Source organism: Limanda limanda, chromosome 6 (genome assembly GCF_963576545.1).
Source record: "Limanda limanda chromosome 6, fLimLim1.1, whole genome shotgun sequence".
Classification (NCBI taxonomy): domain Eukaryota; kingdom Metazoa; phylum Chordata; class Actinopteri; order Pleuronectiformes; family Pleuronectidae; genus Limanda; species Limanda limanda.
Genome location: NC_083641.1, coordinates 13872582 through 13944670, shown reverse-complemented (window position 1 = coordinate 13944670; position 72089 = coordinate 13872582). Strand labels below are relative to the sequence as shown.

At 41.7% G+C, this 72089-nt stretch overlaps 1 protein-coding gene and 1 pseudogene across 10 annotated transcripts in view; one reads left to right on the top strand and one right to left on the bottom strand.

The window, feature by feature from the left end:
* The window catches only part of ccnl1a (cyclin L1a), a 9326-nt gene extending 2184 nt beyond the window's left edge, over window positions 1–7142 (bottom strand). The window contains exons 1-8 of one of the 10 annotated variants that reach the window (XM_061073742.1): window positions 6843–7142; window positions 6517–6591; window positions 5795–5904; window positions 3863–3983; window positions 3635–3699; window positions 444–543; window positions 243–347; window positions 1–46 (exon numbers count right to left, since the gene is read on the bottom strand). The exon at window positions 1–46 is cut by the window's left edge and continues 208 nt beyond it. In XM_061073742.1, the coding sequence (XP_060929725.1) occupies window positions 1–46; window positions 243–347; window positions 444–543; window positions 3635–3699; window positions 3863–3983; window positions 5795–5904; window positions 6517–6591; window positions 6843–7082 (862 nt within the window). In that variant the 5' untranslated portion in view covers window positions 7083–7142. Of the gene's footprint in view, window positions 47–242; window positions 348–443; window positions 3184–3634; window positions 3700–3862; window positions 3984–5255; window positions 5422–5794; window positions 5905–6516; window positions 6592–6842 lie in introns of those variants that run through there. The other 9 variants (XM_061073748.1, XM_061073749.1, XM_061073747.1 and 6 more) reach the window with 9 other exon arrangements.
* Window positions 7143–12332: 5190 nt separating this feature from the next.
* LOC133003702 (eukaryotic translation initiation factor 4 gamma 3-like) lies at window positions 12333–35915 on the top strand (annotated as a pseudogene).
* Window positions 35916–72089: the final 36174 nt, after the last annotated feature.

Here is a 72089-nt window from a genome sequence, read left to right as displayed (position 1 = left end):
ACATCTTCCTTCTCTCCACCTCCTTGTCCAGGTGGTCATAGTTAGGCTGTGGAAAAACAATTAAACATTGTCAGTTTACATAGAGAACACACAGCACTGGCTACTGTGAGTGTGAAGCAGCATCACCCAGCTGATAGAATTTGTTGTGAGAGGCAGTTTCACTGGTGGCAAACAGAACAGGGGTCTTTAACACTGAGGTTTAAAGTTTAGTTGACCCATGTAAACAAAAGAAAGAAAAGTACCTTCTTCCTGGTGTACAGTTTCAGGGTGGTGATGCAGATGTCTTTAATCTCCTCTTCACTGGCACCAAACAGTAGGAACCAATGAGGTCTGGATGGCAAAGGTATCTGAGAAAAAAAGTGCAACACGGTATGCATTATTAGAAGGTGCTATATTTTTTAGCTAGGTGCAATAACAATGTGTTTCAGGAAACTTGGTCGTACCTGCAGGGCACGGGCAGCGAGGAATATGCAAGCACAGGCAATCGTCTCAGCTTGGAACCTCACAAATACGTTTGTCCTCAGGCTGTCGTTCATGTAGTTCCTGCAGAGGCAAACAGAAGAGTGGAACAAACACATAGCATCTTCTCTACACAAAGAATCACACATAACAACATCCTTATGTTACTGCTGCAGGTCAACAATCAAGCCAATTATTTTGATATTTTCAAATAATCATTTCCATTTTTTCATTCCTGATTAAATGTAGCTAATTCTTACAACGGAAAAAATCCTTCCACCAGTTGGAACTGTATGGTTGGTTAATACTGAACAAGAAGTGAACCTTAACTGTCACTGACTTGAATTGTTAGTCTTAAGAAATTGGGGATCTGACCTTTAAATACAGCGAAAGCTTTTCAAATTACATTTTAGCCCTGATGGCTATTATGATACCAGCTACACATTTTAAAGTTGCAAAAACAAGTTTAACTTTGTCCATTTCTCTCTGGGGCAGTCGTGTGACAGAGTGCTGTAAGTCACAGGAAAAGAATGAAGACAGAGAAGGGAAATATTCTACTGAAGACCTTTGTACCCCAACATGACCCCGGAAGAACTACATTAAGACTAGCGATGATCAGGACAAGGACATATGCCTAGTAAGGTGGGGGACATGCAGGCATACAGATGAGCATTCATCTATAGTGCAGTCACTACGTAGGCATTGTTAGATCTTGAATAGGGAGGTACAATGTGTATGGTGGCATGGAAGACAGTTTTCAGTGACATGATTGTGATCATGATTAAAACAAAGGTCTGCTACTCTGACAACGTTGCACTTGAAGCAATCAAAACAAAAATGGTGACCTTCATATTAAATGAAAGCCACCTAAAAATTAAAAAAACAACTTCGCATTATACCTTCTAGCCATGAGCTGAAACCAACCTTCATAAGACCACTGGTTGTTTTTCCTCAACCCATTCCACTATGTTGCATTGTTAATTGATCTACAGACATTAGGATGGAAGGTGATTCTTCTCCACTGAAATCTGTGCAACGAAACAGATTGTGTGTTACAGTATGTGTTGTCTAGGACAATGGATAAATGGCATTCGTCACTGGGAGAGCATTAGATAAGATACAATGGCCGGGATGTGAATCAGGCAGGTACAGGGTGATGTGAGCATCTATGTCTTTCAGAAACATAGAAGTCAAAAAGACAAAAATATGCGTGACAACAGAAACATGACCAAAACTCCAGATGAACTACCTCAACACTGTTCCCACTCAGATTATCAAAAGGAAAAACTAGGCAAATCAAAGAACAAAATATATCACAAAGCAGTGCAACGTCTGGTCTACAGGTGACACTTTACCATCTATTTTAACTGTTAGGTCATGATATGAAATTTTGGTGCCATGATTATCGTAAGAGGAAATATCACGATTATTGTTACTAGGGAAGAAAAGAGACAAGCAAAATATATCTAATAATAAACATTGTGAACTGAACTATTATTATCGTCCACTATATCCAGTTACTTTTCCTTGTTCAAGTTTTGTCTATTTACAAGTAATCTATGCAAGCCATTTTATTTAGTGGCCATATTGTGGAAGGTTTGTAGGCGAATTTGTGTTTTCGATCTTAAGCAGTGTTTCTGTTCGGTACTTTTACTGTGAAGGTTCAAGCACACATTCTTTGTGTCCTATACTATTACCTCTATAGGTGAATTTAACTCTTGGCTGCATTTATAATGGTTAATGGAAGAGTCATAAGTCGCAAGGCAGACGCTGGTCAGAAACTGAAAGTAAACAAGGATTTCTCATCTCGCTGTGACTGCCTTTGATGGAGTTTTTTGGCGAGCTTTGGTGGAAATAAGGCTGTTATGTCAGTCCCCTCTTTTCAACTAATGTTTGTTAATTGTCTCACACAAACAAGCGCACAGCATGCACAAACAACGTGACTCGCGAGAGGCAGGACACCATCATAGTTTTGACAATACTCACGGTTATGAAACTCTGACGTTATGAAACCGTGGTTATTGTAAAACCGGCCAATCATAATATCCCTACACTGTGTGTTACAATTTCCAACCATTCAAAGAACAGCTCCACTGGAAGTGTGTCACAAGTTTAAAAAAAAACCTGCCTCAGAGGGATTACTTCCAGTCTAACCTGCCTTCAACTAACAGTCAGACCTGCACTTTAGTAGGTCATTCTGAGCTGCTGCTGCTGCTACAGATAATATGTGGCGTTGGATTCTGACTGCTGCGTGGGCGAGACAGGTCCTTGGAGGCAAATCCTGAGAACTGGATCAGCCTGAAAGACAGACACATGTCTGAAAACCACGTCACTTGGGGATAGGACACAGTACTCTACTGTAAATATAAAAAAATAGGCAGGTAAGCTGTTAAAAAAAAAGTTATTCTGTTCTGGCTAGGTTTACTTCATTGTAAGATGCAAGTAAACTAGAAAAAAGTCAGAATAGCTACTTGGCAAAAATAGGCATTACAGTTGAAACCTCTGTAGCAAGACCAAACAATACAAATCCTTCTGGACACCCAAGAGAAAACAAGATGATGTTGGCTGTTGGGAAAGGCCCGCCCGCCCCTTCAGTGAATCTTGGCATTGGGATTGGCTGTCTGGAGAAGGACAACCAGCCAATAGGGGGAGCTTCCTGAGGTCATGTGGTTGGAGGAGGCAGAGTTCAGAGGTTCTTTATGTGACTTACCAGCATGGACTACCCTTTAATCAAAGAGTAGAGAGAAAGGACAAAGTTAAACCAAGTTCCCTGGGCCTCGCATATCAAACAGACTCTTACAGCAAAGCCATGTAAGGGCAGACGAGAGTGAGACACGAAACAGGTTTGCAATAAATCAAATTGCTCCATCAGAGAAAAAGAAGTGGAAGGGTTTAAATGGAGTGAGGGGATGTCACAATCAGACCTGGGCAAAATGGATGTCGAATGGTTTTCATGTTTGTATTTAACAACACGCAGGGCACTTGAAGATCACTTATCTGACAGGTGTTGTTTCCATATGGGTTTGTCCCTAGATCAATAGAGTGCTTGTAAAGAAATACAACCTTTGAAAATCATTCAATTTCATCTTTAGCCCAGGTCTGGGGCACTTCTTGCAGACATGACACAGGTTGCTGCTGTGGGGGAGGGACAGTGAAGAAGTAGAAAGGAACTTACCAGGCCGTCTGGACCAGTGTCTGGTTCTTCTCACACTCCAGGACTTGAAGGTACATGACGATAATCTGGAATCATAAAGATGATATTATGTAAAATAAACTGAAAAATGCTGCAGGTGTGGTATTTTTAGGAGATTCTAAAAACTGCCTACTGTGTGGGTACATTTACATGGAGGGACTATCTCTAACCTGAGATAACTACGAATGCTTGAGTGTGCTTTTAACTCACCTTGTGTGGATGCTTGACATGCACACAGAAGCCCAGCTCCTTCAGGATCCGCCGTTCCCCTTTGATGACTTGGTTTTTGGTATTTATGTAGTTCTGATCAAGTATCAATGAACTTGGCATCCTATTTTATGAAAGGAATCAAAATAAAATAATGGTTCCCTCTTGTAAACAATTGTAAAAAAGAAAGTGCCCTTCTGTTTTTTAATTTCTCTTATTTTTTCCGTTTCAACCAACTTCAAGCAACAGCTACATCTGTTTGCATGCCTGACAGTTTGCTGGGGTTTGTGAACTCCTGTGGTTCCAGTGAAAGCGTATGGGATTCTTTAGACAGGCCTCAACCTCAACCACACCATGACATAGCTTTAACAGAAATATCAACCCAATACACCTGTAGACTTGAACTGTAAACTCAGAAAACTGCAAAAATAAAATGAGCACTACTCCAACATACAGTAATGTAACCAAAACCACTGACTACTACTCCTGCCATCTGTGCACCAGAATAATATATAAAAGTCTTCTTTGTCAGATTACAACATTTCACCTAACTCCAAACACAATACTGTACTACCACCACATCATCTGCTGGCTACACACAGCCCATAATTTACAAAAGTGTAAATACTGAGGGATAAAAAAATGATATAAATCAGTCAAATAACTGATTCTTCCATTCTCGTACATCATGCTTTTAACAGAGGTTTATTAACCTCCTTCCAATATGTACGATTAAGGATAAATGACACAAGAATCAACCTAAGAAAAAAATGTGTCATTAATTGAATTATTCCTCATCCCTCTTATCTAACTTAGAGTGGAGCGCCTTACTTTTAAAGGAACAACAACTCAAATTAATGATCTGATACTGGACTTCATAAGGTCTTACGTAACAAAGATATATAATTGTCAACGCTGTCATGCTACAAACGTCATGCATGGGAAAAAAACTCAGCAGTAAAGTAATGTTCATTAATAAACCTATCATGTTATAGTCCTTAACCATGTCTTAAAGATATCCTTCCTACAGGTGCACCACAGACTCTGGTATACTGTAATTTGCTGATCCAAACTAACTTCACATAATGCCAAACTAGAAAGCTACAGTGCATGCACTGGCCCTAAATAAATGTCAGAACCCTGACAGACTAAGTGTTAAAATATATTCTGCCTCAACAAACAAGGTGATATTTCTATAAAAGCCATGGATAGCAGTTGGTGAATGGGGTTTTGCTCTTAAAGCACAAACAAAATGCATGGTGAGGAGGAGGAGGAGCAGTCATAGAAGAGGACTACGTTACCCAATGGTCCGCAGATTGACGGACAGATACCCAAAGCTTAAGATTGAACCACAGGAGTCCTCAATGCGCCCCGGGGCCCAGGATTTTCGGCCAACCTGTCATCCCCGATCCCAGCGGCCCGCGGTGGGTCAGACCACGGGCATCTCCCAGAGGAGGGGTGGGGTGGGAGGAGATAGACCCCTCGCATCATGGTTGTCATGCCGACTGCTTCATCTTACGTACCATTCCACATCACCCAGGCTTTGGTAAATGTAGCTGGTCGCTGTTAGTTGGTTGCAAGGGAAAAAAGAATCCAAGTTAATGCCAAAGTCGCTACTGGTGCCATGAACAAACTTCTATGACGACAAAGGCACATGAAAATAAAGCAGTTGCGCCTTGTGTTTCAAAACACTGCAATTTATACAGTGAGATGTTTTGAGATATAATGCTCAGTGTAATGTCAAACTCTGGTGTCCTATGTAGACAATTACACTTTTCAAACTACGAGTGAGGCGGAAACTGAAAAGTTTTAAAATGGTTTAGGTTACATAGATAAACAGAAGAGCACTTTCACAGCAAAACAAATAATACAGTTTTACATTGGATCAGAATTTAAATTAAATACATGAGCTTTTCCCACAGTGAGACAACTTACTTTTTGAATCGCATCTGCCTCAGGTGGTGGAAAACATTGATGACATCTCGTATTCGTCGCGGCGCTTCTTCTATTTTGGAGGCCAGGTTGATGCAGGCCATGGCAACAATCTGTGGAGACAGTCACAGCAAAGAGTTGGAAGGAAGAGTTCTGGAATGTGAGACACGTGAACAGGGATAATACAGTAGATGTCAGTGATTGGAAGGCGGTCATGTGCCTTGAGTTTTTGCCATGGAATCACAACATGGTGGAAAATAGTGCAAATGATTGAGGAACATGTTGTAACAATGTTGACTTTGTCCTAGAGGAGGCTTTGTGTCTGTGTAAGACAATTTTGTTGATTTTCTATGAATAGGCTCTATTGAAGAAAACCACCACATTCGTTTTTAAGCTAAAATTACTACGACTTATAAAAGGGGTTTGTAATTAGAAACAATCTACATAAGATATTAACAATATTTTCTTTAACTCTCACTAGTCACTACTCATTAATTTGTGCTATTGAACACGAATTGCTTTCATTTCCTGTCTTTTCTCTCGTATTGCTCCACATCGAGTCCCTTCTTTGACGTTAAGTTGTTTTTAGGTCAAACAACTCGCATGTTGTTTCTCAAATTGGAAGAGAACGTATGGACAACATGGCCGCCACACAAACGCAACCACAACGTAATGCTATGCTAACAGAAGAAAAACAGCGGCCTGACAATAACCCGCCGACTCACCTCGAAGCTGTGCTTGACGAAGGACTTGGAGTAGAAGAACCGATGGAACAGCACCTGCCCCGTCGCCATCGCCACCTGTGGACAACACAACGTAGATGGAGATTCTCCTGTTTATCAATTGTCTCGTTAGAGCTAGCTCCACCTTACACAATGGCCCGCCGCCATTTTAGTTCCACCACGCCAGTAAAGAGCTAGCGCTACAACAAGCTAACAGCCGGGCCGAGGCTAGCGGAGGACTCACACAGACCTCTACATGTCAACATGTTGCGGGTAAAACACACACCAGCGGGTTCTTTATCTCACACACACTATTCACGGGTGTTCACCTGGGGTAAGCGGAGGAGGATGCCCGCGGACTGGATCACCTCGCAGCCCAGGATGCGAAGGTCGGTCTCCGTGTTCAAGTCAAGGCCGTCGAGCATCGACGGCGTCGGGGAGAGACTCTCCTCCGGGATGAGCGAGTTGTCGATGGTGAGGTAAACCTCGGAGTACACCTTGTCCCCGATGAGGATGCCATCGTTGTTAGTGGACGCGTTGGAGGATACCGAGAGGGGACCCGCAGCCATCTTCACCCGAGAAAACACAGCAGCGCTCAGCCTGTTGCCTCGAAGGAAGGACGGTGGAGCGGAGAGACTGACAAAGCCCGTGACGTCACCCCGACCGAGCCCCAGAGCTCTCTGCACATCCGCGGTGCTAAAATAGTCCCACATACGATTGTGTCGTTGAAAACACTGCATTTATTATTTCTAAATTAATTGTATTTGTTGGTTTCCTTATCTTACCACTCTTCAGAGACACAAACTCCAAATAAACTACACATTATACACGTGCACGGATGATAAGTAAACCAGTTTAAGATAAGATCAAACGTACCTGACATGAAATAATGTCAACATTATTTGCCTCACGCGTCCTTCACGTAACCTCACATTTAAAACTGCCCATTTATCAAAAAGACAAATGAAGTAAATGAAACCTAAACAAAACGCATTATTGCCAAGCAATCTCAGTCATCAAAGGTAAGACATCAGATCAATGGTTCTACATCAAAGGACAACCCATTCCAACTGTGTCAGAGACATTTTTAAAGCCTTTAAAGCTTTCGAAGATCTAAGGAAGAATAACATTATTTGGTTTGTTTGATTCACTCTTCAGTTTATGAGAAAAGTATTTCACTGCTAAATAACACTCCAACTTTTTGTGTGAACACAGTTAAACCTGCCAAAAACAAGACAAGGCACACACAGCAGGGACATCATGGTTAAAGCGAGTGAATACACTTTTGACAAGTATGGGGCACCTTCTAAATAAAAGGGGACTTCAGATTTATCCAAATGATTGTATTAATAGAATAAAAAGCAGCCATATGCCATGACTTAGAAAATTGAGGGGGTGAAGCTTTGAGATGCATGGCGAATTAAATCATGTTCAAATCACGGACATGTGAATCGTCAAAGAATCATGAGTCTGGTGAAAACCTTTAGTAAGAATGCTATAATCCTTGTAAACAGGCCTTTTCTATCCCTGTGGGCTAATTTAACTAAATCCTACATAAATGTGAATAAGACAAGTTTGACAGCAGCCATCTAGTTCAGAGGGGAAACTACCCATAATCCAAAGCAGTAAAGATCTGTGTAACTGTGAACTAGGTGTTGTGTAAACAGAAAGAGAACTGAGGCCCCTTCAGAGAAAAAGTGGACCACCAACAGAGTCTCTTTCATGTTGTTCCACTTTAAGAGGACTGAGTTTGGTTCATTTAAAGATAACTATATGTGAAAACACCCTAAGGGGCGGGCGGGTTCAAACCAAAAAGACTGGTTCCTGGTTCGATTCACTGTCAGAATGATAAATTGATTCAATTTTCCAACTGATCGTGTTCAAAAAGGCAAAACACAAACGGCCCAGAAAGTGTTAATAAAGCCATGAGGTGGGAAGGTCGCTCTATGATCAATCATTCAATCAGGCAGGAAAAAGTACAATCCAACCCCAATTTGTAGCTAAATAAGGTACATCACGTAATCCCTGTCAGGTTCTGTTTAAGGTGGTGTTGATCTGGAATTGTTGATCTGGAACTAATTTGTCCTCAACATCTGCCAAGCAACCTCTAATCTGCAAAACGTTGCATACTTTGATCTACTTTTGAGGCAGTTTTTTTCACTTTCACTCGACACTTCAACAGTTGGCTGGAATCCACTCTCCTTACTTTTCTCGCTCAAGGTTTTGAATTCCTCTTTGTTCATGTGCACCTTCTCTAGTAATTGTGATACTTTCTCTTCAGCCCAAATATCAAGGAGGCATCTCACCTCGTCCTGAGTCAATGTTTGTCTCATCGAGGCATAGAGGTAATGACGTCTGATCAACTGAGCGGTCACATGTCTTTTATAGGGCTGCCATACAAGCCAGTAGCCAGTCAGATTTACCTTTAGCCTCAGTCGCCCTGAGGTCCGGCCTGTATCACTGATTACAAGGCCAAAACACTTGATAACGCTGAAGTGCACACCTGAGGTTATGTCCCTTACATCTGCTGATGGCCGCTAACACCTGCTAACATCTACTTGTTTCTTGGTAACTTCATTTATGCAGAAGATCTTCAAACGTACAAGGGTTATTCACCATCTTGCCCTATGTTCTAAAGTCAACAAAAAAGCAGAATGAAGTATTTATAACATCCCAATCAATTTCAGCAACTAATCAAAGTAAATATACGGAGGGTCAACTACATCCAGGCATTTTGCTTCCTGAAGGTCACATAGCATTTAAGTAATACAAACATTTCGTCATATCTTTTTATTATTTTGATGTAGTTGTCAAAATTCCGACGGCCCCTAAAGCAGCAGAAGGAAGCGACTCATCACCAACGGTTTCTGTGACGTATTTTACGGGAAAGTCCGGACATGTCACCACTGCGTGTGGAACATATCCATCCGCCAATTCAAAAAAAAGAAGTGAAGAAACTCAAATGACTTGTGAATTATTTGCAACTCAGCAGATTTTAATGAAGGAACCGGTGTTTGTGAGTTTAATGAACAAACTGTTAGTATCGACTTAATAATGCTGTGTAATCAATTAATTATACATCAATCAAAGAAGGACGAGCAGCTCAAAATGGTTACAGACAAATTATAAACTTAATTTAAAGTTGTGCCGAAGAAGTTGCAGCTCCACGAGAACAGTTGGTACAAATAACCTTTTGTTTAGTCTGTTCAGCTCCCAGCTCTTTACAGCCGGAAGCGATGCAGTAAGAAAGATGGCCGCCAGAGGGAGCCAGACACCTAGCAGAAGGGCGTTCCTGAGGCCATCAGTGAGGCTGCGGGTTTTCATCACTTGACCTTGTACAAAGACCTGATGCTGCAGAACAGTTCACTGCAACGTGTGATTACAGTTTGACTTGCCAACAATCTCTCACTGCTGCAGTGTGTGTGTCTGTGAAGGGTCGTGGTGGATCTATATCTTCATATTCCTTTGGTTTGCTGCCTCTGTGGTTTTTTGTGCTGTATAAATGTATTTAAACACTGATATATATATATATATTGTGGCCGAGAGTGTGTGAAGTTATTGAAGTCTGCTCCTCGTCAGTGATGATGGATTTTCACAAAGCATTGAACTACAGCCAGGTTCATCGCTTCTTCCCCCTCTTCTCTTCTGTGCCATATTAAAATAGTCGCAGTCTAAATAAATATGTTCATATAAAGAAAACAGCTGTGGAAATGGAACATGTCCGAGTCGCTATTTGCAGCACGTTTCTGTATTTGCATATGTTGAGAGACTTTTTGCAGCACATCTGTAGCCAAATTGATCAAGTTGTTCCATCACACACTGTCGGCACAACTGTCTTGCTCAATATTTCACAGAGGGAGACTTTAGGATCAAACCACCGACCTTCAGGTCAAGTTATTTGGTATTTGTTTATTTAAAGTGCAAAGCTGTTGGGGAACTTCCACCACTGAAAGTTAAATAACATCTGTAGCAATACCAAGGCTTGAGGCCCTGTTTAGAAGAAGGCCCCCCTAAAAAATAAAGGGATAGTTCACTCATCATCTACTCACCACTATGCGGAAGGGGGGGGCGAGTGAAGTGTTTTATGTCTGAAGAAGAGGTCACCCTGGCTGAAACACTGTTTACCCCTAAAACGTCAAAAAGTGTTTTGTGGACTCAAACACTTCACCCAACCCTCCATCCGCTTAGTGGTGAATAGATAATGAGTGATTTAAATTTTTTCGTGAACTATCCCTTTAAAAGACATGTTGAAGATGCTTTTTCAGTTTTTTGTTTCTCTATAGTATTATTTAGGTTTTGGTGTATGTATAAAAACCTTGTGAATTCTCAGATTGTGACCCACTTATTTACATTATCCTTTAATGGTGTATGATCTCAAAGTTGTTTTTAAATAAAGTGACAAAGTAACCAAACAACATCAGTTCCGGGACCAAGGAGTTTTCCAGGGACGAGATACTCTGGTTTCTAAGGAAACTATGATTTGATGAAGATGTCATGTTGGGTCTGTGCTGTGTTCATGTGAACAACGGGTACATACAGAACTCACAGAGGGAGGAAATGGGGGCGTCAGCAGGAGACCAAAAGCTAATTATTGCCCCGGGTCCAGCTCACAGTTTAATCCAGTCATGGTTGGTGGTTTCCTGAGGTTATATGTATTTGCATGTGTATGTCTGTGTGCATCTGAAGCTATTATAAGCAATCATGCAAACATAGCATGGAGGTCTATTTTCATAAGCTGTTTGAAGCTCTCTGAGGGTGTGAGGGGTATTAATGCACCACATGAGGTGGCAGACTGAGGCCTCATTGTCCCTGTCATTAGCTAACACCTACCACCAGCACCTATGGCCCCCTGCACTTACGCAGTTACCACGACGACAAGAATGCTGGGCATTCTTTCTCCAGTTGCCCGGGTGACACTAATCATAGGGTGTGGGAGGGCTCACAGGACGGCAGAATTCCGGAACGACCATAACGGCGCAGGGGAGAGTCACCAGGGACGCCCAGTGACGAACAAGGGCTTAGTTATACACGCACGCCACTCCCTGGAGCGTGTGTGTGTTTACGAGCAACTTGCACAGATTCCCCAGGGACACGTGTGCATGCCTGCCCTGCAATGATAATTACTGCAAGGCGATCACGCTCCAGATGTGTGGGTGCATGGCATGGGGTGTGTGCACATATGAATGTTTGTGTGCGGGGGGTACATTTGTCGAGCGTGAGTAAATCTGAATGTTTAGGAGCAATCATCACATCCCCCCTCATGCTAGTGTAATGGGACTTTGGGCCCGTTATGCATATTTCAAGTCGTATGACATGTTTTCAAAGAGTTGTATCTGTTCACGGCAGATCTCTCTCATGCACACGTCCCAAGGCTCTTTCTCTCTCTCACACACACAAGCCATGCAGGAAGGACACCAGGTCAGGGACTACAAAGCGAGGGCACGAGCAAAAGAAAAAAGGCCCAAGTAAAAAGAGCAGAGGGGTGTAGAAAAGAGAGTGATGACTGCATCAAAAGTGAAGTGAGGGCACAGATAGGGAGAGGGAATTGCATTTTAGCATCAGGGTCAGAGGGGTTGATCACCAGATGAAGGCCAAAGAGATTAAACGAGTATTGACACAGAGACAGATTTATAGGCCTGTGAATGTGATAAGAGAGGTAGAGAGATGTTTGTGAGCGAAAGTGTGTGTGGTGGCAGCAGGGAGAGGGTGTGTCAGAGAGAGGGAAGAGTGTGTGTCATGGGATAGAGCAGGAGCAGGGACAGGGAGTTAACGCCTCTTGCTGGCCAAGAAAGAAGTTTTCTCTATGTATACAGGCAGACATGCAGGTCACGGTGGGAAGGAAGTATAACAGGGGATAAAGAGAAAAGGTCGAAGGTCAGAAGAGCATCCGGAGCAGGGACAAAGTGAGCAGTGGTGAAGAAAAGGCAGAGGCGAGCGTCTGGCACCGACCTGTTTTTTCCACAGACATTTGAAAAGCAGGGAAAGCACAGGTGTGAATAATTCCACTGGGTGAAGCAACGTCAGTGAGCCGGCACAACACCAGAGGCCTGGGGCTGCATCACCTCAATGACATGCAGCCATCCTCCGTGTTATTATTTCCACCTGTGCCTCTGCCGCGGCACCAAGTACCTTCAACTGTACAGGACAGAGTCAGCCCATCTTTTTGTGCTGTATTCCAAATCCAACCTTAAAGCTAACGTGGACGAGAAGTGCTCTGAATAATGGAGAGTTAAGTGATGAAGTCCATGGGAAGTTTTGTCAGCTGCTGATTCCATGGTCAAGAATAAACAGTCAAATATGAGCCTCTACGATATGTCCATACCAAGGGGCAACATCCTGGGCTGAGCGATGAGGCCAATACAGAAGTGTAAAAAGCTGCAGTTCACTGGGTGGCCACTAGTGGCTGGCTCCAAGAAGCATGTGCCGGCCTTAATCCTGGAGCTTGAGTGCTTATTTTACATTCCTCGGCAGGAGGCGGCAATAATGACCTGCAGAATCCTGCCATCGCTGTTCTTCCTTTTCATCAGTGTGTTTTCATCTATCTGACTGAAGTCACATTTGTCATGTTTATAATTTGACTGTGTATGTGACGCAGGTACCCAGGCATGCTGGTCCTCCTTACACTAAACACAACATCACAAAGGAACACCCTAATTTGGCAGGCACCCCCGCTGGTCATGCCCACTCCCTGGGGGGCTCTCTCAGGTATCAATACCCACATCTTCCCCATATCTCTACCCTAAGGGCTGGGAGACAGGCGAGAGGGGGGGGAGTTAATCACTGTGTCCGCCGTCATCCTCTCTGCATATCCATCCTCTATCTGCCAGTTTGTCTCTTTTGTTTGTTTGACCTGTGTTAGGTCTGGGCGACACTTCATTACTATAACTTATTGTTTCCTAATAGACTCAAATCATATATTGTTTCACTTGTTTAAACGTGTGAATGAATGAGAACTTGTATTAAACCAAAACCTGACAATGTAAGAATTGTGACCCTTTTTTAAATTAAAAATTATTGTGTTTTTGCTTGAATTTAAAAATAATGGTTTGAAACACATTGCCTACTCCAAATTGTATTATCTGTCTTTTATTACATCAGCATTTTATTTTCCTGTTTGTCATTCTCTCTTTTAATATTTCTAAATGGCAATAATCTGTGTACATGACTGTTGTTTTATCAAATTAAGATTAAAATCTTAATAATTGGGTCAAATTCTAAAACAACTTCTGATCACTGCTACATCAACATACATCTTCTGTATATTCTATTCTGTACGACAGCTACTTCACCATGAGGTCATGATGTAGCTCAACCTCAAATCAGATCACACTGTAAGGCTTCAAAGGGAAAGAGGTTTGAAACATCAACATTATTAACCTTTACATTTTTAAGCATTGCCGCTTCATGGTTAGACCTAAACTCTCTGTGTTGAAGCTCTTTAAAAATAGAAAGCTGTTAATAAGAGAGATGTGGGTGTGAAATCCTCGATCCCATCAGGGTTAAGAGCAGAAACTCTTGGTTGAATTTAAACAAGATCTCAAATCCGTAGATGGTAGAAGTTTGGTTAGTTTAAAGGCAACTGTCTTCCCTGCTTGGGTGATATCAAGAATTATCACGATTAAGCTTTTTTAATAAGTTTAAAGGCCGATTTTTGATCATTGTCCTTTGAAGTCCTGTCCTATGTTTTTCTGTGACTTTGATCTGTATTTTCAACCATCTGCCTCCATCACTCATTTTATCTCTGTGTCCCTCTTATGCTTTTATTCCCTCACCATTCTTTTCCATCACTCCTTCTCTCTACTTGCTGGACCTCTACTCACACCCCACCAGTCTGCTACGGGCCCTGGACCGACCCATCATCAGGTAGTTTACCCCACTGTACGTCCCCTCCTGCTTCTCTTCTTGCACCATCTTCATCATATCAGTTTGCTGGTACCTGCATTCAACAAAGGCTCCACAAGGGGTCTAAAGTCTCTGATTTGAAGCCCTGATCAACAAATTATTCCCTGGTTATTGGTAAAACTTACATAAATTCCTATCTCACAATGTCAAAAGAAAGTGACAAAAAAACCCTCCCTGGATCTGCCCCTTAGTTCGTGTAACCGTATCTTTTCCAAGTGTCAGAAGACAAAGATATGAGGGATGGCCGGTGGTCATTAGGTTTGCTGTCGACAAGGAAAAGGGCTGGAACAGCTGTGGTGCCCCAGTGTTCATGATGGACATTTATATAAATGACACTGTGATGAATCCTGTTGGACAGTTGACACTCTGTGAACCAAGGTCATTAGATCATGAGGGCCACCAATTATCTCACGTACGCTAAGAGTCTTGGACATTTCGAGGTGCTGACATTCAGTCCATGTGACTTCCTGTTCTTGTTGTGTTCGTTCATTCATGTTGTACTGATTAACACAAATGCCCACTCCAAAGACTGATGTGTTGTTTACGCCCCTGTTCAGAAAGATGTGCCCTGACTAAGTTTTTTTCTAACATCCTCACCTTCTTGATGCTTCTGTGTGGGTACATTTTAACAGACTAGTAATAGTATGGTGTCAAAGTGTTTCGGATGTGTTTACTGACATTCGTGTAATACACACACACACACACACACACACACACACACAAACACACACACACAAACACACACAAAGTGCATGCCCTGGCTGTCACAAACTGACGCTGGGATCTACAAGAAGGGCCTGAGCCGGCTTTACTTCCTGAGGAGGCTCAGGTCCTTCAATGTCTGCAACAAGATGCTGCAGATGTTCTATAAGTCTGTTGTGGCAAGCACCATCTTCTTTGCTGTGGTGTCCTGGGGTGCGGGCATCAAGGCAAAGGACGCCAACAGACTGAAAAAACTCATCAGGAAGGCAGAGTCTGTGGTTGGCTCTAAGCTTGTCACCCTGGAGGAGGTGGTGGAGGACAGGATGCTGGCAAAACTGCTGGCAATCATGGACAATCCCTCTCACCCCCTCCACAAAACACTGGACAAGCTAAGGAGCAGCTTCAGCCACAGACTCATTCAACCCCTCTGCTCTAAGGAACGATACAGGAAATCGTTCCTCCCAACCGCAATAAGACTGTACAACTCCTCTACCTCTGTCAGAGCCACCATCACAGAACTACACTAAATATACCTGTCTCCTTGCACTGTGTACCTGTACAACACTCCGCTCCATATACACGTACTTCACATCATATGTGATATGTGTTAATATAAACCATATTGATATTATATAACATTTTAATACAATAATATTGTCTTTTGCACACTCTGTCTACATATTCTTACACTCATAGTATATTATCTATTGTATAGTCAAATACTTATATTTATACCTCTACTATATATCATATATTATATCATACTCTCTGTATATTCTTTGTATATATAAGTCTATATACACAGATTTATACGTGTACATGTTATAATTATAATTATTATTATTATTATATTATAACTATAATTATTATTATATATACTGTTGCTGCCATTATTACTATATATTGCTATTATATTGGTAGAATTACTATCATATATAGATATATATTATGTTATATTATATACTATATATACTGTACTATTATTATATACTGTCTAACGATTTGCATATGGTGTCAGTGTCATTGGCTACGCTAAATGTTTTAATGATCGTTTCAAGCCTGACTTACCAAACACTTTTAGTTGTCAGCGCTGAAATCTTCCTCCTTACTGTTGACTCACACTTCTTGTCGCACCATTGACTTAACCGAGGCCGTCTCAGGGTAGCTGATAATGAACAGTTTCCTGGTCACTTCCCAGACTTCCAAAGGGCTATTCACAGTAAAGTAAGCCATTGGACCTGATTTATTATGTTGAAGGTGATTTCCCTCCTGGGTATTTTTAGACGGTTTTACAGCATTGTTTATTCTGCTCTCCCTCACCGGAGCACGCTCACTGCAGGCGGGTGTCCCCAACCTGGGCCTTCGTTGTTTGGAACTCCATCGTTCGTTGTGCTCTTCTTTCTGACTGGAACTCAAGAGATTCCTAAATGTTATGCACTGCCCAACAAACACAAAGCTCGCCATTAAACGTAATTAAACATTAGAGTCTCAACTGATTGAAACATCTTCTATAGAAGCCATTGTAGCTGCAGTCGTTACAGCAGCTACAGTTTTATTTTCTACATCGTGAGTGCTTTTATTTTTTAACAGCTGTGGAGTCTGGTGCTGCATTTGTTCAGCTTATCAGAAAATAATTTGAGTTACTCTGAATTAAACGCTGAAACATCAATGGCCATAAAAACCAAAGCACCAAAGTATCTGAGCCGGGTTGTGCTCCCTACTTTGTAGATGGTATTTTTCTGATTCATGTTTTTTTTTATTCAAATATTACATCCACATTTCTGTAAAGTTTAGTGAAGTAATTAAGGGTAATAATTAAGGGTAATTATGAGTTGTTTATTGAAGCATAAAAGGAAGTTTAAAGGGTTGCATATCTGCCTGAAAATCATATGGCAGTTTATTCCTCTGAGTGGTTGAAATGTGATGGTCTGAATGGTCTGCAGCAATGAGGAGAGTTCAGAGAAATCTGTGGTGCTGGTTCCTTTTTCTTTAGTTTTTTTTGCTGCTGATTAAACACCAGGGGAGCCTCACTGTGAGAGAAGTGTTGGCCAAATGGTGAACTCGTCTGAAAAGCTGAACTTGTTTGTACTTTAGATTAAAGCAGCCTGCAGAAATTAGTCGGCTGTCTCTGGGATCGTACTTAATGTCTTCTGTGTTTCTCTCCCATCTTACCTACAGTTTTTCCAGAGGACTCAGATGCAGACTGCTGGGCCCACCATCCCGACAAACACGCCCTCCATATGGCCCGGCTCACAGACTCCTACAGCTGTCTACCCCACTAATCAGCCAATCATGATGGCCATGGCACCCTGGCCTTTCCCTCCCCCGACGGCTGCACAGTACCACATCCCACAGGTGAAAGAAACACACGGATCTGTTTACAGTTGATGTTTGTTCTCATTCAGGGGTAGGGGAACCTTTTTATCAAGGGCCATTTCAATATTTATAACCTCCTTCAAAGGCCATGCTAAATTTTTATCACATATCACACTTGCCTTTCTAATTTAATGGCTGGCACTGCCTGCTCGGCTGTCAGGTGATAGTGATGGCGACGCTACCTGCAGCTAGTTTTCCAGGTTCGTGTGAGTTTGTTGAGAGGAGCCGAGTCTTTGCAGTAGTCTGTTTTGAAAAGAGCAGCTCACATTAGTAGGCTGGCTCAAACAGAAACACAAACTTCAGTGTACGTCTCCTCAGAATAAGAAAATCCTCAAGATGAACATACAATTTATCGAGCTTGAGCGGAGGGAGGTAGTTTTACTTATTTTGGAGCTCGTCAATGTTTTGCACCGGAGTTTGTGTTGTCAGACTCATGAGCCGGTTCCACATTCAACAGCTTAACAAATATTCTCCTGAAGGAGTTTTTTTACACACCAACATATTCAGATGTCATAGCAGAGTCTTTCTCTTGCAGAGTGGGAATTTGCAGTATTTGCACACAATGAACAATTTTACACAATGCTCTGCAGTGGCAACAAGGCACTACCCTATTCTCCTTCTGAATGAGAGTGTTTTCTGTTTCATGTTGCATTATGAGGTATTGAGTGTGGACTGATGAGGATTTTAGCAGCAACACAACAAAATGTGAAAGGGTGTGAATACAGTGTAATGACATACACAGTGTAACATACACTGTAGGATTTAAAACTATCTATATGCTTAACTAGAAAGGCACTCAGAGACATCATATGTTCGCCAAGGCTAATTGGCCACGTTATCACTATATTGCATTTTGGGATCAGTAGCATGTACTCAAATATGTTCTGCAGACGGCTCACATTAAACACAGGCAAAAAACCCATTCTCTGATATAACTGAATGATGACACCTCCCTAAAAATACTTATTTTGATTCACAAAATCTGGATCCACACTAGATTTCACCTGTTTATAGAAATTACCACTCTACACATCAAGATCCTTTGAAAGTGAAACCGTAACAATACAACATAACCTCCTTTGTGGAGGAACTAATCAGCTGTCTGGTAAAATGGGTGTGGATGCAATGATGAAACTGAAAATGTTCGGGAACATTGGAATGTTATAAGATAAAATCATACCACTGATTGTAAAAGTGCACCATTTCTGTACAATGTTTGTATTTTGTTTGTTTTGATAATAGGTTTCTCCTTGTCCTCTTTACTTGCAGTTTCACCACAGTCAACGCTATGTGGGACCTCCTCAGCAGTATTCTGAACCTTTCACCTTCTATAATGGTCCTGGGCCAGGGGGGGGCCCACCTTACTACCCAGGACAGCCTGTGTACCCCCCATCACCCCCCATCATTGTGCCTACACCACAGCAACCTCCACCAGCCAAGCGTGAGAAGAAAATAGTGAGTATCTTAGGAGTTCGTGTTGGCTGCTCCAGGAACTACATCCCCGAATTCTGTTCAGTTCAGTCGTTGACTCGAGTCGGGCTCAGTTGAGTCGAGTTGAATAGATTTTGAATTGAGGTCAGTTGAGTCAAATGGTTCAGCTGAGCTCAATGGCTCATTTCAGTTGAGTTCAGATGTTAAGTTTAATAGATTTAGTTTAACTTTAAGCTTTAGTTGCTACAATATGTTATGAATACAACACAAAAACTACATTTTTCTTACACAAAAAAACCCTTTCATAGACATATTAGTATTTGGTTTTATTTTACAGAATAAAAAATGTAAAAAAGACAATACAATTTCTATATACTCTTTTGTTTTTATGTTTTCTTTAAATCTATAGTCCGTGTCCATGGTTAATGGATTTGATACATCATGTAAAAGTTCTCAGCAGTGTGTAACACAGCTGACGGCTCACACGCATTGTGTCATTTTCCTCCCAGATCCGTATCCGGGACCCCAACCAGGGTGGCAGGGACATCACAGAGGAGATCATGGCAGGGGGTTCAGGGAGCAGGTATTCAACGCCTCCTGTAGGTCACCCCTCCTTTTCACCCACCCCACCACAGGTGAGGCTCTCTCTCTCTCTCACACGGACTGTCTGCTTAATCCGGCATTTGGGCTTGCTTGTGTGTTTATCTGTTTGTATGCGCACTGCCTTCATCTCTGTGCCCGTCTTTCTGGTTTTCTGTGTTCCTAGTTTTTATGGCCGCACCCTCATTATCCTCACATTTTCTACCACAAATCGCAGCAGCTGAGCAGCAGTCAGACTCCAGAGCCGCAGACACAGCCGCAGCCTCAGCCTCCTCAACCACACCAGGTCCACACTGGAGGCTACACCTTGGAGTCCCTACAGCCCCAACAGCAGCAGCCGTTGACAAAAGGGGCCTCCGACACCAAACCAGAGCCAGGTCTGACCCAACACTCTCACCATTCTTTGGAGTGCCACTCTTAACAATCTAACCAAGGCAGTTTTGACTCCAGAGCTTTTAACATGATATGAGAAACATTTCTCCTGTTAAAGGAGATATGACCAGTCAAAGTCAGAGTACCCCTAAATAATAAACTTGGATAGCCCATATCTCCATTAATTAGGATCTGTGATATGTCAAATTTCAGTTCCATGTGTGTCTCATGTGACCAAATCAGCCCATTCAATTTAATTAAGATCTGTAACTGTTTGGCCCAAAAGTACGATGATTTGGCATGAAATTACCCAATTGTTAAAATGTGACATTAGACCCTCTAGAATAAGTTGAATATTATTTTACTGCTGTGTCATTGCCTCCAATGCCAGACCATGTCATCTTTGGAGCAGAAAAGTTTTTCCCAGAACTCGCTGCACACTGAACATTTTCACTTTCGGTTCACTTACAAAGTGTGATGTCAGCAGGGCTCCAAGGACTTACGTTGAACCTTTCTAGTACGTTATGTTATCTGTCTTGCTGCTGCGGTTTCACAATCGCAACCTTCACAAAAATGTTGACGTAAAAACATAACTTATATGTGAAGAACTGTTAAGTGTAGTTTGTGATACAAATATTACCTTTTGCTGATTGAATTCTGAAGACATGTATTCATCTCTACCCTTCCTTCTTCCAGATGATGCGCCAAAACTGCAGCCAGTTGTCCAGAAGTCTTCCTCACCTGGGCTTGTGCTGCCTGAAGCCCCCGTGGAGAGACCGGAGGCCAACACACCTGAATCTGAGCTCACTCCTCCCGCAAGTGAGCCGGAGCTTCCCCTTCCCGCCTCGCTCAGCGCCCCTGTCAATCACCCACCTACAGCGGCCAAATCAAGTGAACGTCGCTCAGCCAGGGGGTCAGTCTCTTCTCACTTGTCCTCAGTCGGAGAGCAGAAACCCTCTTTGGCGCCACCTCAGCCTCCCAACACAGACAAGCCTTTCTTAGACGCCCCAAGAACTCTGGCTGCCTTGTCTGTAGCAGCCCCCGAGGCCTTGAATAACCTTGCCCGGTCCGGGACTGAGCTGGAGACAGCGGCCCATGAGCCTTCTCTCATGGCCCCTGCTGCACTCCAACCGCAGGCCTCTAGTCCTGCTTACAGAGAACCCTCCTCGGAAACTTTGCCTTCTGACATGAGGCCACAGGTTCCCATTGCTGCTGCGCTGGCCGCTATGGCTCCTGTGGCTGTGGTGCAAGTTACCATGAGCTTGAGCCCGGCCCCAGCTTTGCCCGGCATGCTTCCCCCTGGCCTTCCGCCTCTAGTGCAGGCCACAACAGAGGCTGACGTGCCAAGTAAATCCATAGACACTAAAGACCTTGTACCCAGAGCAGAGACGGAGGCACAAGGTGGCATTACTGACAGCAAGACAGAGTCCCAGCCTCAAGAGCTCATCAGGATTAGCCCCACAACAGGTACTTTCATTTGTTGCATTTCAGGAACTTTAAAATTCACACATAACTCTCAGTTACCAATGAATGTATTCTGCTCTTCGGGAATTTTTTGGGGACAGGGCAGTCGGGATGAGACATAATTTTATGAGTCTGCTACTTTCATATTTTTATTTGCCAGACAAAAACAGACACTATGTTCAGAACAAATGGTTTGATTGCTTGTCGTAAAAATGCCCCATGAAGTTATGAGTGACTGAAAGTACTTGGGGTCACAGTAGGAAGTTGGGTAGCACGGATTCCGCTGCAGAGAAATAAATGATAGGTAGAACTGAAAGTTTTCAACAAATCTGTTTTTTGTTATAAATTATAGCAACCAAATACTTATAGATTTATTTATCGTAAGATACCAATGGTTTTTAAATGAGTGTCATTTGTGGTGGTAATAACAGCTGTATGTCCTCCTGGAAGCCATAACAATAATAACTCAATGGGGAATGTTCCCTTTTCTATTTATCCCTCTTTTCCCGCCTTGTTAAACGCTTTGTGCTTGTAGCTGTTTTTTTTTACGTTGGTCTGAGATGAATGAGTTTTAAATCATCAAGGCAATGAAGACCTAACAACGTAACCATTAATCATTTTATATGTGTTTTATGTGTAGTACCGGTTGTAAGGTTTCATTATACAGACCGATTTTTCTTGTCATCGCTGCCTTTGGGACACTTCACTTCTACATCCATTGGGGTTCTGCTGTTTACTGACAAACCGCTCGTTCCGTGCTTCTGTGTTCTGCAGTAAATCAGATGGCTCCTGCGAAACCAAAGACCTGGAGGAAACCAAATGAAGGGATCTCTGCTGGAGACGTACCTCAAAAGGAGGATGAGGTAAAACAAAAAAGACTGGATGAAAAGGGGGAAAGAAAACAGGAGCTTCAAAGTATATATCATCAATAATATGTGTATTGTGTCAGAAGTCTGTGTGTCGAAATGTATTATCTTGCACATTGATTTAAAAGGAAATTGTTTATTGACAAATAATGAGGGATCTGAAAACTGAATCTTGCCTCCTTAACAGGACAAGCCAATGTCAGTGGATCAACCTGCTGGTGACCAGGCCCTGCAGGCAGCTCCATTGAGCATCAGCCCTGTGCCCCAAGCAACAGTCTTCACATCCACCCCTGCTCCCGTCAGCAGCCCAGAGGCTGACGGGAAGCTCGCCGTCCCAGAGGAGAACGGTGAGGCTGAGATGGAGCCCATGAGGAACGGGTCGGGCCACACCTCAGAGACGGAGAGCAGCGACAGCGAAGCCACCCCTGGGGACAAGGAGAATTCCACAGGAGCTCCACAGGATATAGAAGGTAAAGGCAGACCTTATTCTCTGAACAGTTACCAAATGCAGAAGCCTTTTGGAGTTACCACTGTGCAAAGCCACTATATTTACTCTTTCTCTTGGTTGTCCAGACCTGTCCGATCCCAGTGGGAGGCGTATGTATAGCAGGGACTTCCTGTTGAGCTTCCAGTTCAAGCCTGCCTGCATACAGAAGCCTGAGGGACTCCTACCAAATAGTGATGTGGTTCTAGACAAGGTACTTTACAGACTCATAGACTGTTAGACAAAAGTATTACACCGTGATTAAACCTATAACAGCCGAGGGTTCATCAATCAATGAATGGAAAACTGTAGTGGTCATTTCTGAGGAAGTAAGGCTGAGTACTTGGGCTTTTAAATGACAAATAAAATGAATAAATAATGAAAGTAATGATTATTTGCACATCTAATGTAGAGTGTAACGCATTGTTCTTTGTTATTGGCTAGCAGCAGTAGGCTGGTGTTGGGCATAAAGCAAGAGCTGGTAATGTGCTATATGACTGTCATTCAGCAAGGGTCACCACTGAGTTAAAACACGCGTGCACACACACACACACACACACATTCTCAGACCAGACCCTTTTTGACCACTACTATTGGGGGGTTATAGCTTCCCCTGCTATTCAGTTCATTGTGTGTGTGTGTGTGTGTGTTTGTGTGTGTTGCAGATGAACCAAAACAAGTTGCCATCTCCAGTCGTGGATTCTCGGGTGATATCCAGAGGACCTGATTTCACACCTGCCTTGGCAGATTGTGGCAGTCAGATGGTGGGAGGAGGAGGGGCTCCAGTAAGTAACTAACAAACAAACACTCCTCTCCTCCACTTTCTAGCTTCTGTTTCAGTCAACACTTGATAACATGCTGCTTTTAAGTAGAGGTTTTAGAAGTTTAATAAAAATATAAATAAATAAAAAAATACTGTTAGAGGTCAGTGATCTGATACCAGGGGAGGATTTGAGTTTCTTCTGATGGTTAATTCAACACAGAAAAACTGAAAATCAGGTTGACCGGAAACAATATTTTGGGGAAAATAGGCTTACTCATTATCTTCACAGGCGAGAAGATGGATTAGACTTATACAGCATCTTTTTGTACAATACAAGGCGAGAGCTTTGCTGGGTTCAAAGAATGGAAGCAGTTACTGGAAGGCCAAACTTTTGAACTTAGTGAGAGCCAGGCTGACTTCTTACCCATTAGACCAGCTGCTCGTAACTTTCAGTATGGCAGTGTAAGAGAGGGTCACATAAATGATATTTCTGTTGCCTTACTTAGGGAAACTCAAACAAACTTAAACACTGGAATTGAAAATCCGTTATTTTGGCTAATTTAATGGATTTTGAGTCATGGTAATAATACTGTTTTTTCCCTTTCTTCCTGTGTAAAGCTTGTAAACCTTGGGGCGCGGCCACCACCACCCAGGAAGATCATCATGAGCCTGTCTGTGCACGACGATGTTCAGATGAAGAAATCAGAGAAGGCCTGGAAACCAGGCATGAAGCGGGACAGCCTCCCAGCGGAACCAGAGTCACATAGAACACAGGTACGACCAAATATACACAAACTGAAATCCACAAAGCAGTGGGCATATATAGAAATTACTTATACAGACTTTTCTGAAAATTAATGTTAGTCTTTATTGGAAATTCCAGTAAAAATGTTGTTTAAGTCTGTAAATATAGGAAAATAATTGTGAGTATTAAGTTTCCGTATTACTAGTAGCTTTACAACAGAACTAGTTTTTCATGTGTCGCGAGAGATTGGTCTTTGTGCTTGATGACCTCAGAGTTTCAAGTACCTGTTATGACCTTTTCCATTCAGGACCTGTACAAGAAGGTCCGCAGTATCCTGAACAAGCTGACGCCTCAGAAGTTCGACCAGCTGATGCAGCAGTTGACGGACTTGACCATCGACACGGAGGAGCGGCTCAAAGGAGTCATTGACCTGGTGTTTGAGAAGGCCATCGACGAGCCCAGCTTCTCGGTGGCCTATGGGAACATGTGCGGCTGCCTCGCCATGGTAAGCAGGTCGCTTAGTTGAGCAGAGAAGTGTGTCAACGAAAGAGTCTTGTGTTTGTAATGTAATTGTTTAAATTGGATTTGGAGAACTACATAAATAAAGCTTTTTCATAATCTGCCGCATTTACAGATGCAAAAAAACGATGAAGAAATTGAATGATATTTTAACCATCTATTGGAGGGGTGTGCACACAGTGTGTCAATATGCAGTCAACAACTTGCTAAATGTTTATGCAGCAAATTGATCAATTGGTTCATATTCAGCTCTGCCTTGAGGCAGATTAATGCTGTGAAAAGCAACACAATTCAGTACAGTATGATGATGAGGTTTTATTGTTTTAATGCCTCTAGAGTCTACACCAGACGACACACACTATTTATTAAGGAGTTTGAAAATCAATACAAATAATCCTTTAAAACACAATTTATTAAACTTGCATATCCTTAATTATAGACTAATTTAACAAGAGTTCTAGAGAAACCATTACATAATCTGTCTGCCATCATTTCATAACATAACCTTACATATATTAGTCATTGAAATCAAAATAATCCAGGTTCGAAAATGTTAATTTGTTGATAAATAAAAACAAATGTTAAACCCGCAGAAAACTCGTGTTTTTTCAGGGTTAGTTCATTACTTATTTTATTTTAATGCTTATGTTCTCTACTGACATCATTCCACTTACTGTTCATATGCAGCTCAAGGTGCCCACCACTGACAAACCCAACAACACAGTGAACTTTCGCAAGCTGCTGCTAAACCGCTGTCAGAAGGAGTTTGAGATAGACAAGGTGGATGATGTGGTGTTAGAGAGGAAGCAGAGGGAGCTGGACTCTGCTGCATCAGTAAGTGTGAAGCTGGATCTTTACCGAAACGTCTATTAGTTTCTGTTTCAACTCTGTTCAAGAGGTGTGTTTCCTTGGTCCAATTAGACGGAGCGTGACCGACTTCAGGTAGAGCTGCAGGAGGCCAAGGACATTACCCGGCGTCGTTCCATCGGCAACATCAAGTTCATCGGCGAACTCTTCAAGGTCAAGATGCTATCAGAGTCCATCATTCATGACTGCGTGGTCAACCTGCTGAAGAACCACGACGAAGAGTCTTTAGAGTGTCTGTGCAGGCTGCTCACCACCATCGGACAGGACCTTGACTTTGAGAATGCCAAGGTGAGCTGGTGGTAGTAAATTTTTACATAAATCTGAAATTTCTTTTATTACGGTCTTAGAAAGGTCTGAAGGGCTGCTGTAGAACTCTGTAGAATAATAATATCTGCAACCTGCTGTCTGGTAGATTGAAAGGAGACATGCTGAACATGACCTTCATGTCTCAAATTAACCTTGTCTCTCCCTCTGTGTATCACCAGCCTCGGATGGATCAGTATTTTATCCAGATGGAAAAAATCGTCAAAGAGAGGAAGACGTCGTCTCGTGTACGGTTCATGTTCCAGGATATTATAGACCTGAGATTGGTGAGTGGGTCTTCGCGATTCTTCTTTCATTTGCACAATTGTACAGAGTCCAACATTCCAATTCTTCAAAGTAAGATGGATTTTTACCACAGAAATTTATTTCACCAGTCTGTCTGATGACCAGGAACATGATACTGGATATTCTGGTCATATAGTGTTTAATGAATATCTACACTGCTGTCGTTAAGGAATTCTTACGCTTTTTATAAGGACTGATATAGATAGATACATAGATCATGGCAAAGAAATGTAAGAAAATTCCATTGAAATGTTGAACAGGGAAAAATGGAAGAAACCTGAGGAAGACGTGATAACTATTGATCTTTAATGAATTCATCAGTGTGTCCTTAGTCATTAGAATATTCCTCTGGGATTGACTGATTCCTCTGTTTGTGCTAAAATGTACCTAGCACTGAGTGATTAAACCCACACATGCACCTAAATTCTCTGATCTGTCACAGATAAAAAGCAAAGAAATCTGTTTAACACTACAGAATATGTCTGATTCATGTTTGATTCATTGTGGTTCTGTACATTTTTTTTTCTTCAGCAAAACTGGGCGTCTCGAAAAGCCGACCAGGGTCCAAAAACCATTGAGCAGATCCATAAGGAGGCAAAGAGTGAAGAGCAGGAGGAGCAGAGAAAAGTGCAGCAGCAACTGCTCTGCAAGGACACCAAGAGACGAACAGGTCAGGCCTGCAGTCTAAATGCTCTTTCAGGCTTAGAATCCACATCGTCACAGCTATAGTGACTCAGGAAGCCAGGCTGTTAGCTGACCTATAATATTTCATCTTGTATGGCAGCATGCCACAGAAAAAGTCAGAAATGTCCCTCTGTCTGCCACTTCAGGGGTGGACTGGCCATCTGGCATACCGGGCATAATCCCGGTGGGCCGTTGACCCAATGTGGGCCGGTCTGGTCCGCTATGTTGTTTTTTTGTTTTTTTTCTCTTCTTCCTCTCTAAATTCCCTCCAATTGGGCCGGCCAATTGGCTACAGAGGGCTAGCAGTGTGTTGCCAGCATCGACACATATTATTGGTCTATTGTTTGTCATTGTCAATCAATCATGGGCTGACAGGCTCAGAGAGCCCTGACAGTGCTGTCAATCACAATACAAACCGGGGGCGGGGGGGGGAGTCGCGGGACTGGCTGCTGCTGAGACAGAAACTTAACTTAATGGATAATAAGAGTAAAAAAACGCCCGGGTGGCGCTGAGAAGCCTCGGGAAAAAAAGCAGAAGTCTCTGGAGGTGGAGGCTGCTAAATGTGCCAAACTGACGGACCTATGTGGTGCCGGGTTCACCAGCCCAGCAGCAGCAGGTGCGCCGGGAGACGAGCGAGGAGGACTCGACAATGATGAGCGAGTGGAGGCAGACATGTGAGCGCGCATTTTCAATTTTCAATACATTCTCCAAACTGGCTCGTTACTTGAGCAGCGGAGGTTGGCGTCGCACGCCTCTACCCACGGCGCACCTCTCTCTCGCTCTCTCACTCGCTGCCCCCTCCCTCCTGAGATGTGCAGGTCCCGGTGGCGTGTTTGCCGTCGGGGGGGGTTGGTCTATCCCTCCGCAGGTTCACCTTCAGAAATCTTGTTACGACTTTTACTTCCTCTAGAATAGGATAAGAGATAGTGTCTTATTTTGTGTGCCTAGATCTGGTTTCCCTTTGCTGAGTTATCATAAGGGGCATTGTGTATCACTCTTGCTACTGATGAGAGGTCCATGTTTAGTGATATTTACAGAATGTTTTAGTGGTTATACTGCGGTTTATTAATGTTCTTGGGCAGACACAAGAGGCACTTGTTTATAGTTAATTCTTTGTTGTCTCTAGATGCACTGGTCCATTACTATTTGAACCTCAGCATCTAGGGTTCAAAATTGGTAAAATTATACATTATATGCATATTGTTGTTGTAATTTTTCAGTCAGTTGAGATAAATCTTGAGGAGAAACATTTTGGGTTGTTTTGTGTCTGTATAGACCTACTATAAAAAGAGCTTTGCATTTTTTATTTTAGTTCTTGTACTTTTGATACTTAAGTACATTTCAACACCAGATACTTTTGATACTTAAGTACTTTTAATATGAGCTACTTTAAGACATTTAGAAGACATAAGTTACGTCAATTTAATGGCAGATGTGCTCGGCTAATTATGTGGGCCGGTCTGAGCCAAAAAATGCCCGGGCCGTTTTGTTCTCCCAGTCCAGCCCTGTGCCACTTTCACACCCGTTTGACTCCACTGTATTTCCTGTGAACTTATCTTAAACCTGTATTTCTCTGTGTGTTTGTTTGTTTGTTTTTTTGTGTGGGTGTGTCTCCACAGATCCAAGGGAGCAGAGAGAGCAGCGCGTACAGAGAGAGGAGACCTGGACCACTGTGTCCATGACGAAGAACAGCAGGACCATCGAACTCAACAAGATCCCAAAGTTCTCCAAGGTGAGACGAGCTGTCCGAGGCTTCGACGCAGATCTTACCATTCTACCTTTTTCTTACCTTCTAGTGTGAGGATTGTACAAATGCACTGCATACAGGAGACGTGAAGCTGCTCTTTACTTTCTGTCCGTCATAGTTGATTTGCTCATATTTCTACATTGGACTCACAAAAACAATGACAAACAATTACCATGTGGTAACTGGTCGTGTTCCCTGGAAACTTAAGCCGTTGTCAGACATGAACTCTGGGTAAAATCTGGAGAGAATTGGCTACAGACTTCCAACATTTAAATAACTTGAGCTGAAATTTTGATTAATGATAGTTTGATCTGAGAGATTTAAAATGTTCATTTGAATTAAAGCTGGAACCTAAAGCAGAGTCAGGACTTGTTATGATGCTGATGTTCAATCAGAAACATATAATATTTTATGATTTATATATGATTTACAATTTAAATATTGGTCAAGTTTCTTAGATGTTCCACTTATTACTGATAAAAGACTCACTACAGGGGCATTTGTGTCGATTTGTAGATAAATCATTAACTGATTGTGTTTGTGCTTACAATGTTGCACAGATCAGAAGTTGAGCTGGATTGAGTTGAATCCAACTAAAATATGATGATACATTTCCTCAGAACCATCACATAATGTCATGCTTCCTCCTCACGCCCACGATTTCACGCCCTCAACTCAGAGTAAATCAATTCAACAATATACTTAATGATTTGTATAATGAGTTTAATATTGTAAAAATTTAACAAAACAAGAGAAGTTGAATATAGTAGATTTTGTGAAATCAGCAGTGACCTCTGAGTAGAAACTGAACACAGACAATGTGAAAAGTTGTGTGGCTCATTATTTTGTGCCTGATGGTCTGTGCTGAATCTCGAGGCTGTTTTGAAAACTCCGTCTCGATCGAATATCGCCAGCTTTGTAATTAAGATAAAGTGGTGAGTTCGTTCTTCGTGTTGTGACAAGTTCGTCTCGTGTTCATTAAATGTTTTTCCATTTTAGTCTCAGACTTCCTCTTCCGTGGTTTCTGTTCTCTGGCTGGAAAACCGTACATGAACTCGGGTCCCATAACTGTTTATGATTAATCCTTGGAAATCCTCACAACCGGGCTGTTTGTACAAACTCTCCCTGCTCCCATCTGATCTGCATTACTGTAGTTTACATGTTCGGCAGTGCATAGGTGGCACAAAGAATCCATGAGGTACTGCAAAATAGAAGGAAAACAGACTTTGTGGGATCTCCACCTGCTGGAGGCACTCTGACATGGTTTAGTGTAGAACAGGGACCACACTTGATCACTAAGCCGTTGGGTCACCTCATGTTTACAAAATGCAACGTATGGTATGGATGCAGTAATGTGGCTGGGACCTGTCCTTGATTAACATTGGGCATTGCAGAATTCAGACAGTGCTTTGGAAGGAAGCTTCTCCCTCTGCTGGACATTTTGAGAACATGGAAGAGTGGAAATCTTTACCTGTCGATTTCAGTCTAAACCTTTAGACTTTTCCTTTCAGATTTTCAACTATTGTGATCTGTAGTTTTTATTGCTGGAAATGTGACAAGTGATCATAATCGCTTCTCTTTCTGCAGCCTCAAAAAGATGAGAAGATCCAGCTGGGCCCCCAGGCTCAAGTCACATGGGGGAAGGGCAGCAGTGGAGGAGCCAAGGCCAGTGACTCAGGTGAGGTCACACCACATGACTGTTAAAGCTGTCGAATCACTGTGCAGTTCACAATACATGACCTGCTGCCTTGTGATCGGGAGTCTTGTCGCTGTTTAGAGTTGCGATGACAGGGTGTCACACACTTCACAATGTTTCGACTGTTCCGCTCTGTTTAGCTGTAGTTGTCACTGATTCATCTAAGATATTAAGCCTGTTAGAGATCTGGGAGTCTGATAGTCTTTCATATCTATTACATTTTACGAGAATTTCATTCATTATGTTCTTATAAAGGTTTTACATTTAACTCGAGGAAACCCTGATATAAAACAGTAACTTACAGCATATCCTGTATACTGAGTCAGGTGAAGCATCTTCCTCTTAATGACTGGACCTTGACTCTGATCATCCACAATCGTTATTTTTCACTCATCTCTCTTATAACGTTTCATCTCTGTAACAGAACTATCATGCACAGCGGGCCTCAACCGCTTCTCAGCGCTGCAGTCCACCCCCCCACCTCAGCCCTCCACCCCTCCTCCACAGAACCCAGACTCCAACGCCAGGAGAACTCTGGGAAGGTATGAGATGACAACGCTGTCTGATTTTAAGGATCCTGTTGGTGTTAGGTTTCTCTGAAACATGAGGAAAGTGTCTCTGTGATTCTGATATGTATCTCTCCTGTTAGCAGGATATTCATAACTCTGATTAACTACTTTCCATTGACTTAAAAATAAATTAGTTTTGGTATTGGGGTTTTGTTTCGCTTCTGTTTAGGTCAGTGATAATAATTCTTAGTAGGTTCAAAATTGGTTGAAAAGCTTGATATTCAGAGGTTCTCATTTACACTGACATCCTTCCCAACTCTTTGTTTATTCGTCCCCCACCAGTCGTAGCAGTACAGGCAGACAGCGCAGCAACAAGCCGCCGATCTCTGCGCCGCCATCGTCTCGGACTGGTCCGTTCACCAGGGGAAGCAGTTCAAAGGAGCTGCTGGAGAGTCCAACCCCGAAGGAGCCGCGAAGAGACAGGGAGCGAGAGGGAGCCGAGCCCCGGAGACCGAGTGTCCCCGAGGACAAACCTGAGCCAGAGTGCAGCAGAGTCCCAGAGCCTGGTGAGACGCACATCGCTGCCCAACCCCGGACAGACAGGACCATAATACTGACACATTCACTCTCTGCCATTTATCACACTGTTGTGACTGTGGTTGTATTTGCATCGATAGTGAAACCTGTTGTCCAGACGATAGAGAAACCTGCTCGGTCTGAGGAGGAGATAGAGAGGAGGTCCAAGTCCATCATCGACGAGTTACTGAACATTAAAGATTTCAAGGTGCTGAGATCCAGTCAACTGATAACTGATTTTTCCATTTCAATTTCATTGAATAAACCTTCTTAAAGGAAAGAATCAAAGTATTAGTCTTGAACATGCGTCTTTGTTTTCTTGTAGGAGGCTGTCCAGTGTGTGGTGGATCTGGATCTTGGCTCTCAGTTGCACATCTTCATACGCGTTGGGGTGAACTTGACTATGGATCGCACTCAGATCACACGGCACCACATGGGCCAGCTCGTCTTCCAGCTGGTGCAGAAGGGAATCCTGCCCAAACCCCAGTTCTACGAAGGGTCAGTTCGCCTGCTCAGTTCTACTTAAGAGTTCATTTGAACCCCTGTGTGGAGAAAACAATAGTAAATTTAGTTGATGTTGTCCAGCCATTTATCTTCCTGGTAATTATTTTCAAAACATGTCAATACCAGAATAAGAGAGAATGACCAACAATTTTCAGATGTTTTTGGTTTTCTAAAATACCAATGTTGTCGTTGGAAATAGAGTCTCTTTAGGCATGGATAGTTTTCTAGAATGTTTTTACATCAAATTTCATATTTGCTTTAGAAGACCCAAACATTTTAAATAAAATATAAAATAAAAAAACTTCTTCTGTCCCTTTACTGTGGCCAATTTCCAGTGTTTTTAAAATACCTTGAAAGAAAGCCACTTTTTGGTTTCTCCTTATTATTCTGTTCTTACAAATTCATCAACAACTCTCAAAGTAACATCAGGTATAAATAAAAAGTAAATTGCCATCGGGAACATGTTCTGGTTCTAAACTTCCTGAATTTAAATTGAGTGTAAGAACTTATGTTGTTTTTGCTCAACCACAACGTACTTGTTTCTTTCCCCAGGTTTGCAGACATGCTGGAGCGAGCAGACGACATGGCCATCGACGTTCCCCACATCTGGATTTACCTGGCCCAGCTGCTCAGCTCTGTGCTGAGGGAGGGGGGCTTCTCTATGAGAGAGCTCTTTAGGTATGAGACCACCAACGTGTTGACTGTGATGAACTCCGCTCTAAACTAAGCTGTGTATGAAGTAAAGATCTGCTCAGACTTTTAAGATTTATTTTAATTTATGTCATGTTCTGCTTGTTCACAGTGAATTAAGCAAACATTTGCTTCCTGTGGGAAAAGCTGGGATCTTAATCTCTGAAATACTGCTCATACTATGCAAACACATGGTAAGAAACACTTCATACTGTCAACTCCTGTTACCTGTTCTCATTATGAAGCAGGTAGATTATAACCAGTGACTCAGCTGCAGATTAAATGTATATATACATAGATTATTGACTTGTAAACAATCTATATTGATATTTTTACTGTTGCACTGCACTGGAGTTTACTGTAGAATTTTTTTGTATTATTCATTCAGTGTTATTGTTATAATTCTGTCATAATTATTATAAACCAGTAAAATGAAAAATCTCAATGAAATCAACTGATTTGCTCTTTTGATTTGAAGCAAATATTTTCTCATTCATTAAGTAAGTTTAGGAATTAAATATTTCTCGTAATAGAAAAGACATTTCAGAGCACAGGTTTGTGACGTTGTCCGGTCTGGTCTCCACAGAGCCCTGGTACTGTGGCGTCTTTGTGGGGGGAGTCGGGCCTCAACTGGACTGACCTTCTGCCGGAGGGAGAGGACGTCCAGGCTTTCATCTCACAACAGGTCAGTGATGAAGGTCAACGCTCATCAAGGCCCAAGAAATATCAAGGGCGGGAAACCCTCTGTTACCATCTATCAGCTGTTTGAAGACTTTTTTAACTAATGGAGATAAATAAGAACTTTCTTATGGTTTTTTTTCATTGTTTCCACGCCGTCCTTCTCTTCTATACTTCCTCACCATATCAATGTTGTCTCCACTCGAACAGAAACTCCAGTTTCTTCAGCCACGGAGACTGAGTGTCCCCGAGGACAAACCTGAGCCCGAGCGCAGCAGAGTCCCAGAGCCTGGTGAGATACACGTCCCTGCCCAACACCGGACAGACAGGACGATAATACTGACACATTCATTCTCTGCCATTATTGACACTGTTGTGACTGTGGTTGTTTATTTGCATCGACAGTGAAACCTGAGCCTGTTTTACAGACGATAGAGAAACCTGCTCGGTCTGAGAAGGAGATCGAGAGGAAGTCCAAGTCCATCATCGACGAGTTCCTGCACATTAATGATTTCAAGGTGCTGAGATCCAGTCAACTGATAACTGATTATTTTCATTTCAATTTCAGAGAATAAACCTTCTTAAAGGGAAGAATAAAAGTACTAGTCTTGAACTTTGTTTTCTAATGAATTAACTTTTTAATGTTTTTTTTGTTGTTTCCACGCCGTCCTTCTCTTCCATACTTTCTCACCATATCAATGTTGTCTCCACTTGAACAGAAGGTCCAGTGTTTTCAGACTCTGTCCGAAAGAAACTGGTCCCCCGAGGAGCTTAGACAACAGCTGGAGGACATGGCCAGTGACGAGCAGATCTTCGACTGGGTGGAGGTACGAAAAGTCACATCAACCAGTCTCTGCGAGTTAGTGGTAAAAATCCTGAAGGGCAAACGGAGTGGGGCTGAGTTACACCTCGTTGTAAAGTAACAGAATATACTTATATTTTGGACCTTGAAGCTAATGTTGGTCCACGACTGTTGGTAAGATCTCCTCAATACAATTCCTGGGTCAACTTGTGCTCCAAAATGTTATGTTTTTCTCCCTGGGTCCACAAACCTTCATGGAAATCACTTCAGTAGTTTTTGATGAATCCTGCTGACAAACTAACTAAACAAATGAAAACATAAGCTCCAGTTTAAGACCAGAAATATGTTCATTACACATCTACATACTTTGAACTTGCACCAGAAGCGCTCAGTAGAGCACATACCTCCTCCGAGGCCCAACAGTCTCCCTAAATTCAATCAAGCTCAACCAAATTACAAACTCATAGAAATCAGTCCTATTAATATGTCTGGTTATTTTCTAAATCTCCAACTTATTTCTTTATCAAATTCTCTCCACCGGGTCTTCATTGGGCCGTATCTCTCTCTATCTGTAGAAGACACCAACGAAGATGTCTAGAGTTTGTGGTGATAAGAGCCGATGACAGTGTCGGCACATGATGTTCAGGTCCTGTCTGAAAAGGGCTTTGTGTTTTACTGCTCTTCAGTGTCATCACTTCTCAGCTGATTCTTGTAAATTTGACAGACGCTGTGTTTTTACTCCTCCTCCTCTATTCTCCGTTTCTCAGGAGAACCTGGATGAATCTCAGATGACCTCGTCTCTCTTCCTGAGGGCGTTGATGACGGCTGTGTGTAAGGCAGCAGTGCAAGGTAAGCTCTCCACCAGCCGGAGGAGAGACCGCTGATTACAATATTTACTCTCTGCCAAGCGAATGAATTGACTCTGCCTCCTGCTCCACTGTGCAGATAACACCAACTGTCGAGTGGACACGGCCCTCATCGAGAAGAGATTGACTGTTTTACTCAAGTACCTTAACGCAGACACTGAGCGACAGCTGCAAGCACTTTATGCACTTCAGGCGCTGATCGTCGCCCTCGATCAGCCTCCAAGTAAGTTCTGCATCAGAGTTCGCTTCAAATGAAACTCACACATGATCCCTTCTCTTCGTTTCTAAAGAATAAACTGTGTAACAAGTTCTCCGTTGTGATCAAACCAGTGTTACAGTGCAATCTCACTACAAGATCCATTTAGTGGCTTTTCTGGAGCTTTGCTTCTTGTCACATGATTCTATCAGCAGAAAAACTTCGCCATGTTATATCGAATTGTAGATTTCCATATTTCTGTTTATTTTTTTAAGCACTTTAAGGACATTTTAAACAATTTGGATTAAAACTTTGAATCTCAAATTTGTTCTCCACTGACATTAGCTTGATTTGTTCATTTGAGGAACATCATTCCGACTCCAAATCACTTTTGCAAAACACAATGCCGTCTTCAGTCATTTCTAATCCATCAATTTTTTGTTTCTTATCTAGATACAAATCACATTAATTTAATTGATAACATAAGGAATTGATCTCACCTCACAGAAAAATGTAATTCATTTCCGTTTCGTCACAGCTGAAAGGATGACTGACATGTATTTGTTCTCCAGACCTCCTCCAGATTTTCTTCGACTGTCTGTACGACAAGAACGTCATCTCCGAGGACGCGTTCTACAAGTGGGAGGCGAGCAATGACCCGGCCGAGCAGCTGGGTAAGGGCGTGGCCCTTGAGTCCGTCAAAGCCTTCTTCACCTGGCTGCGGGAGGCGGAGGTGGAGTCGGAAGATGACTGACGAGGAAAGACAAGGCGTACTAGAACTACATTGTTACAGCAGAACAAACGTTCAAAATGGGAGCGTGAGCAAGACGATGTTAACAGCTTACTTTTCTTTTGTAATTTTATAAGAAGAGACTTAAAAGATACACAGATTCCGGACTCTTTAATTTATTATATTTTAAAGGACTGCAAATATTGTAATGCAAAAAAAATCAAAGACAATAAAAGGTATTTAAAAAGGCTCGTTCTCATGATTTGTTCTTTTCATGGTTTGGTCCTTATAGGGGATACGACTCAGTGTGTGTTAGTGTGTCTGTTTGTGATGACCTGAGACAGTTGCCGTAGCATCGTCAGAAGACCTGTGTGATGACACCAGGAGGAGCAGCTGAGAGATGAGCCGCCGTCGCCTCAGGATCAACGACACAGGTTCCACTCGTTTGGTCTGTTTAGTCGTCGAAGCCCAAACAATCAAACAGAACCGTGTCGTTGAAAATGTCTCGTTAGTACCTGATTAAACGTGTTATTGCCCTCTTGTTCCAAAAAGAAAAGCAAAAAAACCCCATACTGGCTCTAAAAATGTATTTTAAGTTTAAAGTCAGATGTTTGCTCCTGAGTGAAGGTTGTGGTTTTAAACTCAGTATCATGAGCAGGGAATAACAATCACTGATTATCTTATACCTCCTCATTGTACTTATACGTATATGTTTACACAATATACAATATATATAGAACTTTTGTCATATTGCTATTGATTGAAATTATATTGTGATAGTTATTGATATTTTTCTATTCCCCAGCCCTACTGTCAAGTTTTCTTGTTGAATAATTATTAGTCCCTCGACCGGGACTAGCAGTCACTACAGGCCACATCCTTACAAATGATGTCTTCCCCTTTGACAAATGGGCACACACTCTGCTTTGTGATGTCGACCACACAATCGATGTCCTTCACTGGCAGCACATGATGACAAAAAAGCAAGCAGTGATGTTTTTAGGCCAGAAACAATCACTCACCGGCGATACACACACGCACACACGGCAAAGTGTCGTGCAATGAATAAACAGACACAAGGTCACACACCAGCACACACTCAAACACCGGAAGGCAACAAGACGTCAGCTGCAAAACAAATGTTAACGTTATCTCATACTGTAAATCACATCAGGGGAATATCTACGGTTTATTTTTATAAAGTGATTCAATCTGTACTGAAGCTTTAAACTGAAGTTGAAAATCTTCTCAATGAAATAACAACAGCCCACAGCCTCTGATGGTTTTTCTGGTGTAATTAAGATTAATTAGAAAATCAAAAATGTAAACAAATGTTATTCAATAACATCTAAAAAGTTTAATTAATTTCTTTATCAGCAATGCAAGTTAAGACAAAAACATGAATCAGTTTATGTGTGATAGGAACAATTTCCCATTTCCCCATCTGGCAAAAACAGAGGAGGTAGAAAACGAGGCTCCGATGGCACAGAATGTTCATTGTTCTGCGTTACCGCAATGGCCTCTCCACACAGACGCAGGTTTGCAGCAGATATGTGTGTGTTTTGGCAAACAGGAAACTGTTTTGGCTGAATAAAATCATTACATCCAAGTTTTTACAGCATGAACGAAGGGCATTGTCTCGCAGGCAGATTAGAAGAGAGGATGCAGGGAAGTTAAACCAAAAGCTTTCCATGTGTGCCAGTAAGTGGGGAAATCAGTAACATGTCACACAAACACACACACACACACACACACACACACACACACACACACACACACTCACACACACACTCTCACACACTCTTCTCCCATCATGCCAATTCATCCCAAATGTTGAGGGAGAGGAAGAGGGAGGGATGGAAAGACCTTGCACGGAGTGAATGATGTCAATAACACACAATGCCTGAGGGGAGAGGGCTGGGTAATTGTTGTGTGTGTGAGTGTGTGTGTGTCTGGGGGGCTGCACTTGCTGCCTTACAGTTTCTTTTGTGTTTGCCTGCCTTTTGTGTGTGTCCATGGGTGGCAGGGGACATGCTGTCATGCTCCTTCAGCGCTGCCCTTGTGACAGACTGTGTGTACATGTCTGTGTGCGTGGATACTTTGTGCGTGCTCGGGTGTTTGTCTATGAAATCCTGTGCGTGCCACTGAGACTGCGTGAGGCGGGTTGTGAGAAAACAAGTGCATGTCTGTCGCAGGGTCTGCGTCCTGGGAGTTTGCTGGTTGTACCAACAGGACTCAGCCGTTGTGCCTGGTGTATCAAGTGTGTGGCATGGTACACGTACTGTTTGTATATGTACTTTTAGAGGATGGCATCTTGAGGGATATTTGTCTAAAAGGCTTTATTAAGTATAAAAGATAAATAATACAATAAATACTATTTTGAAATAACATAAAATCTGATGACCTGATGATTTGTTTTGCTTGTTACTGTCTCTCTTTCCTCCACATCACTGAAGGGACCTTCCTCTTGCCTTCTCTCAATGTGCTGCTTGCTTTCAGTCTGGGTAATGTCCCATCTCTCTGTTTCTCTTCCCCTGACAACCCATCGCCATTCCAGGACTCCACACTCGTCCCTGCTCCTCCTCCATCTGTGCTGCCCCTGCCTTTGTCTGTGCGGGCAGGGAAGGGTCGGAGTGTGTTTGGGGAGGTAGAAGAGCGGGTAAGAAGAGCCCAGCCTTGACTCTGGAGCTGGAAATGCTTGTTTCCCGGGGGTGTACGTCTCTCTGTGGGGTTTGGAGGAAACCTGGTGGAGGCCTGATGAGACGAAGGGGAGCGCAGACCAAGGAGCTCCACCTGAGCTGTAGACAGAGCCGCGGTCAGCTCCTCCCTCTCCTGACACTCCCTCCTCACTGTCTCTTGGAGTAACGCAACCTGGAGAGAGTTAAAGGAGACAGAGAATAAATACAATAAGCGTCTCTTTTGTTTCAAACAAGCCTTGTACTTCAATTTTTTTCAAGGGCACTCATTAGCATAATGCATTTCCTGGTTCCTTGCCCAGACCAAAACCTAATTCTAACCCTAAAATCAGGTCTTAACCTTCAAACAGTCCATTGACAATGGGTCAGAAATTGAGGATCAGCCAAAATGAAAATAAATACAAAAATAAAATATTTAAATTTAAAATAAATAAAATTTAAAATAAATAAAATTTAAAATAAATAAAATTTAAAATAAATAAAATTTAAAATAAATAAAATTTAAAATAAATAAAATTTAAAATAAATAAAATTTAAAATAAATAAAATTTAAAATAAATAAAATTTAAAATAAATAAAATTTAAAATAAATAAAATAAATAAAATAAATAAAATAAATAAAATAAATAAAATAAATAAAATAAATAAAATAAATAAAATAAATAAAATAAATAAAATAAAATAAATAAAATAAATAAATAAAATAAATAAAATAAATAAACGTATTTCTTCCAGAATACGTACATTTTCACCTCTTTTAAATTTTCTGCAAATTTTGTTAAGAATTTCAGCAGGTTAAAGCCCTCAAAAAGCCAATTCATTTGCCTGAATAATAATAATAATCCTTACAATTTCAAATGGGCCTCACTGTCTGTCAGTGCCTGTCAGTGCTCGGGCCAAAATAACTCCCCTCACTAACGCTCTTCTTAGCTTTCTTGTGACTTTTCATCCATGTCTTACCAATATGGCGCACGGCCATAAATAACGTTTACTGGCTCATTTAACTACAAATACATGCCTTTTGCATGGTTGACATTATTCCAACCATGTGCTGTTTGATAACACGCATATGTCGTATGCATCCCAAAATGTTTGGAATTCGACAGACGCTTTATAGAAGATACAGACAGATCCCCGTTGGCAGTCTCCATGGACACCAAATGAAAATTACACTGCTCAAATCACTGGCTCTCACAATTGGCACATAGCTTGGATAAAGGCTTCACTGCATTCTAATTCTATCACATTTTAAGAGAAGAGAGTCAGATCAGAAAAATGCTTTTAACTATAATGACACTATTTAACAGCAGAGACTGAGGTCACAAATTAGAATGAAAGAATAATGATGAAATAAAAAAGTCAGTAAACTCAGTATAGGCAGAAACTTTTCAGCAATATCCACCTCAACATTATCCACTATGGACGAGTGGACATTCCAGACCAAGTCAGCTGTAGAGAAATTGATGGTTGGGTTTTATTCTTAATCAATGTAACGTCTCATTTGTAAGATAAAGAGTGTTTTTGAGTGATCAACTGCAATGAAATCAAATCAGTTGGAAATGATTTTCTGCACATTTTCTCCAGTTTGAAGAGAAAATTTTAAGCTTGGGATCCAATACAGTGATCGTTTCACAGCAAGAAGGTTCCTGGTTTGAATCCCACTTCGGCCAGAGTCTTTCTGTGCAGAGTTTGCATGTTCTCCCTGTTTCTGTGTGGGTTTTCCACGAGTACTGTGTGTTCCTCCCACAGGCAGCACATTTAGAAACAAAGTGTGCTACAATAAAAGAAGACCTAATAGGAAATACAAGAAAAATAATAAAATACCATAGATCAGCATTGAAGTAAATTAAATGAAATTCTATGAGGCAGATAAAAACAACTTGAATATTCTCACTAGCCAGACTAATGAAGCCACCTGCTTCATCAGTAATTTGCTCCTGATCTGACATGAGTCCCTGTTCACTGGCATGTAGAATGATTATAGGTTCAGGGAGGACCCACAACCATGTTCCCTCAATGTGAGCTACTGCCAGGTTCAAGAGCACTGCATGCACATTATTAGTTGGAAGAGCACTTGACCTGTGGGTGTGTGTATGTTTGAGGTTTAAGGGAAATCCCCAGTAATGGACGACACACAGCACATGTGTGTGCGCTTGCGTTTTGATGTGTGTATGGTTTTCCTTATGTGCGTCTATAATTGTCAAAACATGTGTATGTTTTAATAGGGGCCTATATGCCACTATATCCATTCCATGTGGAGTGTGTCACGCCTTGTGCCATATATGCAATTATTGTGAGCGTGTGTGTAGGAAAGTGTTGGAGAGGGAGTCTCCTTCCTGCTGTTTTTTATGCAGGCGTGTGTTAGATGTGAGTCTCTGTGTATGTGTGTGTGCATGCATGCGTTGTCGTGCCTGCCAGTCTAGAGAGACAGTCATCATTAGGGGCTCCTAGTGAGAGCAGGATTACAGGGCTATTAGATGGAAGTCACACGCAGACCTACACAAACCCTACTTTGAATCTAACACTGTAAACCACAGTCCACTGGTAACAAACACACATACAAATTATATGCACATGTGCCAAAAACCCTAATCAACATACAGTACATGTATGTAGAGATGATTAGAGGCTTGAATTTAACCTTAGAGCTAAGCAGGAGGTTAAAGGTCAGGCATCTTTTCCGTCAGACACAGTGACCTTTTCGTCTTGTCCCGCTTCCTCTGCTACAAAGCCAGAGAGGGAGGAAGGAAGGGGGAGGGAGTCAAGACGAGACAGGGAGAGTGGGAGGGAGAGAGGGGGAGAGAGTAACAGAGATAAGGAGAGAGGGAGGGAGAGACAGGGACAGAACATAAAGGACGAGAGACAGAGAGAAAGAGTCTGGGTGGGGCAGAGAGAGGAAAACAAAAAAGCACTGAGGGAGTAGAGAGTCCTTCAGAATGTGTGTGGGGTACTTTGTGCAGTAGTTTCTTTAAAAATGTAAAAATATTGTTTTAAAAAAATATTTTTGCAATTTCCCTTCTTGACTTGTTTTTATTGTTGCTTTGTTACCTTGAAACATGACTGAAAAGTCTTTAATACTGCAACGGTATCCTGGCAACAGAGGGATATCACAAGGTCATGATCAAAACCTGATTATCTCTAACCAACGCGCGCACGCACACACACACACACACACACACACACACACACACACACACACACACACACACACACACACACACACACAGATCAATACAACTTTTATAAAGATAATGAAAAAGATAAGAAGAGAGATAGTAAGAGACAAAAATGAAGAACAAGAAGAAAGGGAAATACTAAAGAAAGAAAGATAATCTAAAGGGATTATACTGATTGATCTGATCTTGAACTACAGAGGCAGCGCAGTAAAAATAATGGCCTCTTTAAATGAGTTAAGAAAGAAAAGACGGAAAAGGGTGGTGGGGGAGGAGGGTGCCATGTTGAAGGTCCATGAATGACATAAAAGAGTATGTCAGCTGTGAAATTGTCACCAGGGCACCTTGAACTGGTCGAACCTCCCTGGATATGCGCTCTGAGGCCGTTAAAGAGACAGAGTGGACATAAAGGGAGGCCTGTCTCACTGCAGTGATACAACACTGGTCTGTATAAGAAAGAGGGAGGAGGAGGAGGAGGAGGAGGAGGAGGAGGAGGAGGAGGAGGAGGAGGAGGAGGAGGAGGAGGAGGAGGAGGAGGAGGAGGTGATTGAGTGATGTGAAGAAGATAGTACGCACTGATCTGACTCAGTGACCTTTTCTGGCCTCTTAATCATTCCCATCTCTTATCTCGGTCGAGTTGACTTTGCTGTTGTACTGATTGACTTGTGTATTGACAAAACATCCACCTTCTATTTCAGATTTAAAACTAATATTTTAAATTAAGCCTAACTGTCTGCTGATTTCTCACTACGAGGTGCATTCACGGACCCTCGGACACACTACGTCCACTAGTCTAGCCACTTCCAGTCGGCTTTTAGGCTTAAAAACCGGTGTGAAAGCAACAAAAATTTTACAGTTAATGTCTCACTTAAGTAGTTTATTAAACCCTTTAAAATATCCTTTGTTCCTCAGAATTACATATTCAAACACATGCTCTCAAAATGTCTGAAATTTAACTAACCCTTCGTTACTCAGGCAATGACTTGGATCTATGAATATGCTAATATAGCTCTTGTTCCTCGTCTTCCCACCCTCACAGCGCCACCTGCAGTTGAGGAGCCTTTCCAAGCTACTCAGCACCACCAACAAGTTGACAGGATTGGTTTCTTAGGTTTGTGAGATCACAAACTCTTGTGGCCTGAATACATTTTTTCAGACTGACATCTGTTTTTCACAATATTCGGGAGGAAATACTCAGCCATGGCGTTGCTAGCTTATTTCCCTCAAAATATATCGTTTATCAAATAAAACAAATCTATTTTAACTTCCTGCAATAACCGCATATATAAAACGCGTATATAATTAGTATAATATATAACATATAATACCTCATTGAGTAATACACATTCATTTATTCATATTCATTGGCAACGTCACTCATGGTCATTACTGTTATGCTGGCCTTCCTGTTCCAATTTTAGTCTTGCTCACAAAATATGCATCCATACTCTATTTCATTGACTCCCACACACTCCCACAAGCACACACACATGCACACACACACTGAGGCACCCTTCCATTGCTTCCTTCCTCCAGACTCTACAAACATACACCCCATCCTGCTTCTCTGTGCACGGCCTCCTTCTTTTCACGTTTTTGTTTAACACTTTAATTCATCTCCATTTGGATGGTGCAGCCACATAAATCCACCCCTGCACACGCTCTGCCAAACCAAATATGAACTCTGTCTGTCTCTTGTGTCTCCCCCTCTTTCTCTCCATCTCAAACTCTCTCACTCGCTTACTTCTGCACACTCGCACAAACACACACCTACTAAATTTGATCCAGCTCTGCTTGAACAGCGCTGGCACGGAAATACACCAGTAGAAGATGAAAAGCACATGCAAATCTATCCCTGTTACAACTTTCACAGTGACAAACTTCTCTGTCTTTCTTATTCTGCTGAGAACCATCTAGACGCACACGAACACGCACCTCTTCTTGTAGTTCAGCATTCCTCTCATTTGTCAGCTTAAGTTCGCTCAGCTGTAGCACCTCCTGCTGTTGGGAGAGCTGTAGCTGCTGATGTGTCTCCTCCTCTCTCCTCCTCCTCTGCTCCACTTGAGTCCTTGTCTCCTCCTCCCTGCTCCTCCTCTCCTGCAGCAGCTCCTCTTTTAGTCCTCCCAGCTCCTGCTCTCTCTGCTTCAACTGGAGTAGAAGAAGAAATATGGATATTTTACACTTTTGATTTAATGATTTAATTACGTAACTATTTATGTGTTTTGCCGAAGCTGTTAAATGTTTTGAAACTTTCATAAATGTATTAATTCCTAAAATCGCAGTATCTAAATACCACCAGTAATTATGCTTTTTGACTTTTTAATTTTACAGTGACTTTTGCAAAGAAGCACTTTACCAGATCTCAATGGTTTCTGCTTCATATTCTGTATGCAACATGTTTTCTGTTACCTCGTCTACATCTCATACAGAAAGCAAGTGGTAGCCATGCAGTGCCAGACTCTGAGACTGAATTGGAAATCTCAATCTCAAAAATGTGTCAAAAGTCCCTACCGTGTTTTGGCTATTACTCATGTCGTTAGTGATTATACTGTGGGTGGATATATGTTTCAGGGTGTGGATACCAGCAGGAAACCGTTTCACCGAATGCGTCATAAATTTTCTGTTGTCTCATCCCCACTGTCTGGATTTTAAGTCAACTTCTCTGTGTCTATCTTCCTTCTTTATCACCTCAGTACAAACAGAGACAAACCACAGCGTCATCCACACTGTCTGCAGGGATGTGTGTTTTTTCAGTGTGTGGTTTCAACAATGTGAAGGGTCTTTAAAGGAATTATCATACAAATACACAGAAGCAGAAATACAGACACGGATGCAGACTTATCAGACAGGTATTACACACAGAAACCAAACTGTAGAACTTCACGGACAGGATAAGACATAAGCTGTGTTCAGACATGAACTCCGGAAAATGTTCTCTAAAAAGGCAGCAGGACATTATGCTGGTCAGACAATAACAAATGGAACATTTCCAGGACATTCAGGCGAGGGGTTGTGTGTGGATAGAGCCTGCAGGAGGCAGGACATGACATTCTGCGGTGGAAATCACATGCAACACATAGACACCGGCAATAGCCTGTATCGCCAAATGGTCTCAAAAATCATCTCTGTCTGCGTCTTCTACGAGTGTGAAACCTCTTTTTCATATTCAAGATATTTGTATTCTTCCACTTCTGTGTCCGTTATGTTTTGAAAACATCATCAACAAACCCATTAGCTAAATGCGCATGTTCTGGACATTTTCCAGGTGATTTTTATAATGGGCCAACAGAGCTATTTCTAGATATTTTACTAGGAGGCTGTCAGGAAAAAAACTAGAAAATGTGAAAGGCTACTTATTTGTACATTGCGTTCTTACATTAAGCCCCTCGAGATAATTTCTAGGAAATGCCTGGTGTCTGGAGTGCATTTCCAGAATGGCTGTAGAGAACTGGGAAGTGTGACAGACCACAAAATAAAAGAAGGGAAACAAACAAGTCAAGCACGTTACGACACTAAGAGCTATGGACCTTCTGCTGAAGCTGCGTGCTGTCTCGTTGGTGATGTAGAAGCAGCAGTCGGCTCTTCTTCCTGTCAATGGTCTGCTCCAGCTCCACCTCCCTGCGAAGCTCCTCCATCTGCTCCCTCAGCTGCAATGCACTCTGGGTCCTCTGCTCTTCCAGGGTAGCGGCCAGCTAGAGAATCAAAAGATGAGGAAAAGAGATCCATGAGGATCACATGAGGCTGAGTATGTGTGTTCATTCTCACACACATTACTGACAATGTAACCACACACGTATAGTCTTGCTATTCAAACACTTTGTCTTTGAGAATGAAGCAATACAAATTACACTTTTCCTCATCAGAAACATTTGTGTTTATATGGTATGTAAACTCAAAGCAGAAGTGCAGTCAGGCGCACAATCTAAGGTCTCTCTCTAATTCTGAATCTTAAAAGAGACTGTGAAGTGCTGATTTCTTCATGATATAAACAGGAAGGAGGAAGGTCACAAAGTTTCGTGGAAAATTAAGTGCTGAGAAAAACAGAAGGAGACAGCAGCGGTGTTTCAAACCTCTGGATACCAAACACTCATGCGACCTGAAAATGTCAACAATGAAAACCTGTTCCGTAGTCTAACAAATAAAACGATTTAGCATGGCTCTCCGACACTTTTAAAACACATCAGTGCCTCTGTAAACAAATCTTATCTCAGAAGAAAGGCTGTCCTACCCACATTCTAACTCTAACCTCAACAAGACACTTGACAAATGTGTTATTGTTCCATGTTGCATTACATGTCATTGTTGGTGCGAGCTCCAAATAGAAAAGCCTTAACCCTCTTTATGATATATGAGCTGTTTATGTGACGCTTTATCAGAGTAGGACAATGCCAGCAGTGCGACTGGCCTTTTCATCACACTCAAACGGTCAGGGTCAAAAATTGAATTGTTGAGTAAATACATCACCAGCGTTGTCTCTTGCAAGAGTGAGGCCGAAGCTGCGTGTGACATATTTTCATTCAGACTTGGCCAGGGCCACCCAGTTTTCCTTCCACCAACACAACAGATCCGACAAACTGAGAGTTAGTGCCAGTGGCTGGGATCATTGTGGCTGTGTATATGTGTTTATATCTGTGCATGTGTGTGTGTGAGTGTGTGTGTGTGTGTGTGTGTGCAGTTATGCGTGCAAGTGGTAAGAAAGAGAAATAATGGATGTGGGTGTCAGAAGAAAAAAAAAACGAATGACGTGTGAAAATGTGTGTGTTTGTGCCTGTGTGTGGGTCTGTGGGTGTGTGTTTAGCGTTTGAGGGACTGTATGAGAGGCTAAGATTGCGTGCGCTGGCAAATGAGAAAACACAACTTCCTCTTCGCAGGGTGAATGTACGCGTGAGGAGCAAGGATGGCGTGTGTGTGTGTGTGTGTGTGTGTGTGAACACAGCTGCCGTTTATATTTGAAAAGTACACAAGAGTGACCACTTCCTTTCTATGTGTATGAGTCAGGAAGCCCAGACTGAACAATAACCTGTATGGACGTGTGTCTGGAAAACGTCCCAGTGCATAAATCAGTCTGCAGTACTTTCTTTATTGTGTGTGTTCATCTGTCATACAGCATGTACTGTGAGTATATTACAGCATGTTTGGTACTTGTTTTGGTCCAAAATATACTAGAATGGAGTTGGGTGACAAAAATGCTTGATGACATGGTGGGTTTGTGAGGTAAATCATGTAAATAGGGTTAAAGTTAAATGTGGTTTTGCAGAACTGGGTCAGTGGTTAAGATCAAGTGCATGTCACATAAAAACGAAATGCTCAAACAGAACTGAAGTTGACAGGTTTTACTCCCTCAGCTTTAGGGAGTCACATACTGTCGTGATAGCTTGTGCCTGCTAGTATCCCAGATTCCTTACACTGTGGTTTGCATAATGTAAAAAACGTCAGTGAATTATTGAGGGTACATCAACTGAAAATACTTGCAGACAGAGTAGTCTTGTTTCTTAAGTTGGCACCGTAATGTATCTACTAACTCCACTAACGTCTGTGTGTCTGTATGTGGAGCACGAACCGTTTATCCTATCGGCTTCACACGGCATGAGTATTGTAAATTGGCGTAGAAAGTAAAGTGCTGATTTTTAGTATAAGTCCTCACTGATTGTTTATTGAACGTATATATAAATTTCAATTAAGCTGACGTATCTATTAATAAAGTACCTATAAATAAAGCTCAACATCCTTTTCTTATACTCAAATTAATTCATTAAAAAAAGGTAGAAAAGAGACGGGAACAAAAGTGATTTAATTTTATTTATTTTTTCGGTTGTATGTTTCAACTAAATCGCAGTGTCTCTTATCGCCTGACAGTCAGAGACACTACCACACAGTTTGACTAATAAAAGACAGCTTGGTGCTGACTGTGTGTGTGTGTGTGTATGTGTGTGTGTGTGTGTGTGTGTGTGTGTGTGTGTGTGTGTGTGTGTGTGTGTGTATGTGTGTGTGTGTGTGTGTGTGTGTGTGTGCGTGTTTGTGTGTGTGTATTTAGTTTATCTGGTGTTAAGCAGACTGGTGGTTTTGGAGCCTCATAATCTTATCCATATTGTGTGTGTCGGGATCCTCCCAGTTAAACTCCTCTGAACTGTGACAATGGTTTGGATTCTGTCCTACACGTCTGTTTACATCAGCACACTGGAACTAAACGCCGTAAACCGACACCCAACAGTCACTGAGCTTGTGAATGGCGTATTGATTTGTTTGAGTTCATCATGCATAATTAAAGCATGACATCTACAGACTGTAAAGCAGATATCCAGTTACACAAAGCCAGTAGATGATGCTGATAAGACTTTGGGTTAATTATTAAGATCGCTGGTCATGTATTTTTCCGATCCAAGTCCTCAACTGACTTAGAGTCTGAGCCAATATTTATTTTATTGTAAATGTAAGAAAACTTTAAGCTAGTAAATTTCTCACAATAATGACAGATTCCAGTATTTTAAACAAGAACTGAGAAGAGGGCCCACCTTCACCAAGGCCCAACATTACACTTGAATTCAACCAAACCACACAAAATTGCACACATTCATAGATATCAGTCCCCGACAAGGTTTTGTATAATTATGTTAAAAAATCCCATATTTCGTTATGTTAAAGTTTCATCTCTTGGCCCATGTCACAGTTTGATGCATCCATTTAGTAGTTTTTGAATAATCTTGATAATGTTGGTAAATAAAGCGTTGGAATAGATCAAGCATCCTGTCAATAGTGTAAACTGAAAAGTATTTATCAGCTTGGGGGCATACTGTCACAGTTTATTATTGTTTATATTACCACAGTTTTATTCTATTTAGTTGTAATCATGTTTACGTTGATATTGGTAAAGAATTACCTTTGAAGCCAGTTGCTGCCTGCAGTCGTCCTCCATCTTTTCCAGGGTTCTGCCATGGGAGTCTATCAATATGTCTCTGTTAACACAAGGGAACCTTTGTGAATACTGGGGGCGCAAACACTGAAACATTCATTCATTTGGATCTGTTTTGTAATGAGACTGATGTGCTATGCCCCAAACTTCAATGTGTATCTCTTTATCTCAATAAATCTGACAACATCAAATTTCCCCTGTGTAGTGGGAAGATAAACGTAGCATCGGGTCAACAGCAGCATCTGAAAGCATGTTTAAAAAGCAGCTGCCCTATGGCTGAATAAGTCACTCCTTTCCTCTACAGCAGAGGCAAACACTCCATCTGTCTCTAGAATCATTAGCACTCTGCTGTAATTGCCTTAAGATTGGTCCATATGAGACAGACGCTCAGTCACTGTTGGCTTCTGGAGTAAATGAAGGGACCCAGGAATAGACAGAGAGAGGAAAATTCATAAAAACAAAAAATCACTATATCCTGACGCCAAATACAGAATCCGACAAACAGATGCACAAAAATGCAGCAGTGACACAGACAGATATGAAATTTTAGCATCCGACGAGACATGTGAGACCGCCTTTAACCATTCCAACAGCGCAGCACTTTCTGCAGTTGAATAGACAAGTGAGTGCCCCAACATCACGTCACATTGATATCTGTCACGATCTAAAAAGCTCTGATAATATTTACACATGCTTATTTTTTGATGACCCTGTCAGGATGTCAGGTTGCGTAACGAATATTTAACAAGAAAACTCCCAGCAGTCCCTGGGGAAGCAGAGAGGCGGGTGAGGAAGGAATAGGAAACATCTCAGACAGTGGGAAAGGAAGAGCGTAAAGAAGAAGGGAGAAAGAAAGAAAGAAAGAAAGAAAGAAAGAAAGAAAGAAAGAAAGAAAGAAAGAAAGAAAGAAAGAAAGAAAGAAAGAAAGAAAAAAAGAAAGAAAGAAAGAAAGAAAGAGTAGTTGGAATCGAGATAGCTAAAAGGGAAATATTTCATTGCATTGTTGATCTATGTCCAAATATAAAGTTTCATTTCAGCAGCTGGTCTGACTAATACGATGTGAAGGATGAAATAAAACTATGTCCAGTTGGAGACAAGAGGGGAACTGACAATTTATTACCAGTGTTTATACAGTGAGAGTTTAGAGCATAATCTCTAGAAGCAGATTCTGTGAATATGCAGAATCTGAAGGCGAGGGACAAGATTTGTGGATCTGGAGTCTTCTGGTTTCCATTTCAATCACGTTTAAACAGACTTTGGCTGCCTGTTAACAGAGGGGTGATAGCTGATGGGCTCTGATATTGAAGACGGCAGAACAGGCTCACAAACGCTGTAAGGATTTTTAAAACATTTTTAACATTTCTATATCAACATTCCCTTCTTATACACCAAAGGGGTATCAAGCAAAAAACATACACACAGACATATTATTGTGTACTGTGTAAGTTTGTGTGAGCTGTGTGTGCGTTTACGACTCCGACTCTCTGTGAATCTGATGGTGGAGCAGATGATCTGCAGTATAATAAAGAGCAGCAGCTACATTCCATCTCTTCCTAGTCGGGGCAGACACAATATTATTCACTCCACTGGCTCTGGCTAATCACATCAGCCTACTCACCACACACACACACACACACATACATAGAGGGGGAAGCACAAAAATAGATGCAGACAGACAGCCATGCATGAATGCTCCCAAAGAGTTGCAGGTTTGATGCCAAGATCTGACTCCTAAAGCTCATTTAAATGTGTTCCAGCCCTGTTAAAGAATCGGATTTGGTGAGTAGATACAAGCTTATAAAGGGCTGACACTGTCAAACACGCATTATGAAGCTACCCACCAGAATGAAAACATGTCCAATAGATGTGTTTGTCCACCACATTGGACATTTTTTGTTTTTTGAGTCCAAGCTGCTCTTAAGCAGTGGTTTTGCAGTTAAGTCTTAGCTGGTGAAAAACCCAGGAGGTGAGGATTATTTTTGTGAAACCGAAGCCTTTTTAATATGTAACAAACTGCTGATGCATACAGCGTTTGTGTGTGTCTGTCTGTGTGAGCATGTTTAAGTGCTTAAGTGTTTGTGTCCCACTGTCAGATATAATTCCGCTTCTCTGATTATCAAAAAAAGTAGACCCTGCGAAGGTGGTGTACCAGAAGTTTTAACATCAACTTGAGCCTGTCTGTGTACACGTGTGTGTGTATGTGTGTGTGTGTGTGTGTGTGTGTGTGTGTGTGTGTGTGTGTGTGACCCTGGGGAGCATGAGCGTGCAAATTCAGCCCTCAGAAGGAGGTCTGAGGGGATTACAGGGAGGAACGATGGGAAAATCTGGGAGCACTCTCTCATTCGCTCACACGCCAGGCTGCTTTTAAGGACAGGCAGTGTGTGTTGTGTGTCTGTGTGTGTGTGCAGCGTGAGAGGCTGCTACCTCATCAAAAGGCACATTCCATTTTTCCACTTTATGCTGATACAATCTTTGTGTGCTCACGCAGACAGAGGAGTCTGACTCTATATCCAAACCATGTCCGATTTTTACAGCCAAGCTCAAGGGCAATTTCAATTATATTTTATTGTGTATGAATCGTAGACGGTATACATCTCCACTTCCTCCCACTATCCAGAAATGAAGCCATAATATCCTGAATACAAACGCTGCCATCTTCTGATTTAAAGCCAGTCTGGACAAATAGAGCTGCTGTGTGTAAATCCTGCTGATTCATGTGCTCGACCAATTGTGAGTCAGGTGCAGATGTTTTATCTTGTTTTGTAGCATCAAATAATTGATTAAAAACAAAGTTACTGGAAAAGGACACCTAAAAAAGATGTTTTATTTGGTCCATGTCCCATCCACTAACATGGAGGAGGCAAGGTTTATGAGTCACGCTGCAGTAAGCCCCCAGGTGACTTCACTTTTGGAGCGCTGTCATATCGTTCATCTTTATATACAGTTTATGATAAGAATCAATGTTTGAAGGAATCTGCGCTGACGTCCACGATTCTCCACCTGGAGAGGTGATCAGGGTATTAAAGCCAGTAATCTCCTCACACGCGCCCATGTTTTCAAGGCAGGAACTTTCTTTTGACATGTGAATTTAGAGCAAAGGCAATTAATGACAAGTGTAAAAACAACCGAGAGCCACAATAAAAGTAAAGACCCAGATGAGTATGATATAATACTTTCCACACTGGAAAGTAGAGAAAAATTGAGAAATTATAGAAACAGTGGAGAGGGGGAAAAAAAAAGCTGTAAACACAGCTGAGGGGAGTGACCTATGGATGAATGGATGGTCTTTCCTTTTCTTTTATTAGTTTTTAATAGCGTAAAGCCTCAGGCCTTAAACCTCTTCTATGTATAGGGACAGACAGAAGGGAGAGTTTTTGAGATCATAACTTCTGTCACGAAATAACATTCCTCCGCTGCTTGAAACCACTTGAAACAAGTCCTCTCACATTTAACAGATGGATGAGAAACCGCACAGATACTCTTGACCTCTCTTGACTTTTAAATCTTTTACTCTCTCCACTTTCTGCCACTTTCACTCTTTTCCCCCCTCTTTTCCTTTCCCGCTCTGTCTCTCTGTTTTTAACTTTGTGTCAGTTATACTGAATCAAGTTCGCCTCTATGTGTGTGTGTGTGTGTGTGTGTGTGTGTGTGTGTGTGTGTGTGTGTGTGTGTGTGTGTGTGTGTGTGTGTGTATGTGTGTGTGTGTGTGTGTGTGTGTGGATCATGTGCGGCCCCTGTGACCCGGGCTGTGTGCGTACGAGAGCCAGACAGTGTGTGAAGTAACCACTGCAACCAGTAATAGTCTCCGTCCCTCTCCCTGCAACAATCCCTTGATCCGTGCCTCCCCTCATCTCTCTAAATCCCCTCCTATAGCTTCCCGGCCTGGATCTCTTCAAGTTTATCCCTCTTTTTGACCATCATTTATTCCTTTTCCTCTCCCTCTCCCTCCATCTATTCCCTCATGTGTTCCTTTTTTCCTCTGTCCCACAACCCCACCAAACCTCACTCTTTTCTTAACTGGTTTTCATCAAAATCATCAATATTAATAACTGCGTGTCTGAGACAAGCTATATGGGGAAATGATCCTTGTTATTGTAACCGAGGGACTTTTTTTTACAGCAGTAAGCAAATTTAATCAAAGTTGGTCAGAGAAGGGAACTAATGAAGTACAAATACTTTGTTTCTGTACTTAAGTAGATTTTTCAGCCTCTAGTATAGTACATACTTGACTAAAGAATGTGTGTACTTTTGCCACCTCAGAGGTTGGTATTATACAACTGTCCCTCATTTAAACAAAAACATCCATCCAGAAAAACTGATTCAACTCATAATTTAATTTAATTCAGAGAAAGAAATTTAAATTTAATGTGCTAATTTTTAATTCAAAGGAATATAGTGTTAACTCTTATTCTTTATTTATATAAAAACTCAATATACTTGCTTTATAGCAGGACATAAAGCAGAATTATAAAGTGTGGAATTACCTCATTAACCTAGCACATGCTGAATAAGCTATTGTGAATGCTTTGCCAGCAACTTACAACTATCTGGCTGGCTAAACACCTGACTTAAGCAAAAAGCATAGACTAGATTAATTATTACATGAGCATGGAGCAGGAATAAAGCTATACTTTATCTTCCCAGAGCCTCCTATTAGAGAATAACAGCTTTAAAGCCATGTTAACCCATATTAACCCTGCAGTGGGCTTATTACACAAGTGATATATCCTCTGCATGAAATGTGTTTTTTAACTGTGCAAAACAATTCACCACAGTTACAGTGGTATTAAACAAACAAGTCCCTGAGGGTGGAAAGACAGTGCTTGTCTTTAGCGAGTTGCTGCAGCAGAGGGGTTTGCACAGGGTGATGATCAGTGGCAGGGTGGTACAGTGGGCAGAGAGTGCGTGTGGGGATCTGTGACGAATGGCACAACAGAGGTCAGGAGGGGACAAAGATAGAATCAGATGAGAGAGAGGAAAAGCCCGGGGAGCAGTGGTGAGAAGGCACATGCTGTAGAAATAAATCTGTGTGTGTGCGAGGAAAGAAAAGTGTACGATCCTTTCATGGGTCACTGAAGATCAGTGGAAGCGGTCAAATCTCTAAACTTAATGCTCGCTGAATAAAAAAAGCCATTATGTGCTAGCATGTGTGAATATATGTGTGTACGTGAGAATGCTTATAATCAGGACACATAGTGAGTACAGTCGAGTTAATAATCCATCTTTTTCGTTGAGCCCCTCTGAATATCAGAGGAAATGACACTTAGACACACACACGCACACACATACACTGACCATTAGAGGAACAACTGACCTCAGTTCAGCTGAGGACGCCTCATAGAAGCTGCACAGTAACAGCTGGCCTGGGTGTTTCTTTGTGTCCCACAATACCACAGATATTTATTCAAATAATGAGATCAAATGGAATAATGGAACTGTTTCAGCCTGGGGGCGGCACAGTGGTACAGTGGTACTAACACCTAACAGCAAGCTGGGTCTTTCTGTGTAGAGTTTGCATGTTCTCCCCGTGTCTGTGTGAGTTTTCTCAAGGTACTCCAGCTTTCTCGCACAGTCCAGAGATATACAGATTGGAGTTAGGGGAAATGGAGACTTTAATGCCCCCTTTCCTCTGGTGAAAAATCCACTAACACCCACTAACATCTGGCTTTTGTCTGCAATGGGAATTGGCATTCACTCACGGTCATATGACTCTGCAGTAGACACAGGTTTTAATTGGCTCCGGCTTCAATCCGCAGTGACACCCGGGGGGCGTTGCTGCACAAATATCCATGAACGTTTGTGTACTTATTATTTTTTAACATCTTGGGAACTACATGCAACAGTGATTGTTTTGTCTTTGTATCACGCCACACTGGCAAGACAACAAAGTGCGAGGGCCTCTCTGTTTCTGAGGCGCTGGTGACGTCGAGAGTGACGCACCAATGGAAAAAAACTGAAAGGCAAACTTTACTAGCAATGGGAATGGAGTCAATCCACTTTTTGAGCAGGTTTACCAGCGTTCAACAACTTGCAAATACCCACTCATTTTGGTGTAAAAAGGCTAAATATTGACAGCAGGTCTGAAGAGAAGTGCAAATGGCTGTTTATATGTTGGCCCTTTGATTCACTGGCAACCTGTCCAGGGTGTACCCTGCTTCTCGCCAGATGTCTGCTGAGATTGGCTACAGCCCTGCATCTACAATGTCTTCCAATGTGACAGAAAGGAGACAGAATCGTGTCTTTTTGATGATGAAAACACACATGGGAGAGACAACCCCCCCCTCCCGAGGGTTGAGAAAAGAGAAAAAACTAATTCCTAAACAAGATGTGGGGTGGAGTGGTTCTTATGAGAGTCCAACTCCACAATGGAGGTCATAGGTTGCAGTGCTGTGCCATAAAGTTATATGATATATATACTTCACACACAAATATATCAATCTGGAATGTATTTGGCCCGCCAGTATATTTTTTGCAGTGCAATTTATTATTTGGAGAAGCAGAAGTTGAAGAAGAAAAAACGACTATTTGTGTTTCAATCTTTCATATTTAGAAGTTAGGGATTTGACCAACTACAGAGAAACAGGAAAGAACAGCCTGAGGCTAATAAATAACAGGTACTTCTGACATGTTGTAAAGAATTTCTCATGCTTCATTTTTTTGACTAATTCAGAATGATTTTTTTCAGATGTTACAAAGCAATTTGATACAATGAAACACATTTTTTTTTTTGTATTTAAAGCTGTATGTGGCTTCAAACGCAAATAAGGGGTGTGTATAACAGCACTGCCGACCCTGAGGTCCACGAAAGGACATTGAGTCAGTGGGATGAAAAAAAACAACAAGATAAAGTATTGACACAGATAAACAACCCTAAATGCAAGCTGGGCACAGTTCCCAACTCTCTTTTAGATCTACACTCCCTCTGCACTCATGGAAAGGATGTACGCCTTTGGCTTTGCACTGACAAGCACACATACACAGGATTCCTGCCTGTACTCACCCCATGTCCTCTTAGACACAAAGGGGTTGTAAATATTTAGAATTAGAACAAAACATTCTGTTTCCCAACCAGGGATTTAGGCTGACAGTCTGAGCTTGTCGTTTCACGGTTAAGAAAAGCAAAGCAGTGCCAGAACTGCACTCATACTGGTTCCCAATGAGCTTTAACTGTTCAGTACATCAACCCCAAGCAGTAAATTTTACATTTTTAGTTAAAACCTTGCAGTATCTTCTTGAGATGGGTTTTGATTGGATATGAGAAATGAAGTGAAAGTTCAGTCAAATGCACTGTTCCTCTTTCTCTCAACCCTGGCTGCTGTGTCATCTCCCTTCAATCAGAAGCCTTCATGACACGACATAGGACTGTTGCCATGGTGTTCTGCTTCCCACTGGCGTCCAAGCACCAAAGTCTAGTCCTCTTGTTCACAATAAATATATTTCATTCAAATTTACTCATTCTCCTTTGTTTCTCTATGAGTCTCTCTTGGTAGATGTCCAGTACACCAAACTCAGCTGTGTCTTCCATTAGTGACTGAATCACTGGTGACTCACAGTTTATCCATCTCATCTTTAACTGTTTTACAAATAAGTGGCTGTTTCAATTCCTTCAGGAAGCATTGGTTTGTCTACTAGTCTATTATCATACAAATTCTGGGGTTAAACCACTCGTCAGGGTATGAGTAGTTCAATGTTTTTTTTTTGGATGAGTGGTTTTGAAAAGACTTTTCTACATGTTGGCAAGATTTGACATGAGAGAAAAAGGCAGAACTACACTTAGAGAGGATGTTACCGAGCAGAACAGATGTCAAGATCTTTACCTTTCTTTCCTCAGCTCTCTCGTTTCCTGCTGGACTTTCTCCAGGGCTTCCCTCAGTCGTGCCACTTCTTCTTCTTCTGCGCAATACTTCCGTTTTGTTTCTTCCTGTCTCTGTTGCCACGATGACAGCTGCTCCTGTATGGTGTCGCTCCTTTGTTGGCATGATAACCACCGCTGGTGTTTCGCCTCCAACTCATCTTTCAACCTGTCGAACAGATGCAGTAACACATAAAGTTACTATTGTGGAGGAATCTTCAAGAAGGGAGAGGATACAAACACAAATAAATTACCTTGTTTATTAAAATGTAACACTGGCTGAATGTGAAAGCATGTTGTAGTTGTACAGTTGTTTTGTATATATTTTGGTTTGTCCCTGTGTAAAATCACGAGCGAGGGAAAGCGATAGGGATATGTCTGTATAAAGTAAAAGAAAGAGATGAAATTCTTATCTCATCTCTTCTCCATACGTTAGCAATGAAAATTAGATGAAGAGAAATTGTGTTGGAACCGATACAGTATCAGTGTTTCTGTGGTTGACATTCTAGTAGTTGGTACTTTTGTTTTAGGTCGACACACTATATGAAGATAAACAGAGAGATTCACTGAAACCATTCTAAGAGCTCGAAAGTGAACAAATTCAAAATCCATTCGACCTAAAAGCAGCAATTTCCGATACCATCTGAGTTCTCAGCAGCAACCAAAGCTTTTCAACCACATAAACATTATCATCGAGCACGTATGGTCTCAATTCTTAGACAATTTGCAGAATTGTTGTCTCACATTACAGTTTTTGTCAGCTATGAGGGAGGCTGCCCCCCCCCAACCACCTTCTTAAATCTCATCCCTGCTGAAATAGCCTCCACCCCCCCAGTGGAGTGTTATCACATGTTGAGCTGTATAGGAGCCAGAGGGTGAGATCAGAGACTGCTGTGTGGGCAGGGAAATAAATCGACAGTGTAATTGAACACACCAGGCTGCCAGGGGCTTAGACAAAGAATACCAGCAGATACCATGTGAAAAAATACACACCCTACATACATCTAACGCCTGCATGGAAAGATGAGAGGCCCCCTGTGTGTGTGTCTGTCTGTGGGTGTACGCATGTGGGTTGGGTGGAGGCGCACATGTGTCTGCCCGCCTATTAATGTGATGCACTCAGATTGAAGTGCCACCGCGCCTCTGCATATCTGCAGTGTGTATGTGAGTCTTTGCACAGATAAGTGTGTGTGAGAAACAAGACTCCGCGCCAACTAAGAAGTGCTTCCATCTGTTGCACCAGCCTCACACGAGACTCTCTGCTGTGTCAGTGGCACTTTATAGAGCCTAAGATCTCCTCAGCTGATCCACGAACAGATTTCAACTGACACTAATATCCCCACCTCTCTCTGGGAGGAAGGAGATGGAGGAGGGAGATGAAGCAGAGGAAGAGGATGAATGGAGGAGAAAGAAGCTACATCTATACAAGTACATTTTTATCAGTAATAATCCCTTACTATACCAAAAAAACCTGAAGACATAAAAATCACGTGACCATTCGTGTATCCTGGGCATGTGTGTGGTGGTGTAAACAGGAAGCAGATTGTCTACCGTGCATTTGGTTGCTTAGTCACAGAAAATAAGAACAATGGGCCGACAGTGAGGTGGAACTGTCCGTGTTAATAACATTTTGCCTTCACCGCTGGTAGTCGAGTCATGACTGACAATCTGGAAGCAAATGCGGGTGACTTGTTTCCCTTCTGTACTTGGCCCGTCAGAACTACAGCCTCTGAGGTTTCAAACTAAAACAGCATTTCCAAATGTCTCGGGTTTTAGGTGCTCCAGAACAATGGAGTAGTTTGGATTACAGTAGTAAAAGTATACAGCAGTGATGCCTTACTATACATTATAGTGTGGATAATGATAGAGAAAAGGAAGAGATAAAACTCAAATGACAGAAGAGGTTAGTTCACCTGAGTATTTGTCCTCTGTGCTCCTTCTCAGAGTCTTGCTGTTGGGACAGCTGCTCCTCACTCTGCCTCCTCTGCTGCCTGGAGACACAGAATAGATGGCGCTGTTACATTTTCACAATTTGTTGAGTCAGTGAATTCATGATGAAGGTAGCCGGACACACTGTCACTGAAAATAACATACTGTAACTATAAAACCTAATTCACATGGATTGAATCTGCGCATATCACATTTTAAATATTTACTCAGATAATGTTTTTACACCCCCAAGTGTCCTTGAAAAGTACTTCTGTGTATTCCTACGTTTTATTGTCAGCATAAAGGAGGCCAAGCTTAACAATGAATTCTCTATTACATGTTAGTATACAACTGAATTTTTTCAGATATACTGAATTAAAATGTATACTGAGTTGTTCAATTTAAATGAAAACCTATGTGCATGTGTTTTGCTGCGTTTTTGAGATCACCATGGAAGACCATGTGTGGCTGCTGCCTCGCTCTTGAAAAGTAAATTGCAAATCAGTTTTAATTCTGATTCTGCGTGCCATGCCAGTATGTGGTGCTCCAAAGTCCTGTGTACATGCAGCTACACACACACACACACACACACACACACACACACACACACACACACACACACACACACACACACACACACACACACACACACACACACACACACACACACGCACGCACGCACGCACACACACACACACTGTGCCTGAACCCTCCTAACCCTGTCGACTTCTCAGCCTAATCCCCTCTCTGGCGGCATGATCAGTTAATGTCTTTTTGTGTGTGTGTGTGTGTTTGTGTGTGTGTTTGTGCGTGTGTGTGTAGCTGGCTGTCTAGCCCTGTGACCTTGCAGCCACACGCAATGAGGATCCAGAGTGAGAGGGCTCACACGTCTGGGCTCACAGACAGAAAGCCTGTTTTCTCTGCCAATCTACAACAGATTTCTCTGACAACTGTGTGCAATTATTCTTCCATTTTACTAAAGAGGATTCATTTAAACAGCCAGTTGCATAAATACTTCATTATATCTGAATCATAACAGATTCTTGACTTCTGTTCCTTTTTAGTGTTAGTAATGGCACAACATTTATTCAAACACTGTATGCCCCATGTGACAACGTTTGCAAGTATTTGTCTGACACCAACCATGCGCAAACACACACACACACACACACACACACACACACACACACACACACACACACACACACACACACACACACACACACCACACACGCACACACACAGACAGACAGCTGCGCCTGCCTCTCTTTGTACCTCTCATCATACATCTCCACTTCCCCCCTCTCTCTCTCTGCCTGCATCTCTCCCTCTCTGCTCGTTTGTTCTCTTTATCCCTCTTCTCCTCTCATACTGTTGCAGCTACTGGTGATTTAGAGCAGGCCCCTGCATTCTCCTACATCCGGGCTATTTACGCAGAGCATACTTTACAGTCTGCTCTGCATGTTCCTCTTTCCCCTTTGCTGTCTTCAAGGTCAGAGATACCATGATGACTGACTCCCGGCTGCTGTTTGCACTATACCTGATCCTCTGGTCTGCTGTTCCTGACTTTGTTTCAGAGGTGACAAGGGAGTCCACAAATAGAAAAATGTAAGAGAGAGGGACAGAGGGTTGTTGGGCTAGTGCACCATGGGAGTGGAGGAGTGTTTGGGGTATTTCTGTGGCTGCAGTACTGTACTTGTACTTGTAGAAACTACTGAAAACTTGTGTCCTGGTGGAAACAAGATGACATTAGGATTCATCTATTATTATACGTTAGTGAAAAATTGTCTGTTAATTGTCATATAATTTTGCATGGTACTTGGTTAACCATTGTGTGTGTGTGTACTCATTTTTGTAACCTCTGTAGGACCTTTTCAGCCTTGATCTTTCAGGACCAGTAGACCTCATGGGAACCAAACCCTGGTCCTAATGAGGCTAAACATAATTTCTGAGCTCCTGGTTAAGGTTAGGTGCAAGATGTGAATTGTGGATAAGTAAGGATAGGGTTGAGTATGAATTGGTCATGGTTAAGGTTAGGAACAAGGGTTTAGTTAGGCTGTCCACAATAAATGGAAGCAAATGCAAAGTTGAAACAATAGCAGCACAAACGTGTGTGTGTGTGTGTGATCCCAGGACATGAATATCTCCTTCTGATATATCTTGCAATGAAAAAACACTAAAGAATTTAAAAAAAATAAAGAATCAGAACCAGCCACGGTCCTCCAGTAGATATGCAGCACGACGACCCACATCATGTCACGTTCGCCACCTTTGCCCAGGTTCTGTTCTTGCCAAACTGATCCTGACCTTTGCCTGGACCAGTTTTTACCTGCCTGTTCCTTTGCCTTGACGCCCTCTCCCTGTCCAACCTAAGTAAATAACTTTTTGACTTTTACCTGCCTGTCCCCCCACTCAAGTTAAACACTGCAGATGGAGCATATACCTGTTAATACCTGTCTAAATAGTAATAGTGGCACCCAGGGAAAGTCTACCAAAGGAGAAGCAGCCATTAGTCATTATGCAGGTCAGAGCTTGTTTCTATATATTTCATTTGTATTATTATAATCATTCAACGTATACATTATATTTGATTTAATAACAACATATTATTAGTAGGAATTTTTACAATTATCCATTTTATAAATTTTGCCTGCTTTTAGATTTTAAATTATTTTCTTTTAATTCTGTCACTGTGTTGTCTTTAATGTCCCTGTACAGGACCTTGAATCTAATGTGCCTTTCCCACAGAATATATTTTTAGATGTGACACAGAATGTAGCTTTAACATGGACCAGTCAAGCAGAACAAGTGGGTGTGCCCCCGCAAATGAAAGTGAACTGTGGATGTAACGTACCACTGACACCGTGCTGAGCGTTCCCTCCCTGACAAGAAAAGCAAAATACAAAACATCCACATTAAAGAGGAGAAAAAAGACCATCAATTTCTGGAAAAGAGAGAGAGAGAGAGAGAGAGAGAGAGAGAGAGAGAGAGAGAGAGAGACAGAGAGAGATTTCTTTGAAATCAAAGAAAGAAGAAAAAATAAGACTTCCTCTTTCCCAAAAGGCAGTGACTGATCTTATCTAATATGAGATAAACAGAGGACTGAGGTCAGGGAGGAGAAAAAAAGAGATGGGGGTTGGGGTTAGGGTGTGTGTGTGTGGGGGTGTGTGTGTGTGTGTGTGTGTGTGTGTGTGTGTGTGTGTGTGCGCGAGCGCATGAATGTGCCAGAGCATAATCTTATGTGAAAAGAGGTTCACCCTGAGATCAATAGTTATTTTACTTCCAACAGTCCCACTGGCCCAGACATGATAGGTGCACGTGCACAAATTCACACACAGACACACACACATGCAGAGCAGTCAGTGTGCCTCAGCCTTATGAAAACAAGCTGTATCACATCAATCACAGCCCGATCCTTTGCTCTCTCTCTCTTGACCTTCACTCATTCCATCATCCACTCTTTCATCCCTCCTCCCTTGCTCAATGCATCAATCCTGTCTTTTATCTGTCACCCTCTCTCTCTCTCTCTCTCTCTCTCTCTCTCTCACTCTCTTCCCTCTAATCCATCCTTTCAACCTGGCCTGCGTCTGTGCTGGATGATCCACGTGTTCATCCTCTGATGAAAGGATGAGCTCAGCATCTACTGCCAATCACAGCCCAGCAGTAAGCTTCCCCACACTTTTTACATACGTGTCATACAGGGGGGGAATCTGTGTGATTCATGCTGCCAAAGTGCCCTGGGGCAAAGTGCATTCTGTGACTGCCCATTGGTCCTGCTGGCTCTTTCAGAAGCCAGAAACTTGAGCTGTCAGCCAGGTAACTAAGGGTGATCGTCACATCACGCAAACATCTGAGGGTGTTTTCACATCCGAAAGTCCGAACCAAGATTGGACCCAAGCTTTATGTCTTTGTTAAAGTGTAAACATTTGATTCAGTTAGATTTGGTTTCAAATTGTAATGTTGGGATTGCACTAAAGATTGTAGTGTAACATAAAACAATAATCAGGGGAAACAGTCTCAACGGAACACAAGCAAAAAGATACTGAACAGTGTGTGTGTGTGTGTGTGTGTGTGTGTGTGTGTGTGTGTGTGTGTGTGTGTGTGTGTGTGTGTGTGTGTGTGTGTGTGTGTGTGTGTGTGTGTGTGTGTGTGTGTGTGCGCGTAAAACAAGCTGCCCTTGAGTGTTTCTCCGGTATGCTGATCAGATTGCATGCTGGGATCAGAAGGATTCCACCGCCACTCACTGTCCTTAGACCACCCCTGAAACATGTGTATGTGCGCATTTCCAAGGCAACGGGCTGGCGCCACAGATATGCAACAGGTGCGGAAACACTGATACTTGATGGAGGAGGGGGTCAAAGGTTGGGCCGTTGTCACGGCAACAGCTCTTGTTCATAAACAAACTGGTACTGTCTGTCCTTGGATCTTGAAAAGAGAGTATCGTGGGTTTTGGAGGCGCTGGAGCTCATATAATGCAAAGTGATACTGAAGAGAAGACAGATCACACACACACAGACACACACAGACACACTCACACACAGAGCCTGTCTGAACAGGCGACCAATCAGCATCAGGCGGACAGTGAAAGGAAGGTTAGCCGATCAACTCAGATTTCCCATCTGGTCCCCAGACGTCTGCCACACAAGGGACAGGGAGCGAAGTTACTGTTTAACAGCTGAGATTACCACAATTTACAATTGGTTGATTATTGCAGGTACATTTATTCATGTAAAAATTCGGTATTTCTTTTTTGTACTACTATTTTTATACATTATTTTACTCAAAAAAATTGTTTTCACAAGACATAATATATTGTTGAAAGATTGTCGTATTAAAATTACACATGTATGTGATGCCATACAGGGATATAGATTAAACCATGTCAGTAATTAATGATGACTAATTACAGTGACATGCTACTTAAGATAAGACAAAATAAGATAAGATAAGATAATCCTTTATTTGTCCCACAGTGTGGAACCTTGCAACACTACAGGAGCAAGAGGGCAGTCAAAAATAGACATCAGTTAGGTAATAATAAGTAGCAAGAAATACAAAATATAAATTAATAAAAACTAATATATTCAACTGTGCTTACATATTTACTGCTCTTTATGAATGATGTGATAATTTAATATAGAAAGGTGTTAAAGAATTTTTTGAAAGTAACACTTTTACAAGTAAGACACTAAGGATATATGTGCTGCTGCATTTTGTGAATCAATATTTCGAAACAGATTAATACTAATGTCATGACTGGTCATATCACTTTGTCTTTGAGAGATTGTCATGTTGCACAATTGTAAATTGAAATGTCTGCAGATTACTCTTAAAATGGCCTACATCAATGTAAAATTCTAAAATAAGATTCTCTGTTTTTAGTAATTATTCTCTTTTGGAAAATACGAAACCGTAGATAGAAGAGAAATATTTCTCTACATTTGACATAGTTCACTCAGTTCACACATTGGACACACAGACACCCTCCCCCCCAACTCCAACAGACACACACGCAGACACGCCTTCTCATGCGATGCAGACTCAGACTTGAGCACATGCGCCGCCTGCTCGTCCACACACACGTCATCATGCAACATGGCCTTAAGGCTGATTCCATATGTCCACATGTCTGGGTGGGTCGCGTGCGACTGCAAACATCCTCGTCTCAGCCCTGATCACTGTGTTGGATGGACGTGTACGCTCCACTCACATACACATACACACACACACACACACATGAAGTCTAATTTGGGTCTGAAACATGCACACATTGGTATGTGCAATCTGTAAAAGAGGGTCGGGGGGGAGGGGTAATAAAGTTTTTTTCCGCTGAAAGCTACAGAGTTTTAACTGAGTGCTAATCTTTGATATGTTTGATGAGGTTTGAGGAGCAAACTAACTTGTTTGACGATTTTCTTGAACAATGTATTATGTTCAAACTCCATGAAGTTTATGGTGCATTAACTATTTCTTAAATGATCTCAGACCAAAAGCAGGCGTTTTATTAGTTTGATATACAATTTGAAATGTCTATTTGTGTTTTTGTCAGCGACACAGGATGATACTTTACCACACACAAAATATTTGTACCAAAACTCTGATTTGTATGAAGGTACCAAGATGTGGAATCAAGTAGAAATACACAGTTTTGAATAGGTAATACTCAGAAACAAACACTAAGTTTAAAAAATAATTATATTCAAAATTTCCTTTACATTTATCCGAGTGCATATCTTTCAAAAAACACTTGTGTAGAGCTAACCAGTGACACACACAAAAAGTACGCACCCATTCCAAATCCAGCACCGCCTCAGACAGTCTCTCCAGTAAGTGAAGCTGACAGCACTTTGAAACTGATTAGGAAAATGAGAGAAAAGGAAAACCCGAGCAAAAGCTGTAATTCTTAAAGGTCAAAAACAAAGTTTATGGCCAAGAAATGTGGGAGCGGGAAGGAGAGAGTGATGAGGAGGTTAGAGGGAGGAGGAGGAAACATTAGTGAATAAATGAGTGCTTCATCAGGTCAAGTAGTCCTTTAATGCTTTGATTATCAGATAGAAAGCTACATTTAACATTTACTCCCTTAGTGTGTGGGGGAATGTTTGTGGTTCTGTGTGTCTGCATGTGCTTTTCTGTGAGTACGAGTCAAAGTGTATAACTTTGAAGTGGTTGTTTTTCAAATACTATGAATGACCTTACTAAAACAAGATTAACAGGGTTCTGTATTGCTAACTATAACTAATGTGGGACATGTCTAAATATTTGAAAAGGTTGCCACTATACAGTTCAAACCAGTGTCAAGATATCTTGGCCAAATATGTAATCCTTATCTCCTTGTTATTTAAATGGCAACAAAACCTGCTCCTACAGTGAAGCAATCGTGTGTTTGTGAAAATACTTGGTAGTGAGAAGAGAACACAACATACTGCATGTGTGGAATAAGTACTTCTGTCTATAAGAAGCAGGCGGAGTTTCCAAACTAAAACATACAAATGCTCCCCTGCTGTGCTGTAATTTTCTTAAGGATATAATATGTTACAAATTCTCATTTAAATGTTTAAAAAATTACTATGCTGTATATTTTGTTGATTTCCAACAACGCTCAAACCCACAGAAATCTGCTTCTTCATACCTGTACATATGTGATTAAATTAAACTCTTGTATTTGTGAAGTTTGCATTGTTGGTGTGGTTCTGTATTAATCTTAGTTTTAGTATATTTTTATCTGAAGTTTTAGTTATTAGACAGGACGGAAAAGGGAGAAAATGTCAATGGAGCTGCAGCATGTTTGAAGTGATCACCAAAATATTTTCAAAGGCCACAGGGGCATATTTTTCACGAGTCCTAACTCCTTGACTAGACCTTTGTGTGAGTGTATACGAGTCAAATCCTCCGTTGATGCAGCTTAGCAGGCCCGGTATGCGGAACATGAGCATTTCCTGGTTTGGGCAGTGCTAAGGGGGTTGTATAGCAGCTTTCGATTGGTTGAGATAAATCATACATAGAGCCTATGGTGACCTCCTCTTCACCCTGCATAGCCCAAATACCAAAATCCACCTGTGTCCTCATTTGAGCACATGTTATCATGTGTGTGAGTGTGTGTGTGTGTGTTTTACCATATATTGTTGAGACTTACATCAGCTGCTGAGTTAGCTTCTCTTTTGCTTCTGTCGTTTTCTGTAACTCCTCACTGGAATGTTTCAGCTCCTCTTTCAGCACTGAACACACACACACACACACACATTTTAGTTGACTTGACAGGATGACGATGCAGTGTGTTTATAATGCTGGCACGAAGCCAGGCTTGTTACCAGAGGCTGTAATGTATGACTTACAGAAAGAGGGAGACAGAGGAGAGTAAAGAGACGGATGATATTGTTAGTTCCCACTTGTGCAAAGGAGGAAACCCTACACCAAATGAAAACTATCTAAAAGAATGACAAGATGGGTGAAGAGAAAGCAAAGGACAGATGGATGAGGAGGAGGAACACAAAAGAATGAGATGACTTCCAGACGGAAACATGAGAGTACCCAAAACGTAAAACTCGTAGGTCTGGGGGAAAAAAACAGAGGGAGAAAATTGAGGCTCAAGGAAGTATTTGGAAGTGAAAGGGAGAGCAGGAGGAGGGGAGAGTGTGGTGAAGAAAGGAGGACGAGGGAGTCTGTGCTCAGGGGAGCCCATGAAACAGGACACCACAGTCTGGCAGTCTTTTGTAGAGTGTCTGATACAAAGTAGCTGCTACAGCGCTACTGTTTCCTCCCTTCACTGTCTGTCCAGTTTCCCCATGACAGCGATAAAAAGAAAGTATTATATAACTAGTAGGATACAAATATGAACCTAATAAATTCTTCCTTAAAAGATAACACAACAGAGCAGAGCACCTGAATACGTTCAAGATTTCAAATCAGAAGACATTTAATCTCAGTGAGGATCTTGTCATCTATTTTGACATGCTTGAATTTGAATCTGCTGTGATCCTGCGAGAGTACAGTACGTTTATTAAAAAACTGAAAGGGAGAAACGGTTCCCTGCAATATTTAGGCGTCATGTCGGGCCAACAACTTGTCAGACTGAGAGACTGGACTCACGTCAGCTCCAGGCAGGAGTGGATATCACGCAAGAGAAAAGCACTTAAGTTTCAAGTCTGAATAGTGAACAACTCCAGACACCATTGTTTTATTTTCTTTCTGGAGTCTCCACCTCAGCATAATGACTATCAACATCCATTCATTTCCATCATAATCTTCACAAACGTCCCCGTTAATTTCATCAGCTTCATCAGGAGTCCGCTCACTGATAAGCTTAAAGCACAAAGCACAAGGATGTCTTGAGTGCCAAAGAGAAGGGCATAAATATGTCTTCAAAATTACCATTATCAACAACTCTGAGTGTAGCAGCACAAGACATGTTCCAGCTCTATATAAATATCAGTACTTAATTATTGAATTGGTTCTTGTGTTTTGAAAGGAATGACCTGAGTTGACCTATCATGTAGGAGGATAGCATACACAAGTTTAAGGCCTGAATGCCAATGGATGCCGATTCTGTTTTATTTCCTTATTAGGTCTTATTAATCTACCAACAGTAGCAGGTCAGCAGATGCCATCAATGTCTCCAAAGAATCTGCACAGACGTTGTGCATTATAGGATTTTGGTCAAATGAAACATGAGTGCTTGGAATAGACGACTGTATTAAACTAAAAATACCGCCTTGTGGTTGTAATTCCCCGCCAACCACTGCAGTTTCAGTCTGCATACATTTTTTAACCCAGAGTCATATGACGTCACAGTGACCTTTGACCATTGGTATCTAATCCCTCTTACATCTGGCGAGTGGATGCAGTTGGGTTTCCCTCCCTCTCCAGGCATGTTCCTGATTTCGAACATGATGCATATTTTAAATATACATACTAATTTTGGTGTAAAAGAGATATAAGTGAATATTTGAACCAAATTTGGAAGGACTCTCTCAAGGCGTTCTTGAGATAAAGTTTTGAGAGGTCACAGTGACCGTGACCGTTGACCACCAAAATCCAATCAGTTCATCCTTGAGTACATTTTTGTTATTCCATCATGTTTATCACAACCTAAGATCAATGCTGAGCTGAGATGCTAAGATCGATTCTGATATGAGTCACAGTAGAATTGTCATTAGCGTTAATATTCGCATGAGCGTGAAGATTTGCACAGTGAGAAATCCCAACAAGCAATGGCTCTGTGTGAATAGCTTGGCTAGGTGTTTGAAGGTGTTTGAACTGCTGTGTGTGTGTGTGTGTGTGTGTGTGTGTGTGTGTGTCTGTGTGTGTGCATGCATGTGTGTACTTTATATTGAGTGAGTTGTCTATGAGGGTCCTCCAGGGCGCTGCGGCAGGACACTGTGGCTGTGGCACTGAAGAGCTCTCAGACCGATCCAGCAATGTCAGCCTGACATTCTCTTCCTCTGAGACTGTTTTCCTGACTCTATTACATTGTTTTTTGTCTCTTTGATTTTTCTCTTAACTTTGTCTGTCCTCTGTTTTTTTTTTTTTTATCTATTTAGCTTTTCCTCTTCCCATCCTTCAGCAACTGTTTCCCCCTTTTCTTTCTTACCCTCTCCATCTCGTTCTCCCTGTCTCTCTCAGCAGGAAGAGGGGCGTGTAGAAGGTCCTGTCCAATACACCAATAATTGCTTTCCGGTCACTGTGACATGACAGGGTCTTCCAGGGTAAAGCAACACACACTGAGCACACACACAAACACAGAACACAAAAGAACACATGTGCAAAGTACCACTTAATACAAACTCACTGCAGCACAAAAACACACACAGAAACACTCACAAACCAAAATACTTTTATAAGTACTTGATGGAGCAGAAAGGGCTTTGCAATGAAAGTGAACCAGCCCATCTGACTTTCTCCGCAGTGTTTCTAGTATCTGTCTCACTGCCTTTACACACAGACGCACACAGTGTAATAAGATGGCTGTGAATATTACAGCAATTCACCGTTGGCTGGTCACCAACACTGTCACTGTAACAGTTTAACAGCATTGTTCCTGGGAGGGTTCTTTGCTGTAGTTACAGTACTTATTTATTTGTCAAAATATACATGACAATAACCAGCTGCTAAGCATTTAGTGTCACTGAGGGAGACATATGCTAAAACTCAGATCCTTAATTATCATTTGGATTATTAATTGAAAAGGTTTATATACTCAAATATTCACAAAAAAAGAGTCATGTTCCTCAAACTGACCACTGCTGCAGCCCCTCTCGTCAGCCTCAGTCTGAAATGCTTAATTATAGCTTCTATCTCTTTAAGGCCCTCCCCCCCGAAAAAACCCAGTCCGGTCTGATTGGCTTTCAGACTACTGTGGGGCTGCTGGACGACTGCAGGGCATCAGGATGTTATGTTCAATGTTCACCAGTAACAGACTATGAATTAGTTAATTTCTATGTACAGTATTTTCCTATTTACAAAAATTGGCCTTACACACACACAAGCACACAAAGACACACCCTGCGCCCGAAGTTATGCCCACATTTCCATAGAATGAGGCAATGTATGGGAGTATGGGAATTTAACTGTATGTAACATTAAACTGCATACAAGAAACATATGACAACATATGAACATATGGTTTTGGCTAGCTAGTTACCTATCACACACACAGCTGCAGCCTAGAATTTGTATAAGTTTATGTTACTATAATTTCACATTCTTAACTGCTTGTGTACCAAAACAATTTTTTTGTTTGTCTGCCCGGTATATAATGAGCAATAAAAGCTAAACCACAGCAGCTTCATGGAAAAAAAGTCCTGGCTGGAAGTGTTAGATTCCACAGAGCTGGAGGACTGCAGCTGTTTGAACCTAAAGATTATTTCTTATTTCTCAGGATTTATACTCAGAAACTTACAGTGTGGTGCTATGTGTGCAACAAAAGACAAAAGTTGTCAGCAATCATGCAGGTAGGAGCAATTGACATGACTGGTTCAAGACATCACAGCACGTCTTATCATGGGTGTTGATCAGAAGTCAAGCTAGAAGATTGAGACACATGTCAAAGTTTCCTTTATTAAGACAGTGACAGTCTTCCAGGAAGATTTCAGTCTCCTGAGAGGAATACGTCTGAATTGTGTGCTATTTTTTTGTTTTTTAATGAAAGTGCTAAGGGAAACTTATACGTGGTGTAGCGACTTCGGAAATGGGGAAGAAGTTAAAGAGACGGAGACAGACAGATGGGGGAACATTGCTGGACTGAGATGATAGGAAGGAAAATCTTTTCTAACATGTCTGAGATCATATTTGATGCTTTTGCTGCTTGTCACAATCAACACACACATATAAAAAGTTGGCTTCCAGGGAAATAGATACCATATAATCTTAAGGATGGCCCAGGGTGTTGGCAGATGGCTGCGGTTCAGGGCTCGGTCACACACACACACACACACACACATACACACACACACACACATGTACGGTGATTCATACATTCTTAGTTATGCTTAGTCAAAGATGTTTCCCTTAATTTCACTGTCAACCCTCTGCCCTCTTTCCCAAGATGCTGAATGAAACCTCCCAAACTCAAAAGTCTCCGTCCGTCACCTTCACATCAACTTGTACAAGTCATATGCTGACATCTGCACAAATCTGATCTGAGAATAATTATGTTTTAATCTTCCGCTGCTCTTCAATTTCTCAGCTTTGTCTGGTTCTCTGTAAAATTCCACACCCCTTGAGGTTGTTTCTCTCGTCTCCACCTAACCATAAACCACACTCATATGTTCACATTAGGCAACCTCCTTATGGTTCTGTCTTCCTTTTCTTCCCCCTCCTTTCTTCTGCCTTTTGACACTAACCACAGAGCGTTGATAGATGAGTGGCAAACTTTAATTGCCAGCTAACGCCCACGTCAGTTTGGAGTGATATGCAGGTGACTGGTTAAGGTGTGTGCTCTGTAGAGGCCTGCAACTCTGAACACGCTGAGGCTCATGGTCCACTTTTACATTTTTTACTTTGTATAAACTTTATATACCTTAAACAAAGCCCAATATGAACACAGTTACTAAAGACTGAATGTTATTGAATTTGAACTATTCAGAAGTGAAATTCCATTGAACTAGTTTTTTTCAAACTCATTGATGAATTCAGAAGTAAACTCAATCAATTTGAGTATGTGTCCTATATTGTGTACTGTCATGTCTCCTGTCCTCTAGTCATCTTGCTTTGTGTCCCGTTGTGTATCCAATTTGTCCTCTCCACGCCCTTTGTATACTGTTGCACAGTGCCATGAAAGAGAGTTTAGCTAAATAAATAAATGTTAAGTCAAGTGTAACTTAGAGTTAGAAATAACCTATAGCCATTGTTTGACCTAAATTAAACAAATGACAGAAGGTTTGTGTTTAAATAGCAAGAATTGTTGTCGGTCAGATGTAAGTTCGGTTACACTGCACCTTCTTGGATCTTTACTGTTAAGATGTCTTGTTGAGAAGTCAATTACACAAATAAAAATATCCACAAAACAAATGCAAAGTGACACAAAATCACCACAAAGAAGAAAACAAGCAAAATTTGACAAATAACTACCACAACAACAAATGCAAAACCACCAAAAAGTGAAAGGGGAAAGACTATGAATTACAATACAAAAACAACAATTTCCTTTACTCAGGCAACATTTTAATGTGAGTTACATCATCAGGACTATCACCAAATCTGCACTTTGTTTGCCTGTTCAACAAATTGTTGCTTTTTCAATGCAACACAACACAAGACATAACAATGTGTGGAACAGAACCAAAGATAAAGTCTGATATATGCCCAAAGTGAAGTTTCTGGACATGAATGTGTGGATTGGCTGGGAGAGAAGCTATAGGTCTCTGTGACCAAATATCCTATATACGCATGCGTGTGTGTGTGTGTGTGTGTGTGTGTGTGTGTGTGTGTGTATGGCAAGCCGATTGAGCATTTATTCAAAATCCTTGATATCAAATTTCAGTCCCCTCCACTAGTTCGGTCTTTGTCTGCACTAGTTGGACGTTTGGTCGCACTAGTTCAGCATCTTACTGAACTAGTTGAAAAAAAAATCTAACTAGTCACTCTTTTTCAGCAACTAGTGGCACTTTTGGTCAACTAGTTACAACAGAAACCTTACTAGTA